Genomic DNA, 69,566 nt, shown 5'->3' on the forward strand with positions numbered 1-69,566 from the left:
GCCCCACCGGCCGAAACCTCCAAATGGCGCAGTGCCTTAGACTGCTGCCCCACTCGGGAGACCCCTATATTCTTTTGTTTCAATGGGCCACTGGGCTATAAATGGTCAGTGCAATGGTCAGGTCACTCTGAGGGAGACATCCCCTTTTTACATCCTGTACAATGAATTAAAGTGAGCTAAAATAAATACATCTCTGCCTTTTTTGTAGCTTTCTCCAACTCCTTTCTGCCTTGAATTAGTCATTTTGTAAGTTTTTCTTGGTAAGCCTTTCTTGTGATATGGGTCTGTTTGTCAGGCAGCACAGTCATGCTAGCTCTGCTCTGTTGACCTGAGCAGGATGGGATTAGATTATTGCTCTGCCCCTAGGACAACACTGGCCTTTATGGGGAAGAGGAAAATAGCCTGTGATGTCACACAGTACAACTGGTACTTTAACATCTTACATGATGGACGGACTACAAACATTATTTCATCTTTGGCCAAATGTAGAGTACTATATGCCGAGATAGAATGATCATTTAGAATACTGTAAAATAACCTATTATCAGGATCTTGCTTAAATCTGGTTGCCGTGACGATGTTGGCTGTCTTTAAGTCACCAAAATCATTATTTCTCTTTGTGATGTTGTTGGCTATCTTAGGAGCTCTATTTGGTTTGACGTTGTACAATTTCTTGAAGTGATCTACATGTATATCATCTACTCTTTTTGGGTTGTGACATAGTTGGCCATCTTGAAGTCACCTGTGTTAACTCTACTCTACGCTGTTTGAACAGGCTCACTGCTCGGTGGAACGAGCAGGTATGATTGCCGGAGTGAGGATGAAGAAGATTCCAACGGAGCAGTCAGACAAGTACGCTGTCCAGGGAGAGACCCTCCGGAGAATGATACAGGAAGACAAGGCTGCAGGACTCATCCCCTTCTACGTAAGAACAGAACACACTCATCCCCTTCTACAGTACAGTGGCTTGCAAAAGTATTCATCCCCTTGGCATATTTCCTATTTTGCTGCCTTAAATTTAAAACTTCTTAAGGATCCTTGAGATGGATGAAATCATACCTTGAAGGCAGAACTCAGTGTGTCAGAGGGAGCAATGAGCTGTCGCCCAATCTTGGCTATGATGTGGGCGTGCCCCAAGGGTCAATACTGGGGCTCCTCCTGTTCAGCCTGTACATTAATGATCTGCCTTCTGTCTGTACGGGGTCTGAAGTTCAAATGAGCAAACAACAAAGAGCAAACAACAAGCTGAACAAGAACTCACTACTGTAATGGTCCAGGTTACAAAGTGGCTCAGTGACTCGTGTTTGCATCTCAATGTGAAAAAACTGTTTGCATGTTCTTCACAAAGAGGGCAACAGATGCTACTGAGCCAGATGTCTATGTGTCAGGGGAGAAGCTCCAGGTGGTATCTAATTTTAAGTACCTTGGCATCATACTTGATTCCAACCTCTCTATTAAAAAGCATGTGAGAAAGGTATTTCAAATAACCAAATTCCAACTAGCTAATCCAATTTATACGAAATTGTTTGACTACAGAGGTAGCAAAATTGTACTTCAAATCTATGATACTCCCCCACTTAACATACTGCTTGACTAGTTGGGCCCAAGCTTGCTGTACAACATTAAAACATATTCAGTCTGTCTACAAACAGGCTCTCAAAGTGCTTGATAGGAAGCCCAATAGCCATCATCACTGTTACATCCTCAGAAAGCATGAGCTCCTGAGTTGGGAAAATCTTGTGCAATACACCGACGCATGTCTTGTATTCAAGATCCTAAATGGCCTGGCTCCCTCTCCACTCAGTATTTTTGTTAAACAGAAAACCCAAACATATGGCAGCAGATCCACAAGGTCTGCCATGAGAGGTGACTGTATTTTCCCTTAAGGAAAAGCACCTTTAGTAAATCCGCTTTCTCTGTGAGAGCTTCCAATGTCTGGAATACACTGCCATCAGACACACATAACTGCACCACATATCACACTTTCACAAAATGCATGAAGACATGGCTAAAGGTCAATCAGATTTGTGAACATAATCCCTAGCTGTGTATTGCCGCTTTCCAGGTTATCTGTTGTCTGTAGCTTGTGAGGTGTGGAAACACTTTGTTGCTTTTATGAATTTTGTCTTGCGGCTTTTTGTTCTATGTTGCTCTGTCTGTATGCTACGTCTTGCTTGTCCTATGTTGCTCTGTGTGCTCACTGCTCAATGATTGTCTATATTGTAATTGTTTTTAATAACCTGCCCAGGGACTGCGGTTGAAAAATAGCCTGCTGGCTAAAACCGGCACTTTTACTGAAACGTTGATTAATGTGCACTGTCCATGTAAAAATACAATTAATTTAAGCTCAAACTCAATCAGCGTTCCCGTCAATGGGACAGTTGTAAATCATGCAGCGCGTTATGTCAAGATCGCAGATTGTAGAGAAACAACAAATGTCTTATATCGGCTGAAAGCTTAAATTATTGTTAATATAACGGCACTGTCCAATTTACAGTAGCTATTACTTTGAAAAAAATGCCATGCTATTGTTAGGAGCACTCCTCAAACAACAAAATATATTTTTCACCGTGATAGGTTTGATAAATTCATCTCTGAAGGTGAAATGTGTACTTACATTCTGAAATCGTGCTCTGATTTATCATCCAAATGGTCCCAGAGATAACATGAAGTGTTGTTTTGTTAGATAAATTCCTTTTTCATATTCTAAAAAGGTCTATATAGCATGCGCAATCGATTTTGTATTTCCACTCGTTCAATTTGCAAAGAAAGGAATTTGTGAAAATCTCACCCTAAACGTTGTTTCAACGAGTCAAATCCTGTTTGTATCTATTCCGCAGAGATCCTAGAAGGTAACAAGACTTCACTATTTCATTAGGGGTGTAGTAGGACACCATATTTGGTCAGAGAGCGATGCCTTCTTGGCACGCCGATGACGTGGGCGGCCATCACTTGAACGACTGTATCTTTGTCAAATAAGCACCAACCAGGGTCAAACAAAGTTAAATAGATAGCCAATGAGCTGGGCTTTACGGGAGTATCCATGTATATGTTGTAAAATGTAGCTACTAACCTTGTACGACAGCATGCCTTTTCATTTTGGACAAAAAATTATAAGGATATTCAGAGTTATGAAGTTATGAAAACTGGTTGTTTTGCAAATGTTGAACTTATAATATGGATACTAATACTTCAAAAGCTAAATCAAAGTCCAAGTATACAGATTTGGTGATATTCTTGCTGAAAAATGGAATATGAATGCGAATGTCTCCTTCGTGATTTTCCCAAATGTACCTGGGGACTTCACACTAAATGTAATGTAGTTCGCTCATTCTTCAAGTTATCCGTCTGAAATTTTGCACATACGCTGCTGCTAACTTGTGTACACCATCGGAATTACAACCAGAGTGATGGCTAGAATTATGACTTTTCTCTTGCATTTCAAAGATGGTGGTAGAAAAAGTTATTTTTTTTCTTTGTTTCTTTTCTTTGTATTTTCTTCTACCATTCTCCTACATTCAATTCACATTTCCACAAACGGTACCAATAATATGCATAATATGGGGCGGCAGGGTAGCCTAGTGGTTAGAGCGTTGGACTAGTAACCGGAAGGTTGCAAGTTCAAATACCTGAGCTGACAAGGTACAAAGCTGTCGTTCTGCCCCTGAACAGGCAGTTAACCTAGGCCGTCATTGAAAATAAGAATTTGTTCTTAACTGACTTGCCTAGTTAAATAAAGCTAATTTTTAAATTATTTTTTAAATATCCTTGCTTCAGGGCCTGAGCTACAGGCAGTTAGATTTGGGTATGTCATTTAGGTGAAAATGGAAAAAAAGGGGTCTTAAATGTATTTTTAGGTGGTTTGTATATCATTTTGATTTACACAACATGCACTTTGAAGATGCAACATTTTTTTTATTGTGAAACAAACAAGAAATAAGACCAAAAAAACTGAACTTGAGCGTGCATAACTATTCACCCCCACAAAGTCAATACTTTGTAGAGCCACCTTTTGCAGCAATTACAGCTGCAAGACTCTTGGGATATGTCTCTATAAGCTTGGCACATCTAGCCACTGGGAGTTTTGCCCATTCTTCAAGGCAAAACTGCTCCAGCTCCTTCAAGTTGGATGGGTTCCGCTGGTGTACAGCAATCTTTAAGTCATACCACAGATTCTCAATTGGATTGAAGTCTGGGCTTCGACTAGGCCATTCCAAGACATTTAAATGTTTCCCATTAAACCACTTGAGTGTTGCTTTAGCAGTATGCTTAGGGTCATTATCCTGCTGGTAGGTGAACCTCCGTCCCAGTCTCAAATCTCTGAAAGACTGAAACAGGTTTCCCTCAAGAATTTCCCTGTATTTAGCGCCATCCATCATTCCTTCAATTCTGACCATTTTCCCAGTCCCTGCCGATGGAAAAACATAATGGTGCTCTGTGGGATGTTAAAAGTTTCAGATATTTTTTTTGTAACCCAACCCTGATCTGTACTTCTCTGCAAGCTTGTCCCTGACCTGTTTGGAGAGCTTCTTGGTCTTCATAGTGCCGTTTGCTTGGTGGCGCCCCTTACTTAGACTCTGGTGCCTTTCAGAACAGGTGTGTATATATACTGAGATCATGTGACAGATCATGTGACACTTAGATTGCACACAGGTGGACTTTATTTAACTAATTATGTGACTTCTGAAGGTAATTGGTTGCACCAGATCTTATTTCGGGGCTTCATAGCAAAGGGGGTGAATACATATGAACACACCACTTTTCCATTTAGTTTTTTTTTTGAATTTTTGGAAACAAGTTTTTATTTTTATTTTCACTTCACCAATTTTGACTATTTTGTGTGAAAACCAAATAAAAAATAAATTTAAATTACAGGTTGTAATGCTACAAAATAGGAAAAACGCCAAGGGGGTGAATTGTTTTGCAAGGCACTGTTTGTAAGAACAGAACACACTCATCCCCTTCTATGTGAGAACAGAACACATGTCCATTTACGTGGACAAGCTTTGAGGCGGCAGATTGCCACTTAGAATGGACACATTCATTTTCCCCTTATTACAAAGAAAATGCCACAATCAACTGTCCAAACAATAGTCAATAGTCAATAGTCAATCAGAAATAACCAATAGTCCAATACAGTCCACAAACACACTCTTATGAATATAATGTAATGTACTGTATATTTCCAGAAAGAACATGCATACTGAAACAACAGCCCTAGAACCCACACATAGACTCACAGTGGCAACAGTTGGGAGAAAGATGTAATTCACCGTTCATCTTCCTCTCCCCGTCTACTACTGTTTGTGTGTACCATGCCCTGAGGCCTAAATAGCATGAACTGTTAATTGTAATCGCCTCCTCTGCCAAACCAAATGAAACTGGATCTTGTTAACCCATGATAAACGCCAGGAGATCAGTATCTGTAAATGATTACTATACTGGCCTAGTCTGTCTCCCAACGGACAAAGATGTCCTAATCACAGTGTTTATCTGAATGGACAAATCTCTTTCTATGGCTATCTTTGGAGGAGGAAGTTACAGGTATGATTATCATATCGTTCATGTATTATGGCATATTTTCAGTTATGCTAGAGCCCTTTGTTAGACCATCATAATACAGTACATCTCACTCATTGTTGTCATGAAGATGTTACTTTATGAGTTGTTGATTTGTGTCCTTTCATTTAGTTCTGTGCTACTCTTGGGACCACTCCCTCATGTGCATTTGATCACATTACTGAACTTGGGCCCATATGTAAGTATGATTCTCAAAGCATTATTAACATACTCCTAAAGGCTGTCTATTAGCACCGACATGTGGTTGTAGACTGATAAAGACATAGGAATCTACTGTACAGCCATGTCTCAGAACCAGCTTTGTATGTTTCTGTACTACTGGTTCTACACATTTGTATTTTTGTCTCAGGTAATGCAGAGAAAATCTGGATGCACATTGATGCTGCATATGCTGGGAGTTCCTTTATTTGTCCTGAATTCAGACCCCTGTTGAACGGCATTGAGGTTAGAAACCAGACACAAATACACACACACACACACACTTCCAGTTAAATTGTCAGTGAACATACTTGTATTTACACCCATTATAATTTGTGTTTGATAATAACTTAATTTGACTGTCAAGAGGGAAGTGTGCTAGAATGAGTAATATGCCCAAAAATTGGTAGGAAATTAGAAGAGCATCCGTTGGCCTTTTGAACAGCATGCGTCTCTCCAGCCGAGCGAAGCCGAGTGGAGAGACACACTGAGAGCACAGATAAGGCTAAAGTAATTTCCTCAGGCATCATCAGACCTTTAGATAAAACCCTGCTGCTCTCCTCGTCCAAGAAATATCACTGTTTATTAGCGACACAAGTTCAAACAATGTTTGGGTTGGGGGTGGGGGGGGGGGCAGGGATGTAGTAGAGGAGGCGGGCACACACACACACGCGCACACACACACACACACACACACACCTGAATGACAGGCAGTCAGGCACACCGGCTCCCTCTGCAGCTGAGGCTGGTTGCTAGGATATGAGTGATAGGCAGGCTCCTGCATCTGTCAGCATGGTAACAACTGGGCACGAGCCCCTCTGATTGATATTGTCTCCTATTGCTGCCTGCTTTTATTGCGTCTGTGAAGGCAGATGGGAAGGATATTAGAAAATCAGCGATAGAGAGCAAATAGATGAGACTGGAGATTTCTCTCTTTGAGGAATCAAGGTGGTGACAATAGAGTTATTGTGCAAGATGCTCTATTTAGCATTTCAAATAAAGGTTGCCTAGGTGTTAGATATGCTGCGTACGCCATATCTTTGGAGCCATCCTAGTGAAATATGTTATCTGTTGTGGTGGTAAGCCAGCTGCAGTCAGTGCAAACCTAGCGATGGCAACAAGGGGCTTTGACAAGTCAAATATGTTATAAGACTACTGTTTTCCTACAGTTAAATGGAAAAAAAATGGCTTGTGTATTATGAGGGTGACCTGTACATTTGCATCGAAATCAGCTGATTTGAATGGCTGACTCTTATCTCATTCAGTTTGCAGACTCATTCAATTTCAACCCACACAAATGGTTGTTAGTCAACTTTGACTGCTCTACAATGTGGTAAGTTATCAAGTGATTGACAGTCAGCCTTTCTAGAAACGTTGTTTTATTAATGAACAGGTTGTTTTATCTGACAGGGGGGACAGTCTGTAAAATTCCCTGTTGGTCATTTAAATAAAAACATACAACTTCCTTAAGTAAAATCTTTATTTGTATAATATAGATATATATTTTTTTCCCAACATTTTTTCCATCTTTTCTGTTCTATGGGGAGAGGGGAGCAGCTTCAACATGGTTTTTAATATTGATTCAAATCTAAACTTCCTTGTGAGCTCAGCACGACACTGTGCAACTGTATATGTGTCTATAACCTAAAATCTAAGGCTGTACTATTCTCCCCGTCCTTAGTTACACTGTTGCTATTGTGGCTATTGACTACACTACTCTACAATGGGCCGTCATAACAAAGTCACCTCCAGAAGTACTATCTAGACACCTAAAGCATTCTTTAAACAGAGTGGGTGGGAATAGGCATCCCATCTGCCCTCTCTCTCATCACCCCACAAACAACCCCAACATTTCTTGTTGATAGAACGCTCAATGCCCTCCTCCATCCCCAGTGAGTTGTCAGTTAACAAAGTCAGTTCACAAAGGAAATGACTTATGTAAGGAGAGACTTGTATAGTCTGCTCAGAAATAGCTGTCTGCTTCTTTTTTTATGACGCTATAGTGTATTTTTCACTGCCTGCTGCAGTGTCATCCACTGTAGGGTGTTCCATTAGACCATTGTCACTTTACAATACAACTTTATTGTTCAATATAAGTTAACAAAAAGAGAATATACGTCACTAAAATAGAGATGATAAATTACTTCAGTAATGTGTGTCTTTTGTAAGACTTAATGTAGCACTGAACAGCTTCTGTATGTGGGGGAGTAGTTTTCTGTGCTTTTCTTAAAAAGCCTTGCCCTTTAGCCTTCCCTTCTGTTTTCTGTGGGAGCTCTAAGAGGCTAACAGAGTTTAAGTGTTTCAGTGTCTGTCCATAGGGTGAGGAAAAGATCTGATCTCATTGGGGCCTTCAAGATGGATCCTCTATACCTGAAACATGATCATCAAGAGTCAGGTAGATATTTTTACACTGACAATAGTCTGTATTGACATCACTTTTTTGTGTTATTCCCAATCTATTAGGTTTAAATGTGGTAAATCTAGCAATAGTCTCATCAGCCTATTTACAGTATAGTGGTTTAATTTGATCAAGTGCAGATGATGTCTGGAGTCCCTGTAATGTAATGGGATGTGAATGGTGTTAGTGTGAGAGCCCAGTACATCGCATCATGGATCTGAGGGTCTGTCGGCTTACTCACCTCACAATCCTGCTGGCTTTAGGCTTGCTAATAAACCCAAGGTGGATGAACTAATACTCACCACCATAGCCCCATGTTTTATATGGCTAGGAAGTGTGTGTGTGTGTGTACGCGTGGAAACGTGTGTGCATATGCTCGAGTGTGTGTGTGTGCAAACGTGTGTGTGTGTACAAACATGTGTGTGTGTGTGTGTGCATGTGTTCATGTACTGTAGTTGCACTGTATGTTTGTGTGTGCTTGTGTTAGAGAGCTAATACAATAAAAGCGTCCAAACGCTCTCCTAATAACACACCTTACACAATATGTCACTCTAAAACAATCCAATTCAATTACCGATGTCCCTCACGTCCTCCCAACAAAACATTTGCACTGTAATAGTCCACTAATGGTCCTGTTGCATCGCTGCCTGCCAGTGTTAGCCAGTGACAGAGTGTCACCCATCTTAGATGCAGATGTAGTCTGTGTCCCAATTGGAACCCTATTCCTTAGATATTGCACTACTTTGACCAGGGCCCATAGGACTCTATGGGCCCTGGTCAAAGTAGTGCACTATGTAGGGAATACGATGCCATTTGGGACGCAGTTGCACAGCACAAGAGTCTGCCTCTGGCAGGCTGCAGCTGTGCCTGAAGCCTCCTCCTTAATTGGACTGACAGAAAGACAAAAGACTGGCCAACCTCTCCTCACAGAGGGAGGCTGCTCACAGTAAGGCCACTGCTCCCCCAGCTCCAGCTCAATGAAATTACAGGTTATTGCCACTGCAACAGGGCTTTTCTACTGTATGTGGAGGCAATGAGAGAGAGAGAGAGAGCGAGAGATAGAGACTTGATCTGGCAATGTTAAAATCTGTTTTCCATGCCAATAAAGCCCTTGAATTTAATTAGAGAGAGAGAGAGAGAGAGAGAGAGAGAGAGAGAGAGAGAGAGAGAGAGAGAGAGAGAGAGAGAGAGAGAGAGAGAGAGAGAGAGAGAGAGAGAGAGAGAGAGAGAGAGAGAGAGAGAGAGAGAGAGAGAGAGAGAGAGAGAGAGAGAGAGAGAGAGAGAGAGAGAGAGAGAGAGAGAGAGAGAGAGAGAGAGAGAGAGAAATTATTTTGTATAAAGCTCAGCGCGATGGTACCAACATTCCATAATATGCTAATAACTATGGTATAGACACACACTATAAGTGATGGACTACAGTGAATTAAAATGTTGGCTGTGAATTGCTAATAGTATAATTACTCATATGTTTATTTACAGGGCTGGTCACAGATTACAGGGTAAGCTGAATGGTTATATATTATCATTATATTCTGTCTATGTGTAAGAGTGACGCTGGATGTCATATCAGAGGAGTTAGTTCTGTTTGCTCCACTAACCCTAACCCACTTATCCCCCTCTGCCTCACCCTATCTCCCCCTCTACCTCAAACTACCTCACAGCACTGGCAGATTCCACTGGGCCGAAGGTTCCGCTCTCTCAAGATGTGGTTTGTGTTCCGGATGTATGGGCTCAAAGGCCTTCAGGACTACATCCGTAAGGTAACAGCAAAGCAGAGAAACAGCTTTGGTTCCCTTCCCTTCCTCTGTCAATCAAATCAGCCTGGTCTGTGTCTATCTAGTTCTATCAGTAAATGAAGCAACAGCAGCAGCAGCAACACATAAGGCCTCCAGCCATACACTGAGGCATACTGCATTCATCTACTGTCTATATTAGATAGAACAACTCCAGTAAAGCATGTTTGTAATCAATCATATGTAGGCTACAGTTGTCTTTTTTACAAAACAGTGCTATTCAACAAGTTGACCATTGACTACTGTAGGTCAGATTACATAGAAATGTCTCTGTATGGGGCTTTTGCTGTCCTCTTGGTACAGCAGCATGCAGTTTCTGAATAGACATACAAACAGTAAATGAATTATAGTGGACACACACGGACCATTAAACCTCATAGTGGTGGTGACCTACTGGCTGGGAATGAGGAAGTGGAGTGGTCAGCTAATAATCACAGTTAGGACCAGGGTTTTGGCCTCATTAATGACTGAGTTGGCATTGGAGTTATTACTAATAGCCCTGTCCTGGCTGTTCTCACTCAGACTTTGGTTACAAATACTGTACATCATGATGTACTACTGTGTAATTGTGATTACATGCAATGATGCACGTTTTGGTTCTCATTAAGCATGCAATGCCACACACAGATTAGTGAATGAATGACATGTTTGATCCTGTGGTGAATAAGAGTTTGAACAGGGTGAGCTGAAATAGGACATGGTATTTAGCTTGGAGGTTTCCCTCCAAGGAAGGTTGGGCAGTTTGACGACTATTTCATGGTTATTTTCTTCAGTTTTCCGGGCGTCTTTGTACAAACATAAAAGTACATACTGACCTAGCCCAAAGGCCGGCAGATGGCGATATTGAGTTGTTTAATTTTATCGTCCAAAGGGAATCTATGCAACCGGCTATACATTCGTATCCCCTGTGGACTGGTTCGTACATAAAACATTCTCCATTCAGGCTGCAAAGGCATCGATTTGCTTCTTAACTTGATATAATGTTGAGAAGGCATAAAAAAACGGGGGATATAAGCATACTTACTTTATGAAACACCATTTTCCACCACCATGCTAGTGGCTATTTGCAATTCCCGGATGTTGTGAATCGCGTTCAGCCAATCAGGTTGCAGCCTACTGTTGTTTACCATTGGTCTGAACGCTGTACGCAATGTTAGGAAGTAGCATTAGCCACCATTTTGTCGCCACTAAATCAAGTTAAAAAGGAAATCGATGCCTTTGCAACCTGAATGGAGATTGTTTTATGTACTAACCGGTCCACGGGGATACAAATATATAGCCGGCTGCATACTGTAGATCATCTTTGGACAGTCACCATCTGCCAGCCTTTGGGCTAATACTGACCTTTCTATGACTAGATTCATTGTCAGAGAGCTTGTGCTTTTCATTTCCGTACTAAGACTGAGATATATCTGGTTCCATGGGCATACTAAACAACAATGCATTTTCTGTTCGATTCAGGGAGTTGTATGGATAGGGCTATGTGCTTTAATGTTCTTCTAGTATTTTCACATGTCTAACAGGCGTCATCACATTAACCCTTTGATTGAGAATGGAGCCTTTCTCGAGGGTAAATGAACATGAAAGACAATGTAGCTACAATTTATGGTTTCAGCATTTGCTGAAGGTATATTACAACAGCCAGCTAGCTAGCTGCTGTAAGGACACCACCCTATAGGAAAAATAATGAATTCAAATTAAGTTACTAGGGTGCCACCTAGTGTCCATATCAAGAAGTTCACCTTAACGCATTTCCATAAGCAGCACCTCAGACTTCAGTGGAAGGCTGTCTGAGTATGAATGAATGACTGTCTCTCTGCCTTCACAGCATGTGGAGTTGGCCAAAGAGTTTGAGAGCCTGGTTCGAGCTGACCAGCGCTTTGAGATCAGTGCAGACGTCGTCTTGGGGCTGGTCTGCTTTAGACTAAAGGTAAGACAATTCAGCCAACTGTGAATGTTAGTTCAGGACATGATCATCAAACGTTCATAAACGTTCGGAAACTATCTTTGGACTGGAATAGACTAAAATAATTTATCGTTAGGTCTATGGTATAGTTTTAGTTCACATTGCCGGCATACATTTCTTTAAGTTTTTAAAAAGTATTTGACTATTGTTACATCCTAAATGGCACACTGTTCCCTATATACTGCACTACTTTTTTTTACCAGAGCCCAATGGGATATATAGGTAATAGGGTGCACTATATAGGGAATAGGGTGCTATTTGGGAGGCAAACTATCTTACCTTTCCTCCTATAAGGGCTCCAACGAGGTGAACGAGACCTTGCTGAAGAGGATCAACAATGGCAGGAAGATCCATCTGGTGCCGTGCCAGCTGTCTGGTCAGTTTGTGCTGCGCTTCGCTGTCTGCGCCCGCACCACCGAGTCACGTCACATCCGCGAGGCCTGGCGACTCATCACACAGCTGGCCGAAGAGGTCATGCAGGAGCTGCCCCACTGACCATCCACATTGACTAGACAGGCTGGGTTGGACCAGGAGCTGTAAGTATCAAGTATTTCAGAGTAAGAGTGCAGGTCTAGGATCAGGTCCCCTGTCCATTCATTAAAATATAAAATACTAAATTGATCCTAGAAGTGGATCTTAGATCAGCACTCCTACTCTGAGATGCATGATGAATAAGGGCCCTAACCCCACCTGACCATGGCTGGTATTCAAAAAGTGTCTCAGAGTAGGAGTTTCCATGTTGTCTTATTTCTTGTGAAGTAAAAGGCTAAAGTGATCCTAGTTCAGCACTCCTACTCTGAGATGCTATATGAATACAGGCCTGGATCTCACTCAATGGAGGCTGCTGAGGGGAGGACGGCTCATAATAATGGCTGAAACGGAGCGACTGGAATGACATCAAACCATGTGTTTGATACCATTCCACCGATTCCGCTCCAGTCATTACCACGAACCCATCCTCCCTAATTGAGGTGGCACCAACCTCCCGTGATCTCACTGTGTTTACATCATCAGCATACTGTAACTGCAGCCCTTTCTCTTTGCTGTCTCATCCCATGTGTGTATTTATATGTGTGGTTGTATGTGAATCAGTGAATTTGTGTTGGTGAGTGTGAATAAATTAAAGGTGCGTATGTGAGTGAAGCAAATCATATCCAGATGTTAAGGTTTTGCCTGATATGTTACTGTAGTGTAGGGTTTACTGACAATACTCAAGCATGTGTTCTATGTAAAACCAGACTGACTGAGTTCTGCTTTGACTCCACACCAGTATGCTAAATGAGAGAGGCCAGGCTAGAGACGGGCACCACCCCCCTCAGGGCTCTGTGTATGCCCCACCTGCTCCTACAACCCCTCTCCACCCTCACCCTCACCTACCCTGCCCTGTCCCTTCTCAACCAACTGTTCATCCAAATCACTTTAGAGAAAGGCCAGCATGCTAAAAATACAGGCAAGGACTTAGTATGTGGGGCTTTATCCTGCCTGAGGTTTATCCAGGCTCTGGTCACTCAGCTGTGTTTACCTGCTCTAGTGGAGTGATTAGTAGAGGTATTCAATTCAGTACAATATTATTTATCTCCTTAGGGGCATATTGATTAAAACATTGGGATAGTGTAGGTCCCTAAAACAAGATTGCACATTATACATGTTCACAATTCAAAACATTTAAGAGTCAGAAAACATTGTATGGTTTGGCACCATTATACAGTAAGTAGAGATAGAAACAGTTAGTATCCCACAAGGTGTGAGCTGTTCACTGTTTTCATGAAGCCAAAAAAATTAACAGCATGTTGAGATTTTGCCAAAGAGAGAAACAGGTATCTTATACCAGAGACACAGGTATCTTATACAAGAGACACAGGTATCTTATACAAGAGACACAGGTATCTTATACAAGAGACACAGGTATCTTATACAAGAGACACAGGTATCTTATACCAGAGACACATGTATCTTATACCAGAATAACAGATATCTTATACCAGAAAATCAGGTATCTAATACAAGAGACACAGGTATCTTATACCAGAGACACAGGTATCTTATACCAGAGACACAGGTATCTTATACCAGAGACACAGGTATCGTATACCAGATAAACAGGTAGCTTATATCAGAGTTGTGGCCATTCCCGTTTCAATTCAGTCAATTCTGAAAGTAAACTAAAATTCTAATTCCAAAATGTTCTCATAGAGAAACATTGAGCAAAAATGTTTAACTCCCTAATCGACTGAATAGAAAAGGAATTGACCCCAACCCTGTTTCATAAGCAGTTTTGTCCTGAACAGCATAATAACCCATGAGACAAATAAGAGCTCTTATGGGAGCATCAGTTAAAACACTTACTGTAAGCTTTTGCCCTGCATGAATAAAATATACAGACAACAGTTAATGTCTCAGTTGATTTGAAGAGACACAAAAACAATATGTACCTAGCTTCACTTAATGCCCTCAGCAGTAGCAGTGAGCCAAGGAGGAATTGACTTGAGAGGGTCTCTCCTTAAGAAGGTAATATGAATGTGTTTCAAATGTGTACTCTACTGTATGCACATCATATGATGTTTCTGTTGGGCTGTTGGATAAACAAACCAGTTGAATTAGATTAGACCTTTAAGCTGTGATTCCCAGCATGTCATGGAGTCACTCAAAATAAATTAACTAAGTAATCAAGAGATAAAATATCCCTGTCCCTGGTTTGATTCACAAGTCAAGTGTGCCTTTTGAATGAGGGATGGAGGGGTGTGTGTGTGTAGAATATGTGTAGTGGTGTCTTTTTGTCTCTTTTGTGTCTGTGTTTACTTGATATAACCAGCAGTGGGCTGACTGCTTCAGTCTCACACTGGGGGGAAATTGTATTGTTAACTTGATCATCTCTTACCTGGCGATAAGGTGGTAGTGCAATCCTATGTTTTTTGAAGGAGGAAAACCTTAAGCATAGCTGTATTCTTTTATATGCTTTGTGGCTTCCTGCTACTTATCTGCCTTGTGGCATCATTGTACTGTCCTCTTTACACAACAAAATAAATGTGTTTGCGATGTGTATTTGAGTATGTCATACTTTCACATTGGATTGGAAAGGTCCATTGGTACCCACCAATGATTATGTATGATTAGCCTATTTTAAACTAAATCAGCACTATCAAAATCACACCATTTCAAATACAATATTTAGGAGTTTTGGTGCGATGCCCTGGCAAACCACTAGATGGCAGCATTGTCCTAGTCCAGCGACGGTTGGAGCAGTAAAACCACAGATGGAACAATGAGACCGGCAATTCACCGGATGTATAAATGTGAAGCATCTGCTTGGCGTTTCCACTCACTACGGAATATAATAGTGAGAGGAAGCCCACTGGCCGGCCGTGGGAGAAGATGGAACAAGATTAATTTTGGGCAACATTCTGCACATTTTCTCATTGAATAATAATTTGATTTCAATACAGTTTTCTGTTCTCAAAACTAGAATGTGTTATGGACAGAGTGGACTAAATTGTTTAGAAGGAATGCAAAGGTTGAATTTAGTTATTGCACAAGCGCACTTCACAGAGGAGACATCCGGAAATATGCAGATGCATGCGGAGAACGAGCCAATAGGATCTCACTAGCTCGTGCTCGGCTCTGCCTACCTCCTTACTTGTTCGGCCCACTATGACTAATTTGTTCCCTTTGAAAACGACAGGTGGTGGTCTATCTTGGTTTAGTTATAAAAATCTTTGGTAAAACGTTCAGCTAAAAAGCCTAACATACCAATTCTGCATCCGTATTGGCACCATATTCCCTATATAGTATTGCACTAAATAGGGAATGGGTGTAATTTGGGATGTACACCCAGGTTCCAAACAGGCCCACCAGGGGAGCCCAACAACCAGATCTGGTCTGTATTGAAAAGCAGCTCTGGGATCTGTCACAAACAAGTGCCAGTACCTTATTCAATGTGCAGGGGTACTGGAGTTGTTGAGGTGGGTTTATACATAAAAAGTGACTGGTAGTAGGAGTATAGAAATACTTATGATAGTATACTAATGATAATATAGAGTATTCAGACCCCTTGAAGTTATAGCCTTATTCTTAAATTTATTAAATAAACACATTTTCTCAGCAATCTACACACAATACCCCAAAATGACAAAGAGAAAAACTGTTTTTTGAAAATGTTGCAAATGTATAAAAAATAAATAAAACAGAAATACCTTATTTACACAAGTATTCAGACCCTTTGCTATGTTGCATCCAGTTGCATCCTGTTTCCATTGATCATCCTTGAGATGTTTCTACAACTTGATTAGAGTCCACCTGTGGTACATTTAATTGATTGGACATGACTTGGAAAGACACACACCTTTCTATATAAGGTCACAGTTGTCACTGCATGTCAGAGCAAAGACCAAGCCATGAGGTCGACGGAATTGTCCGTATAGCTCAATATTGTGTTGAGGCACAGATCTGGGGAAGGGTACCAAAACATTTCTGCAGCATTGAATGTCCCCACCTTCATTCTTAAATGGAAGAAATTTGGAACCACCAAGGCTCTTCCTAGAGCTGGCCGCCTGGCCAAACTGAGCATTCAGGGGAGAAGGACCTTGGTTGGGGAGGTGACCAAGAACCCAATGGTTGCTCTGACAGAGCTCCAGAGTTCCTCTTTGGAGATGGGAGACCCTTCCAGAAGGGCAACCATCTCTGCAGCTCTCCACCAATCAGACCTTATGGTAGATTGGCCAGACGGAAGCCACTCCTCAGTAAAAGGCACATGACAGCCCGCTTGGAGTTTGACAAAAGGCACCTAAAGACTCTCAGACCATGAGAAACAAGATTCTCTGGTCTGACGAAACCAAGATTGAACTCTTTGGCTTGAATGCCAAGCATTACGTCTGGAGGAAACCTGGCACCATACCTATGGAGAAGAATGGTGGTGGCAGCATCATGCTGTGAAGGTGTTTTTCTTTTTTTTCTTTTTTTCAGTGGCAGTGACTGGGAGATTAGTCAGGATCGAGGCAAAGATGAACGGAGCAAAGTACAGAGAGATCCTTGATGAAAACCAGTTTCAGAGTGCTCAGGACCTCAGACTGAGGCGAAATTTCACCTTCAACTGGACAACGACTCTAAGCACACAGCCAAGACAACGCAGGAGTTGCTTCGGGACAAGTCTCTGAATGTCCTTGAGTGTCCTAGCCAGAGCCCGGACTTGAACCCGATCTAACATCTCTGGAGAGACCTGAAGATAGCTGTGTAACAATGCTCCCCATCCAACCTGACAGAGCTTGAGAGGATCTGCAGAGAAGAATGGGATAAACTCCTCAAATGCAGGTGTGCCAAGCTTATAGCATCATAACCAAGAAGACTCAATGCTGTAAACGTTGCCAAAGGTGCTTCAACAAAGTACTGAGTAAAGGTTCTGAATACTCATGTAAATGTGATATTTCAGTTTTTTTTAATATATATAAATTTGAAAAAAAATTCAAGCTGATTTTGCTTTGTCATTATGGGGTATTGTGTGTAGATTGAGGGGGGAAATTATTTAATCGATTTTAGAATAAGGCTGTAACCTAACAAAATGTGGAAAAAGTCAAGGGGTCTGAATACTTTCTGAAGGCACTGTACTTGTGAACAGGAGTAATGCTGACTAGTAGCAGGATAAATAGATACATGGTAATGGCAATCAATAATCAAAGAACGGCAGTGTAATGCTGGTAAAAAATCTAATCAATAATAATTTCAGAAACCACGTAGGTGTAAGGAGGTGAAAAGAGTGTGTCAGTTATCTGTGAGGGTATATGTGTGTGTGTGCGCATGTGAGTAGGAGTGACAGTGAAGGTGTGTGTTTGAGTGGGTAGAGACCTGTGGATGGGCAGAGAGTCAGTGTGGATAGTCTGTGTGAGAGGGAGAGCAGTAATTGTTAGCCATTTAACAGTCTTATAACCTGGGGATAGAAGCTGTTTAGGAGCCTTGATGCACTGTTACCGCCTGCCAGACGGGAGCATGGAGAATAGTCCATGTCTCGGTTGACTGGAGTCTTTTGCAATTTATCGGGCCTTTCTCAGACACCGCCTGGCATGTACTGTAAGTCCTGGATGGCTGGGAGCTCGCCCACACTGATGCTTTGGGCCGTCCGCACCACCCTCTGCCTTTCGGTTGAGGGTGGTGCAGTTGCCATACCAGACGGTGATACAACCAGTCAGGATGCTCTTTAATGTAGTCTATGATCAGCTCCTTGGTCTTAATGACGTTAAGAGAGAGTTTATTGTCCTGGCACCACACTGCCAGGTTTATGACCTCCGCCCTTAGTGAAACAGAAAGCCCATGTTGTGCGCAGGAAGCTAAACTGCAAGTGATAGATGCAGATGTAAGTTACACACAGCCTTCCAGCATCCACAAAGTTGTATTAAAAACTGTTCCCAATCCCAATTGTCCCTGTAATCCATCGTGGCCATTTCCCTATTAGACATTGTTAATTGGTAGTAGACTAGATAGATAATGTGTTTCGACATTGTCACAGACCCGAATGGGAAATCACTGCAAGTCATAAGAAGCAAATCTAATTTACAGTCATAGCTATATCGGAGAACCAGCGTATCCTGTTTCAGAGCTTGCGTGTAATGCTTGTGTTGAACTGTGCTTTGATTGCTGTACTACCACATTGAAATGAGATTAGCACAGTGCCCCAGTCATTTAATCCTAATGAAGGTTAGTATTTCACAACTTTACATGCAAAGCCTATTGCCTATTGTATTATGTAACATCCTTTAAGACGAAGCTGCTTCAGTAATATATTAGAAGTAAGGCTGAAAGGTATACTGCATTATGATGCTGTAATAACAAGAATAATGAACTTGTATAAATAATTATCATAACATGTAATAAAATATTAAACCTGTTAGCATCAAACAGGCTTCTCCCCCAGGTTTTTAAATCATCTACACATGGGGGACATTAGCAACATACTTTCAGATGACTTGATTGTATTTAACAGGAGAAAACGGTTCAAATGGGGGTAGATGTCTAGTGGATATCAGACCTAGGTTCAAATAGTATTTGAAATCTTTAAAATACTTATACTGTGTTCGACTGATCATGCCTGGCGCAATGGAATCATTCAAATCAATGGAATAGTCCTGATTTCGCAAACATCTCCTATCTGGCACTCCAGGCAGCCTCAAGCAAACTGTCAAGGTATATGAAATATAACAAATATTATTTGAACCCATATCTGGTGGATATCATGGATGGAATGTGGGCCTACTCCAAACAGACTGTATTTTCTGAGTCATTCCACATTTCTGAGTAGTTGGGTATTTTATGGAATATACAGTGCCCTTTTCTTGTGATACATTGAACTGCTGGCTATCCAATGCTCCTCTAATAATACTGTCTTTGTATTGGGAGACACAAATAATGTACACACGGCAGAGATGTATCTAACAGTCGCATTTGCCTTACATCATTACATACTTTTCAAGTGTTAGTAGGCTACAATGTTGGTAAGGTAACATAACTTAGATAGATTTGAATTCAGCAATTCTGTCCCATAGCCTGGTATTGTATAGTGTTCCACTGTTTCAATATCTCATAACGTCATTATGAGAAAATAGCATTTTTCAGAAAGACTAATTTGACACCTTAAATGTTGTTCTAGACTGAATTAACTCAGTTTGTTAGAGGCCATTTTAATGGCAGTAGTCTCATAATTCATTGATAGTTGATTCCTAGTGCTGCCGGCCGCAGAGAGACCATATATGATCTGTCTCTTCTCTAATGATCCTCTTTGATTAGCTTATCCTTCTGTTTTCTTTTGTGGCTCCTGACAGTCAACCAACCGAGGATCCAAAGAGCTTTCTGTTCTAATTGATCAGGCCACAAGCAAGGCCACATACTATTCACGCTAGTGTCTTCTCCGAATGAGGAGTTTAGTGCACTCTGAGCACATTGAGTTCAATGTCATTCATTTTTGGGTCTATTCCTCTGTGGATTTCAGATGTTGTAACGCAGTGTTAAATGTAGCGAGGTTGATGCCGATGAACTGAGATAGAAGAATTTGAATAAAAAGGTCAACGGAAAGCCCTGTTACGAAAACAATGCATGGAGCATTTTGTAGTTGCAATGCGATCAAAACAGATGTGTTCCAAAAGGTAAATCACAGATGTTCTCAATAGATATTGTTGCAATGTACGTTGCATTTCAGTGCGCAAAGTCGCATTGTTTACTGCAGGCCTTTTCTGTTGGTAGAGCTTGTATTAAAATTGTAAGACAACCGCGTAACTCCTCTTGAGGCAAGACGACGCTTCAGTTTGGGTTAACATTTTGAATAATTATGATAAAACAACTGCAAAAAATGTCTTTACTGTCACAGTGAAAGATGAGCACACACACACACTCCATCAATTTGCGTTGCTAACTGAATTAAAGTTCACAATCTAAAAGACTGATGTTCGCAGGTGCTATTGTTTGTGTGCAGAGCTATGAAGACAGAAATATTCAGTCAGTATGGGAGATAGTGGAGCCTTGCTAGCTTTCCTGCATCTTCCTCCTAAATCTAATTGTAAGGGGCTGCCTTTCCGCTTTCCTCAGACAAATGGGTGTCAGATCACACTCCCAGTAGCTAAAAATACCCCAGTAAATCTCTCTGCATGATGAATCACAAATCAAATTCAGTTTGATTATCGCCCCTTGCTTTGTATTGTACTCAGCCTTGGACCGCACACGAGTCTAGTGGATTTCAATGCAGGCAGCAGTAGTCTAGTTAGCTGTCTTTGTGTGATACTTTCGACACTGCATATTGTTACTGTAGGCTATCAAAGGAAGCCTGTCCAGCCTGCCCTTCTGAGTGCTGTTTGAGGTTTATTTGTCCATTTATCTGTACAGCAGACAACAGCAGCATATGCAGCCTCCCTAATGACAGGTCCTTTCTCATGTGGTCTGTGCATTTCCCAGAAGATAAGCCCCACATCATAACGCAGCAAAGCTTCTCGGTTTGCTTACAAGTACACTGTTAGGTGCATGTTCAACTGTTTCCATGCGTGTGTGTGTGGAGGTGTGTGCATGTATGTGTGCATGTTTTCAAATGTTTCTGTGTGTGTGTGTGGGGGGGGGGGGGGGGGGGGGGGCGTAAGTGTGTGTGAAGCATGCCAAACATATTTGAGTGACAGATTAGTTAACTGTCGCCTCTGACAGCCCCATGGTGAGGCATGTTCATGCTGCTCATAAATGTATCTTTCACTTTGGTTAGAATGGTTAGAATGGTTACTGTAAAGAGACCATCCGGCTGGAGTGGTGTTAAGGTGCCAAAATACTGGACAAAAGGACTGTAGACAGTTGCAACTGTTTTTTTTACATTTTCAAATGAGAATAGAGTAGAAAAAAATAAGAAACTTGAAATACCCTGTCCATCAACCAAACAAGGAAGAAACTCAAGCCTTGCACAGGCATGTTAGCAATAGCATGACTGGGAGGCAGCCCAGCTGCTCTCATTACAAATCCGGTGGTTTTTGTGTGGTAATTTGTTGGTGCCGCATTATGTGGTAATGTTTGTGGTAATGGTAAACTGTGTGGTAGCTGTATACCACTGGTATTTTTTGACTAGGACGATATGGTCCTATGGTACATTTTGGCTAACTACTTGTCCAGTGGTAACTGAAACAATAAAAATGAGTTTAAACCAATAAAACCTATTGACATAATGTCATTAAAATCAGATGGAAAAAAAAACATTTCTATGTTTTGTAGCAAAAAAGCTAGAGAAAGATAAGTGTTTCCACTGACATCATCAACCAATTAGTAGACAATTAGTAGGCAATTAGTAGGCAATGCCTACTCACAATTGGTCAAAATCACACAATGCACACCGATTATGTTTTTGGAAGACGTCTTCCTCTATCATTTTAACTACAAAACATAGAAATGCACCATTTTGACATATGTTTATGTTCTGGTGGTGGTGGATATGATGAATATGAAAATGAACAATTAAGTTTCCCTTTAACAATGCGAGGCTGCTCTCTGAATTCATGCATCATATCCTGCCATTGTTCCCTTGAGCAAGGCACTTAACCCCATCACAAAGTAATATAACTGCACTGTTAGTTAGGCTACTGTATAAAACACGTGGTCAACCCTCCATCAGGAGCGCTACTCCTGCTTTGATCCAACCCTGAAACACACCCAAGTCTGTTAATCAAGGCCCTCTTGAGAAGATTTCAGGTGAACAAAAGAAAGTATATACCAGCGTTGGCCAACCTTGCTCCACTGATCCCTGATCTCCTGGGTGAGCAGACTTCTATTCCAGCTCAGCAATAGAACACTTGATTATCAACCCATTAGGTTCCATAAGTTGAATCAGGTGTGTTAGTGCTGGGCTGGAACAGAAGCCTGCACACCCAGCAGACATCCTGAAGTAGGGTTGGCCTGCTCCAGTTGTAATAGGGTTATACATTGTGTCACTTTTAACTGTATATAGCATTTGGTAACATACAATCTTAGAATAAAAGTTGCTATCTAGAACCTAAAAGGGTTCCTCCTCTGTCCCCATAGGAGAACCCTTTGAAGAACCCTTTTTGGTTCCAGGTAGAACCCTTTTGGGTTCAATGTAGAACCATTTCCACAGAGGGTTATACATGGAACCCAAAAGGGTTCTACTATGGGGACAGCCGAAGAACCCTTTAGGAACCCCTTTTTTCTAAGAGTGTAGGTATACATATAACCCGGTAAACAAGGATATGGCCTTAGTCTCTTGGGACATTCATTGGGACCTCTTCATCTGAAGACAGGCTTTCATACTGTAGCTCTCCGTATCTGAGGACAGAAAACATCACAAAGAAACAGGCTTCATTATACAAAAATTAGACGGGCACTGAATATTATATTGCTATTATCTCTCTGTCCTAATAGTTTCCCTTACTAAGGACTGGAACTGGAGAATCCTTTCACAGTGTCCTCTCAGAAAATGACCTGCCTATCCAGTAGCCTACTCTCTCCGTTTTCTGACAGCTGGAGCTGCAGTCCTTTCACCCTCTTCTACATTGCATTTGTGGCTTGTGGTTTTACCTTACAATTCTAAGAACATCAAGTTAGCTAGCTAATAGGAAGTTAGCTAGCTGATGATATTTAATTCACTTATCTCCACAGTAAAGTTAGCTAGCTAGCAGCTCATACACAGTGGCCTATCTGTTTGCTTTACTTTCTCTATCAGGATATTACAGCATTGATTCTACTCTACACTCTTAACAGTAAAGGTGCCTGGAAGAAATGTTTGTAGTTAAAAAATTGCCACACCAGTGGAACCTTTCCAGGTCAAAAAGGTTCCATGAGGAACCACTCTGAGAAGGGTCTTCTCTGTGTAAAAGTACAAACCGCAAGCTTTTTGTGTTGGGAGAGATTAAATGTTGAACCTTTTTAATAATATATTGTAGAGGCAGTAGCCTATCAGAAGATTGGAGGCATAGCTTTCAGGTAGTTACTTTTGGCCACCCGTTAGAGTAAATGCCATTCCTGTTCATCATGTTAAGCTTGTACACGGCAAATGTCTATGTCCTTGAATATTTATACATGATACATATTCCAATATAATATTAATAAGGTTGCTGATTACATATTGTCTTAAAATGGTAATTATTCCAATTTAAGGATTTGCATAAGCTCTTGACGAATTCATACATCCTAGTAGGCCTCAATGAATCTACAAAACTGTCAGTGTTCAACCTCAACATGCAATGACAATACAACAGAACAGATGAACAGGAATGTAATTTACCAAAAAATGTCTATCTGTAAGCCACGATCCTACTAAGCCACGCCTCCAGTCCAGGGTTCCTCCAGGAACCATTTGTTACAGGAACCCATCAACCAACCAGAGGTGCAAATATGAACAAGTGACTAGCAATGGTTCCTTGAGGATATCCAGGGGTTCATAGAGGATCTCCAGGGTTCCTCGAGTCACCACAAATTTTTAGAGTGTACTGTACTGTATGTTAAATAGGCTGGGTTGATTCACCTCACCTGTGTCGGATGGTAAAACTAAACTTTCTACAGTGCACCCGGTATTGGGTCGAATCCTAACTAATGCTCCATGCATTGTTTTCTTCACTGGGCTTTCCGTAGACCTTTGCATTAAGTCCTCTGCCGATCAACTGTAAATATTTAACTCTGGTCGTTATTGCAAAAGAGAATGTGTTCTCAGTGACTTACCTAGTTGAATAAAGGCTGTTGTGTGATAGATTATCTCTATTGTCTATTTCTCCTAATATAAGTTCAACAAACATCCCACCGCTTTCTTGATATTGGTCTTCTCAGATGGGAGGGGCCTCTGTTGGGTGTTGCTGGCCTGCGCTTGAGGCCCCTCCCTCTTGTTAGGCTGATCAATGAGGAATGAGGAGCTGTATTCTTCAGATCACTTACTTATGCTCTGCTGCTTCCAGCTGACGAAGGAAGATCCACACTCACTCTGAGGTAAGCTAACAGATCTCCTCATTCATTCAGAAAAAGACCAGGGGGGATGTATTGTTATCAGCAGGGTAAGATACAGTGTGAGATTACTCATTCTGACCTTTCATATTTAAGCCTATAACCTTCTATCTGTTTTTTGTTGTTGTGTGTTTTGCAATTCATTTGAGTAATTCAGTGAAGGTAATGTAATAACGATCAATTAATAATAACAATACGCTTTATTACAATTTTCTATTTTCCTTTGAAGGAATACAGCTTCAAAACATACTATGTTAAGCTAAGCAAATGTTGAACTTTAAGAGATTAACAAAATGAACATGCATGTTTAACTAGGTAAAGAGGTGCAGAAGGACAGGTTTTGCCTTATTCCAAGCACCACAGCAAGAAACACTGTCTTGGTGTGCATGTTCTCATGGAACTCTTTAACCGTAGCAAGTCGTGAATGAAAACATAGCTGAGATTGTGCCTTGCCTTGGGGCGGAAACTGCTCAGTAGAGACGGAGAAGAGTAAGATGCTTGGGGCACAGTGCCGATAGGTTGGGGTAGGTCAACATCTCACCCTCAGACACTGAAGGCAACATGATACATAGAAAGCAGCGGTATAATGCATTCTCACTGTTCCCATTGAAAGAGTATTGGTTAGTTAACCTACTGAATTGATATGCATTCTACTTCAGTATACACATTTCTCAGGACAGTTGATACACTGTGGTTTGTATTATCTCCATGGAAGAAGTTGACAACGTGTTCTGTATCTGAATTCATTCAAATCCGTGATTATGTAAGCTCTTTCAAAGCAGGTATTTGCTTTGTGTCCTTGATTTTGTATTGACAGGGTATTACCTTTAATTTACCCAGACATCAAAAACTATCATAACTAACAGAAGGGGACAGACTGGGTGTTCTACTCAGTCTGGTTCCCTGAAGCGTTACAGATTGCGCAATAGAAATGTAATGGTCATTTCAGAGACAGAAGACATATGCAGTGTTTACCGTGAATGCAGTCTCTGCTAATGTGGGAACATTGCCTTTAAATTTCAATCGCGCTGTAACACTGAAATATTACGATACTGATTGAATAGAGCCCTGGGTATCTACAGCCTGTTAAGAGCCAGGCCTATCTACAGTGAATGAGGGCAGTTAGCATAGATGGCATTATAAAGTCCAGGGTGGTGTGTATTCTTATCTCTATGTAAGAAGGTAAAGTGACTGAAACAAGAATATGTGTTCTGTATCTTAATTCATTCAAATCAGTGATTATATTATGTAAGCTCTTCCAAAACAGGTAGGCCTAATGCTTTGTGACCTCGATTTTGTGTATACTCAATATATTTGTTGTTGACTACTTTGTAGTCATCCTTGGCATAAGGATGCAGTTACACCAGTGGTTACCAAGATGGTCTGAATTAAAAGGTTAAGAATGTAACCTTGCATGAAACTTAATGTCTTTCAGCAGGAAAAAACTTAGAGTTGAGTGTTTTTTGGGGGGGTGGCCAATATTACCACTACATTACTTATCAGATCCCCATGCAATTAGAAAAGGTCTACAGCAGGGGTACTCAACTCTGACCCTACGAGTTCCGGAGCCTGCCGGTTTTCTGTTCTACCTGATCATGAATTGCAAGCAACTGGCGTCCCAGGTCTAAATCAGTCCCTGATCAGAAGGGAACAATGACAAAATACAGTGGAACTTGTTTGAGGTCCAGCGTTGAGTTTGAGGGGCCTACAGTATTCTTTTAAGAAAGAACAACAGACTTGTTGTTAATTGAACATTATCAAACATCCCTGAAAAGGTGTAAAACACATTGGATTACCTCTGAGTTTGTGAAAGGCTTCAGCTCTGGAAATAGCTCCCACAGAGTCTTTCATCTCACAAATGACAACTGTGACCAGTGTGCTTGTTCAGAGAGATAAACAGAAGCAGTCACTTTATGGCTAAACTAGACCACTGACAGTCCTGTAGCTGATGACACAATGCCTAAGTCCCAAATGGCATCCTACTCCCTGTATAGTGCACTCATTTTGATCAGGGCCTATAGGGCTCTTGTCAAAAGTAATGCACTGTGTAGGGAATAGGGTGCCATTTGGGACGTACACAACAGGTGATGACACTGACACACAGAAGAAAGAGATACTAGTGATATAATTGCTGTATTTATCGGCAGTTGCAAGCATGTAATTACTGTGTCATAACCGTTTATAACCACACGTTCTCAAAAAAAACTAAACAAAACAAAAAGTGCATTTAGCTTATCAACCAGCTTATTATTAGAATCAGGTGTGCTAGATTATAGGGTTGGTGCAGAAACCTATAGGATGGTTGCGCTCCAGGAACAGGGTTCAGCAGCCCTGCTTATTGCATTGGGGCTTGTTCAGTCTGTGTAAGACCTGGACAACATGATACATGTCAAATGTCAACAGCTAAAACAATGCTGTCCTCTGCCCTACAGGAAATGGCATGCAAGTTTGGGACATATCTAGCTTTCTTCTTTCTCCTGGCAAGTCTGGCTGTCATCATTACAATATCCGTGATCCAGGGTCATAAGCGTGTCTTTGAGTCACGTCTGAAGGTAAAAACAACAACCACATTCCTGATCCTTCTCTGCTCAAATAGCTGTATCGACAGTGTGAAGCATCTGCTAAATGACTCAAATGTAAATGTATTACCTCGAATTGACCCAGACATCAAGACAATCATGACAAGCAGAAGGTGACAGATCAGACTGGGTCTCTACAGCCTGTTTAGGAGTCAGGCCAAACTACAGTGAATGGGGGCAGTTAGCATAGATGGCATTATAAAGACCAGGGTGGTGTGTATTCAAGGCAGGTTATAAAGACCAGGGTGGTGTGTATTCAAGGCAGGTTATAAAGACCAGGGTGGTGTGTATTCAAGGCAGGTCCGCGTTGGGGAAACATTTGCTGTGAGTGGGACACATTCAAAAGGAAGGACGACACTTGACTAGTTGACTGGATACAGCTTTGGGTAACAGGGTTAATACATGATTTCTTATTAATCAAAAGATGACTAACGTTTAATAACTCTGTGAAATGGAAACCAATCACCTTTAGTCAGCACACCAGGTCTATATATGAGAAGGGAAAACTAACTTCAACACCGCAGGAACTGAGACTCTGAGGTTGGTTCAAATAGTGTTTGTTTTCTTTCCAAAAAATGTAGCAGTGCTTTATTTAATCTTGCTTGACACAATGGAATGGTACTAATGGAAGTAATCCACAAAAGTGCAAAACCTGCCCATCTACCACTCCAGGACAGGCTCAACCAAACACTCAAAGATAGCAAATACTTGGCCTGTTTTCAACCAAACACTCAAAGATAGCAAATACTTGGCCTGTTTTCAACCAAACACTCAAAGATAGCAAATACTTGGCCTGTTTTCAACCAAACACTCCAAGATAGCAAATACTTGGCCTGTTTGAATTCAGGTCTGAGTCTGGAATATGCATTATTGCTGCCTTTTTTTTATTTTATTAGGATCCCCATTAGCCAACACCAATGGCGACAGCTAGTCTTACTGGGGTCTGACACATGACATTTACAATTTACATACATTTAAAACAATACCCATTAGCCAACACCAATGGCGACAGCTAGTCTTACTGGGGTCTGACACATGACATTTACAATTTACATACATTTAAAACAATACCCATTAGCCAACACCAATGGCAACAGCTAGTCTTACTGGGGTCTGACACATGACATTTACAATTTACATACATTTAAAACAATACCCATTAGCCAACACCAATGGCAACAGCTAGTCTTACTGGGGTCTGACACATGACATTTACAATTTACATACATTTAAAACAATACCCATTAGCCAACACCAATGGCAACAGCTAGTCTTACTGGGGTCTGACACATGACATTTACAATTTACATACATTTAAAACAATACCCATTAGCCAACACCAATGGCAACAGCTAGTCTTACTGGGGTCTGACACATGACATTTACAATTTACATACATTTAAAAACAATAACATGCAGTGTGCGTATGTGTTTGCATTTATCAGTATATGTCAGTACAAACACACAAAAAATACACACAATCAGTCCTTTTGGACTGATGTGAGGACAAGCTTGACCCAGAATCTAGTTCTAGAGGTCAGAGCAAAACATTTCTATGGATTTGTCTTCATTGCCTGAGTGAGTGTTTCCTGTGTTTACAGAGTAGCTGCATTTTTCATGTATTTACGTTCTGTCCCTGTTCTCAGCTTTATGGAAGTAATAATCACACCATAATGGAGTGCAATCATTGTGCTTCTAACCAATCAGGAACGGAGTGCAATAATTGTGAGGTATTTGATGGACTGTACTTTAGGGGATAGTGGTTGTTTACCATAACATACGTTATTGCCTTTCATTATACAACGATTATGTGTGTGTGCCACTGCATCATTTCTTCATCTAATAGAATCCTCCTCCTCTTGGACAGCAGTAAAAAGTATGTTTTCACTCCTTAGGTTCAGATCCACTATAGCTGTATCAATTGACTTTGACCTGTTTCGTTGTATGAGTGAAGTAATCCTGCAGCAGGAGGATTTGATTATTCCAAAAAATAAAAAAGGATCATTTCTAACGGGAAATGAGTTTTGATAGGCTAGAGTAGGCTATAATTTAGGTGTAGCCTATGGTTGCATTTCGGACACACTTGTATATCGTAGTGGAGATCAATGTCTATCTTGTGTTATTAAGCTATATGGAATAAAAGTTGTGTACGGCTGCATTTCAGATACATTTCTGTACATTTGAATGTTGCAGGCAGTAGGACCTACAGTAGTAGGACATTTATTCTGTCTGGTGCTTTAGCGTTCGAGTGAGCGTGAGAGAAAGAAAACTGTGGGTTTTTGGTGAATTAATCATAAGGCTTATCTGCGACAACAAAGTGATCAAATTAAGACAAAACATCTGTACATGAACTAGCATCTTGAATATGTAGTGTGATTTTCCTGCTCTCCTCTGTGTGCAGTATGGCATAGTAATTGACTCAGGCTCCTCCCGCTCTACTGTGCATCTGTATCAATGGCCAGCCGAGAAGCAAAATAACACTGGAGTGGTGAGCCAGACACTCAGATGCATGGTCGCTGGTGAGTCTGCATGTTTTTAAAATCTTTTTTATTGACCCAACCCTCTTCAGAGGACTAAAGTAACTTTATATTCACAGCTATTTTGTGAAATAGACATTTTACATACATGCTCAGTATTACAAAAACATACATATTTTTGGGGGATAAACACATTAAATGTGGATACATAGTACAGAGACATATCCGGTGTACATGATAGGGTTTTCCATTATAACTAGGGTTAATTTTAGATGAATGTTGTGAACAGGGTTAATTTTAGATGAATGTTGTGATTTTTCAACCACTCCTGAACCTGTGACCACAACAAGCTACGTGGGGGCAAAACCAGAATAAACGATCTAATGATTCTGTCTCTTCGCAGCTAAAACCTGCAGAGCTGAGATGGTTGTATGCCTCATATACTGTATGCTGTATAACATTCTGTTGATGACAAGAATGTTGTATAATAATTGACATTTAAAAACGGAGTCTGTATGTTCATAATGAGAGGCAGTGTCACTGGTGAGTCTGCATCGTAATGTGATGAACCCGACATTCTCACTCAGGTCACAATCTTGTCCTTTTTTTTTATTGTACTTTATGCCCTTTTTCTCCCCAATTTCGATCTTGTCTCATCGCTGCAACTCCCCAGTGGGCTCGGGAGGCAAAGGCCTTAGACCACTGCACCACTCGGGATGGCCTTGTCCTCATCGTTTTTATGAAGATGCCATAATACATTACTTTTTGGAAAAGGACTTGCATGTGAAATGCACTTATCCTCATACAGCCTTTCAGTACCGTGTGCCACACTCCTTGTTATATAATATGTTTAAGGGCAATTCCGCCACTTTTAAACCTCATATTCATCATCTCCAGCACCAGCCAGTGTCTACATATGTGAAAAAGCGTGTTTCTATGATATGTGGTTAAAAAGATCATAAAGTCCTAAAATAATGCTTCTCTGTGACATCACAGGGTATTATTAAAAGTTTTAAAAACTGTGATTCTCAGAAGCAGCAACCTAAGTTTCTTGCTCCCCCTGTCACCGTAAATCTCACAGTGTTTGAAAATCACAGTTTTTCACTTTTAATGAAGCCATCGGGTAGACATTTTTTACTTTCTATTTTTTTCTACAAAACTTGTACCGTTTTCACAAATGTTGAAACTGGTATTGTGCTGGAGATAATGAAAATGAGGTTGAAAAGTGGTGGAGTTGCCCTTAAAGCACCTGGTTGAAAGCACTATAAACGTAATCCAGTTTTGTCTAGTGATGCAGTCTTGCTAGCTTTCTAGTGCACAATTTGCTTGTGATTTAGATAATACGTATTGTATGACTCTGAGCTCAGTCTGATTTGATTCCCTAGGCCCTGGTATCTCGGATATGTTAGTTGACAATGCACAGGACCAACAGTCCTGGGCGTCGATCCGAGAATGTATGAACAACATCACAAAAATCGTCCCCGCAGACCAACACAATTCAACCGTCCTCTACCTTGGGGCAACTGCTGGGATGAGACTGCTACAGTGAGTTGTGGGTTTCTCTTCCTCCATTGTGAGCGTACCTCACCAATCTTCTAGGTATGGAGTCCTTTACAGTCTATCTGGCTGACCTATCTCTGTTGTTGCACTTCTGGGAATGGATCCATGGTAGATACAGAAGTAGACGTGTGCATGCACACACACGCACACACATACTGATCCCACACACAGAATACTAATAGGTTTTACACCATATTTAATCAACCTACTGTAGACCTATTATTGATCTCTAAATTCTCCACTGGACTGGAGATAATTTACAACCTCAAAATGTATCTCTCTCTTGATTACAAGTTCACAGAATGAAACCAAATCCAATGAGATCTTAAAGAACCTGCAGAACTACCTCCAATCCCTGCCGTTTAACTTCCAAAACGCCTCCATCATGTCAGGGAAAGAGGAAGGGCTGTACGGATGGATCACCGTCAACTACCTGCTGGGAAACTTCCTGGAGGTACATTACAATTTTACATGAACTTCAAAACCTTTACAATAACTTTAGAATGACCTAAATAACTCTTAGGCATACTGTATGTATATGTACTGATGTGTGGGTCACTGTCAGTATTGTGGGTAAATGTATGTAGGAACAATTTTTTTGTTCTATTGTTCTTATGTTGATTGTGTGTAGTTCTGTCCTTGAGCTGTTCTTGTCTATTGTTCTGTATTATGTCATGTTTTATGTGTTATGTGGATCCCAGGAAGAGGAACTGCTGCTTCAGCAACAGCTAATGGGGATCAAAAATAAAGACATAAAGAAATAATGGACATTTTAACACAAAATCAATATTGCAGATAGATTGTTGGTTATATCAGTGTAATAATTATATGGCAGGTAGACATCAAAACTGGATGGTTTTGAAGGGAAATATATTTAAACAAATATATGGGGGATTGGAAATGATGCAGACAATTATTTCCAATCTGCCACATATTTGTTTCTTATTTTTAAAATATATTTTATTTCTTTATTATTTGACCGTAACCCTACCACCCCTCCCCTAATTGGAGATAACTAATGGACGACAATACTTAGGCTTCTACTTCCAGCTTATACACATTATATACATTTTATGGACACAGTACAGTTTACATCAGTGATCTTTTATTTTCTACATTTTTTTACCCTTCAGCTACCTTCAACCCCTCCCATTTATTTCTGAAAATCATCCAGTTTTGATTTCTATTTGCCATATATTCTTTAACAGTGCTGTGATGTTTCACAAACGTTCTGAACCTTTCTATTCTCATAGTTTCTAGTTGTAAATTAAAGATGGGCATTTTTAATAAGAGATCTATTATATTATTGATCGAATGGCTATGGCTTTTCATGTCACCCAGCAGTGCTTTCTGCAGAGTTAGCTTTAGGTAAATGTGGTGATTTTTCAGCTATTCCTGAACCTGCGACCAAAAAAAAGCTACATATGTGCAGTACCAAAACAAGTGACCTAATGATTCTGTCCCTTCACAGCAAAATCTGCAGAGTTGGGATGGTTGTATCCCCAATACAATCTATTGGTTGCAAGAATTTTGTATTATCATTTAAATTGAAAAGCTCTTTGAATCCAGTTTTGAATCCGGCGTTGTTTTGTAAATCAGTGAATAAACCATGTGCTATGGAATCAGCACATCAAACATCTCTTCCCATCTACTTTGCAACCTGTATGGTGCAGCTGTCATTTTTTGTCCTTAAATGGAACGGGTATATATTTTTTATTGATAAAAAAGAATTTGACCAACTTTAGTCTTCAATGCAGGGCCGACAGACAAGTTCATTAGCTTCTACAATGCTTAAAATAAGATTGTTTTGCGGCTCTATATTGAACCTTTTTGAGGACCATGTACGAAGCGAGCCATTGAACCCTTCAATATGGCAACATTTATTCTAGCAGTGTAGGGTTTTAATCAGAATGCATTTATCATAATACAGTACAGTTCTCATCATTGTTTTTCATAAAGATCATCATTGATTTGCAAACATCAATCTATCCTCTGGTTTGAAGAGAAACATATGGAACATGTGGGTGCGTCCTGCCGGAGGGAAGATGGTGGGCTCCATGGATCTAGGAGGGGCGTCCACCCAGATAGCGTTCACCCTCCCAGATCCCAACGCCCAGGGAACAGACATTGTACGGGTCTCCCTCTATGGCTACGAATACAACATCTACACTCACAGCTTCCTGTGTTATGGGAAGAACGAGGCTGAGAAGAGAGTCCTCGCTGCTTTAGTGAAGGTACTGTGTATAGGAAATCTGGGTTTACTTCAAATAGTATTTGTTTTCTTCCAAATACCTGATTGGTTATGCCTGGAGTGCTAAATGGGCTGAGTTTGGAGTTTTGGGACTATTCCAGCAGTAAAGAAAAATAAATACTATTTGAACCCAGAATCTGTTATCATGTCATCCCTCACATTCGTTCCTGGCAGCATTGTCAACATGATGATGATGATGATGATGATGATGCTTTTATACTTAGCTAAGTGCCTTTTTTTGTAATTAATGCAATCCTTCTGTCTAAGTCCATAACACCCATTAATATCTAATTGCCAAATCTTAAGAAATCTGAGGACACCTCATTACCTTGACACTTTACTGTCTCTCGGAGATGAGGCAAAGTGCATTATGGTATTAACCGTATTGATCTGTCCATTTCTATATTGTTTGCTTTGCAACCTTGGTCCAAAAGTGTCTGTTTTGCTAGGATTGTAGATAATGCATGCACAACTGAAGACAGCCATTTTGAGGAGACAATGTAAATAGTGGTCCCACTTTACTTATGGTTGTTCTTGTACCTGTGTAGCCTAGTAACGCTGTAATTACTACAGTAGAAAAGAGGTTCAAGCTCAGCTATTGATCATTTGGATTCCTTCTTCATGAATGTTCAAGTGACATACTGTAAATACTTTTACTGTCCTCTCTTTGTCTCACTGATCAGAACTCTGAGAACGCTACACATGTGACCAACCCCTGCTTCAATCTTGGTTACAACATGACTGTGTCGGCTGAGTCCATCTTTGGGACTGAGTGCATAGAGACGCCTGCCGACTACGATCCCAACCAGATGATCACCCTGAAGGGGTCATCAGACAACGGAGCCTGTAGGGACGTGGTGAAATCCATATTTGACCTGACCTGCACAAAGAACTGTTCCTTTGACGCAGTCTACCAACCATCCGTGGGACCCGGGGACTTTCTGGTACAGACAGACAGACAGACAGACAGTCCTGTCTGTCCTGTCTGTCTGTCTGTCTGTCTGTCTGTCTGTCTGTCTGTCTGTCTGTGGCATATTTTGCAGTTATCTAATAAATATTGTGTCTGTCTGAGCTCCTAACCCATGTTCCCTCCCTTAGGCCTATGCTGGGTTCTTCTACACTGCTCAGGCTGTCGAGCTGAAAGGCATTTCACAACTGGACCAGTGGAACTCCTCTACCTGGGAATTCTGCTCCTGGGACTGGCCCACCGTGAGTCCATGTTGTAGTTGTTGGTGGTGGTGGTAGTGGTCACTGCTCCATGGACTGGCCCACTGTGAGCCATTTTACACTGACAGCTACTGATGTAGAATCTTAATTTGAGCCAGTGTGCATCAGGAAATGTGAATTATTAAGTCTGAAATGTCAAAGTGGAAATGACAAACTTTAGAATACACTACAAAATACACTGCAAGTTTCTCAGCAATGAAAGAGTGATCAAATTAAGATCCTACATCTGTATAGCAATTTTCACATTTATAGCTGTGACAGAGAAAGGGAAGAGCATGACATTAGCTAAAATAGGGGTAAGCATATAAGTAAAATATGAGTAAATAGATGTTCTATTTAAGGATGTGGTGTAAGCTTACTCCACCTGAGAAAAAGGTGACCATGCATTCCATGACTATTGGGATCTGTTGGTATATAAAAAAGTGGACAACAGGTCAACTGTACTGTGCCATCTGAGGTTAATTTATGAGGACCTTTCCTGGGTGGTGTTTTAAATGGAACTACTGTACACACAGACAACAGATGCATTGTTTGTAAGACAGGGGTGCTGCCCAACCATTATCTAGGCTATTGCAATGTATTATTAGAAATGTATCAGAAGAAATTATTAGAGAATTGCCTCAACACATGGAAAATGTAATGGATAGACAAATGGAATGTTTGTTTGTTTTTCTTCTTTTTTTTAGCTCAAGCTAAAAAAGGCCTGGATAGCTGAAAAATACAGAAAGTCCTACTGCTATTCAGCACATTACGTCCAGACATTACTTGTAAATGGCTACAAGTTCAATAAAGATACTTGGAAACACATTGACTTCCAAAAACAGGTAAGTGTGGCAGAATACAGCCTTGGAGGTACAGGTACCTTGGAGGATCCAAACACGTGCTTCCAAATGAATGTGCAAAAATTGTCATAGTTTGTAGTTACGAATGTTTTCATGGTCATATACTGTACTGCAAAAAGAGAAACAAACAAGTAGAGAGTGACTCATTCCATTGGAAACCAATATAAATGTTGGGTATACTATAATTAACAGAGGCCAAGATCTTGACAAGGAAGCGGTTAGAATCGTTTCCTATGCCCCCAGGAAATGGAACTTGTGATGGAAGTCCAGACTGGAACTTCCAGCTGAAGTCTTTCAGTCTGTTAGACTCAATGAAGTGTAATATGAAGTATTTCTTTCAAAATCAAATCACAATACAGACTGGTTACAGTAGCTTGTTTGACATTATGAAAAATGGAGGATTTGTCCCCCAAGATGATGATTCTCTGTTTTTCATTCTTACAAACAAGCAAGCTACTGTCTCTCTGTCCTTTGTGTTTTGAGTGTCAGGAGAAATTGATGCCCTTCGTCCCATCATCAGAGGGGGTTGAAAGACATGACTTCTTCAGTGGAAGGGAAGACAGATTTTTGAGTCATTTTCCCCCTGGGGGGCATAGTTTTCCTCAATTATTTATAAACGGCAAACATTCTTCTAACTTGTAATGTTCGTTATGCATTGTTGTCTTTCAGCCTTTTCCAATAGACTATTGATGTTAAAAAAGTCAATATTCAACGTCCATCCATGTCTGAGGACGTCGGGAGATGATGTGGAAACTGGCCACTAGGGGCAACAGTGAGGCTGTTACTTTCAATTAGGTTGAGGTTTTGCTAGGGTGTTGTGAACGGGATGGCAGATGGGCGTAAGCATCTATAACTTCGAAATTTGACGTTTGAGAAACATGGATGATTCTAATTCTGATGTGAGACTGTGAGGGCTTGTAGCAAAAAATATATGATAGAGGATGCCAGAATTGGGAAAAGGGTCAGGATTTCTGAACTCCAAATCGACCACTCGCGCCTACTCTCCTGCCACTCATGTAGATCAGAGAGGATTGGATAGGTGGAAGCAGTAAGGAGATATTTCCACCTAGCCAATCAGAAGGTAATATGAAGATATTGACATAATTTTTATACTGTATCCATCCAATCCTATCAGATTGAATGTAGTGCCTAGGATGTAGAGGCTAGGTGACCATTTAGAATTGAGCAATGACCTGTTTTAAGTCTGTTCGTCCCATAAATCTTTTAGGAGATAGTGTTTTATAGGTGTGGCAGTGAAGCGTTTGAGATTTTGCAAAGATGGGTTTAAGCTTCTTCAACTAAATAAACAGAGGCAATGCATTCCATGACTACTGGGACTACTGTAGGTATTTAACTAAGGAGAACAGATCAGTTGTGCTGAACCATCTGGGGTTAATTTGTAAGGACCTCTGTCTTTATAGGGATGGCAGGTAGCCTAGTGGTTAGAGTGTTGGGATTGAATCCCTGAGCTGACAAGGTAGAAATCTGTTGTTGTACCCCTGAACAAAGCAGTTAACCTATTGTTCCCCATGCGCCAAAGACCTGGATGTTGATTAAGGCAGCCCCCACACCTCTCTGATTCAGAGGGGTTGGGTTAAATGCGAAAGACACATTTCAGTTGAATATATTCAGTTGGACAAGGTAGGTATCCCCTCTTCACTCTGTTTTGTCTGTCCCCTAGGTTATAGAGGACAGTGGTATTCAAAGGTGGTGTTGACAAATTTAAAATTAAGAGTACATTCTATTTTATGGGACAATATACAAACGTTTTTTAAGAAAGATCACTTGAAACCTATAATTTTATTGAATAAATGTATTTTATAAGAGAGCTGAACATTTTATGAATTGAAGGTTATTTGGTGATGTGAAAATCAAAACGTACAGATTTTAAGGTTGTATCGTTAGATTTGGGGTAGAGTGGGATCGCCATAATTTCTAATGAAAAAAAAAATGGGGCACCCAGAAATTCAGGTGGAAGAAAAGGAGTCCGATTGAAAAAGTTGGAATATCATTGGTGTAGGGGTTAGGGGTCAGTAGTCTGTCTGTTTTAAGTGAGTCTGTCTTTCTTCATGCAGTCTTGTCCATCTCCTATGGTGTAATCTCTTGTAGGCAGACAACATAAACATAAATGCTATGTTTAAACATGGGCACCGATGGCTAACGAACAGCAATAGGTGCTTAGGTTTTTTGTCACTGGTTATTTGGACAAATCACGATATCGCAGGTGTTAGCATCTTTGGAATTTCAAAAGGTGAGAGGACATTCAGAGGGGACATTCAGCCAATAGACTTGCCCGTAATATGCAAAAAGAGAGAGTGGAGCTCCTCTTTCTGGTTCTGGTCCTTGTTTTATCATCTTTTCATCTCTTTGTATGGGACCCAGAACTTAATCGAGAAGCTGACCAAAGAATTTAGTTTTGGGCTAACCCGAGATTACCTAGGGTGTAGGGCAGGGAAGACTAAACTGGGGCCTGTGGGCCAACGTTTGGTTTGACCCGCCAAAATATATATATTTTTTTGGGGGGGGCTTAGTCAGAGTTAGAAAAGTAAAATACTCAAGGTGCTATTTCAAAATTTGGTAGTGCATTAGCAGTCTACAGTTCTACTATTAATCATTGCCAAATTACAGTCCGGGCACGCAGGGCATGTGCCCACGAGCCCTGACCTCTAGGGGGCCCCATTGATTTTGTTAGTCACTCAGAAAACATATGAACATGGCATAAGTCATGGCAAAATGTGTAGAATGGCAGGAAATTCACTTTAAAACTGCAACAACAACAAACAAACAAAATCATGGCAAAATGTGTAGAATTTCAGGATATTACCTTTGAAACTGCAACATTTTCTCACCGTCCTATGGAAACATGAGTAGAATTGCACAGAATTGACTTTAACATTGCAAGAAACAAAAACAAAATACTACCAAGAGAGGGGGGCACTAAAATGTTTTGCCCACGAGGTGGGTGGGCCCCCAAAATGGTGCTTCATATAAACTCTGTAGCAGTTTCTGTGCCACAACGGTTACTTTGTTTCGTTCATCTTTAATACTGGTCATAAGAATGTGTTGATAGGTGTCAAGTTATATGGCTACAATTTGATTAATGTTTGAAGTGTGATTTTATGAGCGCTTACTAAAAAGTTATTGTTTAAATACCCTAAAAAACTATTGTTTACCTTTTATTTTTCAAAATAGATCATGTCTATTTGTTCGGCCTGCGGCCCACCACTCAGATTATATTTTGGCCCACCAAGCCCAAACGTTTGTTCACCTCTGGTGTAGCGGCTATGGTGCAGAGCAGGGATTCCCAAACATTTTTGGCCTGTGATCCCATTTTGATATCAATAAAATGTTTGCCACCCCACCATGCAAAAAAAGTGATGTAATCAACGGCCAATGTTAACTTTTTAAATTGGTGCTATGACAGTTTATTACAAATGAGTCTGTCTGTCTTCAAACAATTCTGTCTGTCTGTCTTTGTCAATTCTCTACTGTGTGGTGTGCCCCCGAGGGGTCGGCAGGGGGGCACGAGGGTAAAATGACCTGAGTGAAAAAGTCTGGGAAACCCTGTTCGACAGGTGTACGGGCTCGTGGTCAGTAGTCTATTTTAAGGCTACCTTACCTCTCCTCACGCTGTCTCTCTGTCCCCTCCAGGTACATAACACAAATATAGGCTGGAGTCTGGGCTACATGCTACATACATCCAACATGATCCCTGCTGAGGCCGAGCTGGTGCGTCTGCCCATGGCCAACTCTGTGTTCGGTGGCCTCCTCTTCCTCTTCACCGCCCTCACCATCGTCAGTGTCATGTTCCTGATCATCAAGGCTGTGCGCGCCTGCTACTGACCCCCACTAGAGGGCAGAGTGTTCAAATTACAGTTAAACCTAGAGTTACAGTAACTTTCCCAAAATGTGTTTTTTCCAGAAATCTGTTTTGGAAGATTCCTGGAATCAGGAGGAAATGGAATCCTCCAACCAGGATTTCTAAAAAACCTTGTAATTTTGGGAAAGTTACAGAATATGTACAGCAGCCCTAGTTAAACCCGATGGAGGAAAGTGCTTCTGGTCCCTCCCAGACACAGTTACAGCAGGCAACAATAGAACACTGACAGGTGCAAGGTATTATCACCAGATATTATCATCATCAGTTAAAGAGATTTAACAGGATCTTAAAGCCCACATAGAGTCTTATTCATTTGATTTTTAAGTCATCACTATATGTTTAATAAATCACTGTGTGTGTTTATTTCATGAAAATAACTCCAAATATATTTGTTATTATTTATTTAGAGCTTCCTTTACAATTGAAATGCACAGTCTGATCATGTGGGTGTGTTGATATAAATGTAAATATATTTACATACACAGCCCTGATTGGCAAATAGGATCATCTAGACTCTAGACTAGAGCCTACCTTATACCTTCAAAGTAGGAGGATACATATGCTAATAAAAGTTGACTGGTCATTGATCAAAATAATCAGATGAGATTGTGATGTCATACTGTGGGCCAAACACTCCCTTCCAACCGAACAGTGTTGTTTTGACCTCATACTGAAAACGGGAAATCACGTTTTGACTGCACTGCCTCTTTAAGCACTTACAAATGCATAACATATTGTACAAATTGGAATTTGTAATATATCATATTCATTGCAGGGGTACTTTCAAAACCACTGGCTGAAATTATACAAAACATAATAATGTATCTTAAGCTGTTTAAAGGATCTCTATTCCATGTGTTTGTTTGAGTGTTTTCAGCGAGAAGATACACTTGAGGGTCAGTAATGCATTATAAGATCTTGTTCGCTGCTTTAGGCTCATCCCAAACAGACGAATGAGACAATTCTAAGATATTCAGTGACTTCAAATGCTCAATTGGTCTTTAAAGTAAAATAAAAGAGAAGTATTAATTGCATAATGAACTGCTGAGCAAAAATGATCGCCGTGTGCACTAAGTCATCGGCTATACAGTACTGTAGATCAGGAGGTTGAATGAAGGTTGAAGGTAGCATGGAAAACACCTGAAATGACTACAATCTCTTTATTACATATTTTGCTGGATGGCATGGCATTATCGGTTATGTGATCATCTACCTCCGAGATTTTGCATGTTTCTCGTCTGATGTACTATATCAGCAAATCTTTGTCATACAGTCATTTTTTTGTTGGTTGAATGTTCCATATTAACAATAAACTGAACTATGATGTTATCATCTCCAGACTCCAGCTAGTTATATCGGTTTCCTCCCTCTTTACCTTACCTAGCCTACTTCCCGCTGTAGCCTTTGGGTATGTGTTCTGATTCTCCACAATTGCATGCACTTGTACTTTCCCCTTCAGAACGGTGGAGAATTGGGATGCATTTTCCTTTTTTTCTGCAATCTTTATGGCCAAGGACTTCCCCCTTCCTTTTTTCTTCCTTTTTGACTGCAATTCAATATGCTCTCGGTCAGTAGCTACCAGAAGGGGGCAGTCCTTGACCATGAAGATTTACTAGCGAGCCAAGAATTGACATCCTTTGTCTGTTGTGTTTTAATCCGTTCATGGTTGAAAAAGCACCTCATCTTCAGAGAAATGTAACAGTTTGTTCTTCATCTCTGAAGAGGATAGAACCATATGGGCCAGTTTCCCAGACACAGATCAAGCCTAGTGCTAGACTACAAATCACTTTCAATGGAGATTAGGTCTATCCATTGAGCATGTTTTTTAGTCCAAGACTAGGCCTAATATTTGTCCCAAAAAATATCTCTATGTGTTATTAGTTAAGATTATAGACCTAATTGGTAAGGGGTATGTATCTGTTAGATCTGTCCCCTGTGACTCCAATGCCAGTGGATGGATAGTGAGCCTAGTACTTTACAATTCAAGCACACTTCAAAGTGGATACAAAGCAACATTAATTCGTTTTTATGGGTCTGGTTCTTATCATTTATTGCTCTCATCCATCAAGGCTATGTGCGTGTCTGTTATTTAAATTAGGCTTCGTGACTCATTTAAAAACGTGCTCTGCAATTGCAAGGCGCCTGTTTCCAAAATATGGACAGCTAGATCACGCAAGCGCTGCGCGGGCAGGCCGAGAGCTTTCAAGCGCATTTCTAGAGTCTACCAAATACCCATCTAGTCTCAGAAAGAGGACTTTTACTGTGAAATAAACTTTCCAAAACGCACGGGTCCCTCGGGAGTGAGGGCTGCTTTTGATATGCCTTTGCTCCACTTTGCGCTAAAGCAAAACTGTAGGTTGGGATTTCTTCTGGAGAAGTAGGCTACCACAAAAGTTTGAAGCCACTGAAACGTACTGGAGACTGCTTAAGTATTGTGATTTGCGAGATGTATTGTTACCTTTATTAATGCCAAGGTACCCTACAATAATGACAACCGCAATGTAGCCTGTAGATGGAGATGAAACATAGCTCAAAAGTGATAGTATATGGAAAAAGCATTGTGGAGGGGCTTGGAGACTTTATGTACGCTGCATCTTCAGAACCAATGCTGTCCAGTCTTCAATACAGTTTGTGTAACCATATCTACATGGTGTCACTGGACGTGTTTGCACTATAGTAAAGGCTGTAAACGTTCCTTGTGGAATGCACCCGGGTGGGGAAAACGATGGTAAGTGTGGTTCATGTTTCCTTAAATCAGAATTCTCCTTTTGCTGCCCGATAGCACAATTTCAAACTTTTGTTTTGGCTATGCATTCACGTGAAGGTGCTGAATTTGCATACTCTTGCTGCAATTATGTTTATTCTGTTCTCGATAAAGTTGCAGAATAGCGAACTTCCAAACTGTTTGGCTAAAACAGCTAAATCAATTCTATCTGTAGGCTACACTATCGCCGAAATGATGATGTGCCTTTATTTCATGTGATACGGAATTGTAATCCAATTTAGCCTGAAGGAAAATAAGCAAGAAAGTGGTCAGCTCAGAGCATTTGTTATTGTTCATATTTTGACACATTAGCATTAAGAGCTGACTTCCACTATCCATTCTGTCTGTTGTGCACTGACTCCTGATCGTTTGTGAAGTGTCATTACTTATGGTAAAAGTATCAGTAGAATGAGTGGAGGAACTAGAAGTAATACACGTTAATATTCTGATTATCTTGCATGTTGAGAAAGCATGAGAATGTATGATATTCATCTGATAGAAAATGTATATGTTCATGCCTTACAAATATTCAAGTTGATAGTAAACCCATTTACAGAAAAAGTTTTAGTCAAAACACTCTTTCAACTGGGTGATCAGGAATCAAGTCTCACAGTTCCACCAGCCAGTCCCTGCAGTCTCATATTTTCTTAATTGATTCCATACATGTAGAAAGGAGACCCTGGTTTGAACAGCACCGTGGAATCCAAGAATAACTCCAACTTCTCATTTATTGGACCTTAAATGAAGCATATTGTGTCATGGATTTTGCAACCTGTTAGTTATTGTGTTCTTTTTATATTTTGAGGAGCACTACTTCACTCCTGGCAACAACAAAAAAAGTGTTTGGTACCTTAGACTGTATTTGAATAGTGATCAGCTCCATCTGCATGCAATGTTTCTGTGCTCAGCCAGCTCAAGTGAGGTAGAGAGAGGCATCTTTTCTCTTCAAACACAAGCATGCACTGACTACACCCTCAACCTCAAGTCTGCCTCAAGTCATTCAAGGGGCCCCATTGGAATTCACTGCTGTGCTCAGGCACACAAAAAAACTCAAACCCCACAGCATATTGGTTAGACACAGGGCAGTGTGAGTGCCGTCCATCCATGGTTGTATTCTCAGCTGGGATTTCAGTTCCTGGGTTTGCTTTGAAAGTGAAAGCAGCACCGTAACTTTGTGCACTTAAAGGGAAGGCCAACCGTTGTCAAATAGCATATTCCAGGCAGTAGGTCTCGACGCAGAGCTGTCCAAATAATCCCATGGTTCCTGTCTCAGACAGGATGGAGTGCTTGTCTCAATGCATTATGAATGACCCATGTAATATTGGCTTCCAAGTAAATCTGTTAGGAGGACAGGACTCCACACTACTGCAGTTCAGGGGGGCAAAACAACGCCCTCTTAACACTTAACATTAGGTTTCCCTTATGCCATAGACTAAAGATAAGGTTAAGTACTTAAAATGATTGAATTGTTATGAAAAGACTGGAGTCAAATACAGTTTCATATTAGTCCTAAACAGGTTCTACAGTAGGCCTACCTATGGATCTCTTTATATGTTCTAGTAGGACTGCGTGAAGTAGGCAAAATTACCATCCAAACACTGGCGTCTGAACTTTTGTAACTCACACACTTTTCATCTGTTTTTTGTGTGTGTGTGTGTGTGTGTGTGTGTGTGTGTGTGTGTGTGTGTGTGTGTGTGTGTGTGTGTGTGTGTGTGATCAGTGCAACCTATACACATATACACTTTCATAGGTTTGTGCAGGAATTGTGCAGGAATTCTACCTCGTGAGCTGGCATATTCACTAGGAAGTAAGGAACATGTCATAACAGCTCTGAGATCTGACTACAAGCTCCTGTTTTATGAGGCCTGATGGGTTTGGAGCGTCTTTACATCTCCCAGTCCCAGAGAGCATTAGGGGAAAAATGGCTCCTGGTAAAAGGTTGGTGGTTAGATTAGTCCGGTGATGTGGCTGCAGGACTGTGTGTGATACTAAGGTTTCCAGAGTGTATTTATTGATGAAAAAAACAGGTTGGTCCAACTGGGGACCAGGAAAAACGCTGACGGGTTGTAGATTGCTTATAATCTCAGTAATCCACATAGAAAATACATTTGCTGGAGGGGAGAGGAGATGATGGGATGGGAGGAGAAGTCTGGCAGGAGGTTTCTATCACCAAATAGCGGTGAATTTGCTTGGTAAATCAAGCTTTTGTCTTGTGTTTTTGCATTCTGATGATGAAAGAATGTAATGTTGCTTATTCTGGGCCAATGTTCCACCAAAAATGTAATCCTTCTTTCTAACATCCTTCTTCTGAAGTTCCTCTCTTGCCATGGTGTGTCAGATTAAAAGCAGACCTTCTTAAATGTGCTCACACACTGCAGCCATATGGTTAGAACATTCTTTCTCAGGGGATTCATGTTTTTCATAGCTGTAACTAAGGCCTGGCGTTTATGACATATATCACTAGGCATCATTCCTTAATTTACTAACATGCGTGATTGGTGGAAGCATGACAATTAAATCAAATTGTTTAGACTAGGCTTTTTTTGTGAAAGGTTTAGATTATGATTTCAACTTGCAACAATTGAAAGGGCAAACATGCTTTCAAGTCGGTCCCATTATTTATCGCCGTGCAGGCAGGGTCTGGCCCGGGGCCTATAAAGGGCGCTGCAAAGAGCAGCGCCTCACTGACTACTATTAAGGCTCCTGATTAACGTCTCTGTGTCTGTGTGAGTGTGTGCGTGTGTAATAAATCACAAATATATTCAGCCGGCTAAATGCATCAACGGTGTGCCCCATGGGAAGTCAGTTGTCAGTATTCATTTACATGCATAGAATACAATGTTATCAGCAGCTAGCCACACTGCCACAGGACAGTCAATTGACCTTAAGCAGTTTATACTGCAGGTGGGTGATATCAATTTGTAATTCAAAATCACACTAGGACATGCTGCTCTCATACATCATTTGAATAACTGAAATATTTTACATTTAGTGCAAATAAATGCACAAAAGTGTCCTGCTCAAATTGCCATTGTTCTTTGGGTATATCTTGACAAGTAACTGACTGATGACCTCACTGTAGGCTACACTGATCCTCTTGTCTTGTAGGCTTTACCTTGTAGATTCTCCTCTTGACACAGTGGCAGTATAGCCTTTGGGAATGTTTGGATCATGACTCTCCTGTATCTCACACATCCATCCATACAGTACTGCACATACAGTTTGCCTGTCACACTTAAGGATGTTTTCCTCTGTCATTCAGAAAACCTTCGGTGACTTGACTACTGTGATAACAGGATCTTAACAGTGATTCAGAGCTCTCCCCACCTATCTCTCCAGGCAGGCCCTGCTCTGCTCACTGCTCGGGAGGGTGTGTGTGTGTGTGTGTGTGTGTGTGTGTGTGTGTGTGTGTGTGTGTGTGTGTGTGTAGAATTTGTGTAGTGGTCTCTATTTGTCTATTTTGTGTCTGTGTTTACTTGATATAACCAGCACTGGGCTGACTTCTTCTGTCTCACACTGAGTGAATCCTTTACTGCAGCAGATTGGCTGTTGTCACACTCCTTTACTGAGTACTGACACCTCTGCCATAACAAAGAGGTGTTGCTGATCATGTACACGCATACACACAGGCACACACACACACACACACACACATGCACACAGACACGTATACACACAGGCACCCATACACACAGGCACACACACACTCATACACACACAAACACGCGCTCACAGGACAGGCTAAGCAGCAGATGGTTGCCCCACTTCTCCTCTTCCCCTCTCTATCTCCCCATCTCTCTTTCACTCTCTCACTCGTATCTGTCCTCTCTTTCTCTCACACACCTGCAGAGTTCCCTTTGTAGATTAACATCATCAAGTCATTACACTGAAGGTCTCTCTGTGTGCAGCGAAGAAGGACACCTGTATCAGCCTGGCTGTCACTCAGAGAGAGGCTCGGTTAAAGAGGACAATAAAAGCACTGTTGTTCGGTTTGGGCCCCTATCTCACCACTCTTTCTCCCAGGTCCCGGGGTATAAAGCAGAATATAGACCTATGACTAGCCCATTATGAGAATGGCTCTCTGTGGTATAGTAAGAGACCAGTGGAAAGGAGGATATTGCTGATGCTGACTGGGGAGGAGAATGATGAGCATCAGTTTACATTTTAGTCTATGGGACGAGCAGGTTTCTTTTCCCATGGGATGGGGTCGTTGCAGTGAAATATGCATCATCAGGTATTGTCAAGGTCACTTGGAACTCACCATTGCTATAAATCTAGAGAGCGAGAGAGAGTGTTTGTGTGTGTGTGTGTGTGTGTGTGTGTTGCCAGTAAGACTACTTTAATCCAGCCTAGGGCGTAATGTGTATTTCTACTTCCACTCTAGTACACTTTCAAAACACCACTTCCTCTCTCTCTCACTCTCCCTCATGAATCTGTGTTCAACCAACCACACAGTTTATTCCTTTCCTTTCAGTATAGCCATCTTGCATAATGTTTTGCTGTGTTTTCCTCCGTGACACTTCCGGTCAGTGTGATCTCTCAGGCAGCAGAGATGTGGTGACTGATTCAATTAAGGTCTTCCCCAGTCTGATATCAGTGGAGAGATCTCATGCTGCCTTTTCTATGCCATCATGTCATATTACTGTCCGATGATGGACTTTGTTCTCCCTCACCACTCACCAGTCAACACTACAGCAGAATTGTTTGTTGTGATGTTCTGTGTGGTTTTACAAAGCAGTCTGTGGATTTATTGCATTCTTTGTTAACCTTTTCGTTGTATGCGGTTTATTGAAAGGGAGGTTCTCGCTTATTTTTCTCTTTCAAAGTTACCTCAGCGCTGGGCTAAATGGTCATGTGAGACAGAAATTTTCCCTCTGACTAGAACATCTATTTAATGCACACAATAATACTCTACATGAACATAGACGCAATTAATTTCATGTTAGAAAATGTCAATACCCCCTAAACCTCCTGGGCCCATACAGACAGACAGACACACATGTGCACTCATGCAAATAGATATAGTTTTACACAATTTCACACATACAATTCATACATGCCCATTAACTGAGTAATATTCTGTGTGTAGTCACAGTGTATCCGTTCTGCCATGGTAGAATGGCGAGAGAATTTACTCCTTTGTTCTGCCATGCAGGAGTTTCATTCTTAATGGGTGATTAACTGCAACGTATCAGCAGGAAAGAGAGAGAGCCTCCCTCCACATGCTAGTGCACGTGGTTATGCTAATAGAGCTGCAGCCCAGTGCTTTTCCAGAGTATGACTGTGACAGTCCCTAAAGCCTGACCACCAAGCCAGTCTGTTCTCCTCCCACTGAACAAGACTACTTCAGGAGCTCTTTTCAGATGCTATTCTCTGTGTAATATTAGTGCTATTCGTCGACAGTATTCACCCTCGCCCTTTCTCCCTCTTTTTCTCTCTCCCCTCCCACTCTCTATCCCTACCTCCACCTTTCTCTCTTCCACCCTTCCTCTCCTCTTTCTCCTCCTCCCCCTCTCTATCCCTACCTCCACCTTTCTCTCTTCCACCCTTCCTCTCCTCTTTCACCTCCTCCCCCTCTCTATCCCTACCTCCACCTTTCTTTCTTCCACCCTTCCTCTCCTCTTTCACCTCCTCCCCCTCTCTATCCCTACCTCCACCTTTCTTTCTTCGACCCTTCCTCTCCTCTTTCTCCTCCTCCCCCTCTCCGCTAAACACAGAAAATAATGAGGCAGGTTTTCTCCTAATCTTCTTTGAATCCTGTAAAGCATTTGTTGCATGTCTCAGCATTCCTGCAAACCTGTCCTCGAGCGTTCCGTCTACTAAAGGAGAAGAGATGTAAAAAGAATGGACCAGAAGGTAACGGCATCAGACACCTGGCCTGCTGAAACGAGTGGGAGGCTACAGCCTAATAGGAGTCCAGCCTCGCAGTTATCATAGCTGGCATTAGACTGACATGGAACACAGACAAATGCTGAACAAATATTGGTAAAGATCACTGCAAGAAAGGTAATTGACGAGGATGACTCCACTCAATAAAGTTAAGCTACTGTATACTTTCTGTATTCTTCTAGTGTTCTTTGTGTTACATAGGTGCTAAGATGTGTTGTGTGGCCATGAAACAGATCATATAGCATGTGAGTTGAAAACCATTCAACTGAAGCCATGCAATACAACAATAACTTTGTGTCAAATTCAAACTATTTTGTTTTTGTGATGATTAAAATTCCTATCAAACGTGACACCAAGGCATTTGTCTTGTTTTTCTGTGCTGTGGTTTGGTGTTGACCTGTGTATCATACCCCCTTGAAGTGCATGTCTGCTATAGAGAAGTGCTAAAGCCACAAAAAATCAACAAGATGTCTTCATGTTGACACAGTCGCACAGGCACACAGACACAACAGTCGCACAGACACACAGGCACACAGACACAACAGTCGCACAGGCACACAGACACAACAGTCGCACAGGCACACAGGCACACAGACACAACAGTCGCACAGACACACAGGCACACAGACACAACAGTCGCACAGACACACAGACACAACAGTCGCACAGACACACAGTCACACAGACACACAAGGTGCTACATGCCTGACCACTAATTAGAGCCGGTTGGTCCAACCACTGGGAAAACAAACTGATCTGATACTTGGCTTACATCCCAAATGGCAACCTATTCCTTAGATAGTGCGATACTTTTGACCAGGGCTGTAGTGCACTAAATAGGGAATAAGGTGCCTTTTGAGCTTCACCTGCCCGTGGCACAAAACCCACAAGAAAATAGACCCTGTGTGCATCTCAAATGACACCCTATTCCCTATGTAGTGCACTACTTTTGTGCAGGGTTTGGAAAGGCTCAAGACAGGGTGCAGCTGTGTCACTTCCACAAAATTCCAGGATGTTGGAACATGTATAATGTGTTCTTGGAGAGCAGGTTTCATCAGCGAGTGTGAGTGAGTCTTCTGGCTTTGCCAGGTGGAGGCTGGTGCAGTGCGTCACTGAAGTGAGGGTGTTGGACCGTGGCATAGTGAAGCTTCATCCACCCACCGCCAAAGAATATCTCTGCTGCTCAGGAGTTTATTACAATTTACAGTACAGTATAGGTGCAGGACATATCTTATGCAATTGAATCCATAGAGATACAACCTATGGACACTTCTTTAGATGTGAGAGGATTGAACAGGTGCAAGCAATTTGGCGGGAATTTCACCTGGTCTATCAGAGGGCAAGATGGAGCTACCACCATATTCTGGTGGTATACTATATTCTACCTATCCAGCTATCTCAGATCTACACATATGCCTGGGGGTTAGGTGTTGATTTTTTTGCGTCCTATGAGTCAGCTGGGTAAGTAGTAGATCTTATTCAGACAGGGATCTCCACAGACATCTAAAAGCCCACCAGGACCCCTGACTCAGTCAGAACTACTGGCATGACATTCTTTCAGAAGAGCATAAGGAAATCCATTCACAGGTGGGGTATGTGAAAGCTGTAAAACTGTCGTCAGCCACCGACTGGGAAAATATCTCATGGGTTTGAAACATTCCTTCCGTCGAATCCCCTCAGAGAGAAAGAGAGGAGAGAGGAGAGAGGGAGGAGGAGAGAACAGGAGAGAGCCAGGCAGAGGGACAGCTGATGTAGGTTGTCTTTCTGAGAGATGACTGCTTTCCCCTACTATTGGTTATATAAACAGTAGAGTTGCATTGTGGGCCAGTAAAGCTGATCCTTGATGGCAGTTTCTGGCTGTCACTCAGAGAGTGGCTTGGTTAAAGAGGAGAATATTAAAATTTTCATCTAAATGTAACTCAGACAAAATAGAAAAGATTAGAAACAAAACATGGAAGAAGCTAAGTTATATTCATAATAATACTGTATGTACAGTTGAAAGTTTACGTACACCTTAGCCAAATACATTTATACTCAGTTTTTAATAATTCCTGACATTTAATCCTAGTAAAAATTCCCTGTCTTAGGTCAGTTAGGATCACCACTTTATTTTAAGAATGTGAAATGTCATAATAGTAGAGATAATAATTTATTCAGCTTTTATTTCTTTCATCACATTCCCAGTGGGTCAGAAGTTTACATACACTCAATTAGTATTTGGTAGCAAATGTTCCATGGGATTGAGGTCAGGGCTTTGTGATGGCCACTCCTATACCTTGACTTTGTTGTCCTTCCACAAATTTGGAAGTATGCTTGGGGTCATTGTACATTTGGAAGACCCATTTGCGACCAAGCTTTAACTTCCTGACTGATGTCTTGAGATGTTGCTTCAATATATCCACATAATTATACTCCTCATGATGCCATCTATTTTGTGAAGTGCACCAGTCCCTCCTGCAGCAAAGCACATGCAGCGACCCTCGTGCTTCACTGTTGGGACAGTGTTCTTTGGCTTGCAAGCCTCCCCCTTTTTCTTCCAAACATAACGATGGTCATTATGGCCAAACAGTTCTATTTTTGTTTCATCAGACCAGAGGACATTTCTCCAAAAAGTACAATTTTTGTCCCCATGTGCAGTTGCAAACCGTAGTCTGGATTTTTTAATGGCGGTTTTGGAGCAGTGGCTTCTTCCTTGCTGAGCGGCCTTTCAGGTTGTGTCGATATAGGACTCGTTTTACTGTGGATATAGATACTTTTGTACCTGTTTCCTCCAGCATCTTCACAAGGTCCTTTGCTGTTGTTCTGGGATTGATTTGCACTTTTCGCACCAAAGTATGTTCATCTCTAGGAGAACGTGTCTCCTTCCTGAGCGGTATGGTGGCTGCGTGGTCCCATGGTGTTTATACTTGCGTACTATTGTTTGTACAGATGAACGTGGTACCTTCAGGTGTTTGGAAATTGCTCTCAAGGATGAACCAGACTTATGGAGGTCTACAATTTTTTCTTTTCATTTTCCCATGATGTCAAGCAAAGAGGCACTGAGTTTGAAGGTAGGCCCTGAAATACATCCACAGGTATACCTCCAATTTACCCAAATTGACTTTGTGGAGTTGTTGAAAAACAAGTTTTAATGACTACAACCTAAGTGTATGTAAACCTCTGACTTCAACTGTATGTGAAGATTGAATGGAACCATAATATTTAGTCTTTATTATTTTATTAGGATCCCCATTAGCTGTTGCCAAGGCAGCAGATACTCTTCCTGGGGTCCGAACAGAAATTAAACATTACATCATTCAAAACATCATATACATTTACTTTGCTCCATTATTACATTACAAATTTACAATACTATATTATATTATATATTATGTGTTGTTGCTTGTGTGTGTGTGTGTGTGTGTGTGTGTGTGTGTGTTCAAAGTCAGCGTAGTGCCATGAGGTGTTGTTTTTTGGGTGATTTTATTTCTGATTTTATTGCTTGGTTTAACTGAGGTGGAAGAGAGTTCCATGTAGTCATGGCTCTATAGCTCTACACCGTAGCCTCTATAGCTCTACACCATAGCCTCTATAGCTATACCATAGCCTCTAAAGCGCTATACCATAGGCTCTATAGCTATACCATAGTCTCTATAGCTCTATACCATAGCCTCTATAGCTCTGTACCATAGCCTCTATAGCTCTGTACCATAGCCTCTATAGCTATACCATAGCCTCTATAGCGCTATACCATAGCCTCTATAGCTTTGTACCATAGCCTCTATAGCTCTGTACCATAGCCTCTATAGCTCTATACCATAGCCTCTATAGCTCTATACCATAGCCTCTATAGCTCTATACCATAGCCTCTATAGCTCTATACCATAGCCTCTATAGCTCTATACCATAGCCTCTATAGCTCTATACAATAGCCTAATCCTTTCATTGATAGGTGATTCAGATAAATAACTGCCTCTGGATTTACCATAGGTTTGAATAACATTGAGAACATATTCCACAGAGATCCATCTGAATGGATTCATCTCTATGGCATATGCGATGGAGACTTTATGAAATGGGACAGGTTTGTATTTAGGCCTATGCCACAGAAAAGTAATTCATCATCACAGAGGCTGTAGTAGAAGTAAGCCATCCAGAATCTGTCTGTGTCCCAAATGGCACCCTATTCCCTATGGGCCTTGGTCAAAAGGAGTCCACTATATACCATTTGGCACGCAGTATCTGTCAGCACATTCTGGATGGTCTGGCGTGCAGAAGGGAATGCTACAATATCTATGTGTGTGCCATAATATTTGTCTCAGCTCAGTAACTGTAACTTTCCTACAGTATAAGCAGAGGAAAAAGGCTTTATTTACACTTGTCTGAGTGTAAACGAGATACATGTGGATCAACTCTCAATCTCTTTCTCTCTCACCTTAGTGTTTTAACAGAATAACTTACCAAATCTATATATTTTTTTGAAACACAGGTTGTTTAATTTTTTTGTTTACCCTCGTCCTTCAGTCTGTGTACTGATATTTGCATTTCTCAACCTCTGAGAGATTTAAGTTTCCTCTTCTGTAAACACATACTGTAATCTGAGCTGTTCAGTTCAAGTGGCCGACCAGCGACCATACAATTTAGAGAGTAAATCTATTTTATGTATAGCTCTGCTCCATTATAATCATGGCTTTTTGGTGGTTTGCTCCCAACTACAGACCTAGCTTTCTCTTTGTTTCCTGTTTCCCATGCATGCAGGCCTTAAGAATGTGGTCCAAGATCTGCTGCAAGAGGTGGGCAGTGTGGGCCTTCCTCCTCCTCTTTACCCTGTCTGTGGTGGTAATCAACACCCTCCCATTCCCCCACTCTGAGACACGCAGGCTGCCCTCACGAGGCCTGAGCTCTGCTGGAGCTGGGGGGTATAGAGCGAGGGCAAGACCCAGGGAAAGGGCCACACTGGCCCCTCACCACCACCATCATCTTCCTCTACCCCTCAACGGTCACAGTGGAGGTTGGAAGCAGAGTGACAAAGTCAAAGAGTCCTCCAAGCATCACCTGGTGAAGGACCAGCCCAAACTGGATAGGAGAGCAGCTAGCATGACAGGTGAGAGAACTCACAGCAACTACAAGAAGAATGGTAAAACTAAGGGCATCGCCTCCAAAAGGAAAGAGAAGAAAGAGATTCCGCCAAGTTCTATTAGAGACAAACAACATGATACCCCGCCATTGACAGTCAATGCTGTGCTAATAAGGCATGATGGAAGCCATCTAACCAACTGCAGTGGTTCAGAGCTCTCCACCCAACCACCATCTCTTCCCAGACAAGAGAACGTCCACCCAGCCGTGCCTCAAACTGTAGCTCGTAGCCATAGCCTCCCTTCTACTGCAGACCTCGGCCTGTCTGACTCTGAGCACAAATGTACTCCAGATGAACAGAGACAGGACCAGGGGCACACCGGGCAGGCAGGGAAGGCAGGGAGGAAGAACTTAACCAAGCAGCAGGCTGTGAAAAAGGTCCCCAGACAACTCAGGAAACGTGACAGACAGCCTTCGTGGCGTAAAGAGACCCGGCCCACAGCGGAAACAGCAGCAGAGGCAGAGAAAGGGAGTGAGGGGGGGGCCCATTGGTGTAAGATGTCAGCTGGAGAGAGGGAGTTTCCAGACACTGACACGCGGAGAATAAGGACTGAGGACACTGACTCTGTGCCATGGCTCAGCAAGGATGATATTCACAAGATGGAGTTCCTCTCGGGCAGTGAGGTTGTCAGTAAGGCCAGGGTCCCAGCCCACGGACAGGTCCTCCATGTAGGGCTGGGTGCCCCTCATCATCCCCCTTCTCTTGGGGCTCCATTGGCTGACCACAGTGGGCACTGCCAACAGGGTCTGTGTGCCCTGATCAAACGTCCAGACGACTGGTTCGAAGTCTTCGCTTTCCATTTAGACCGTGTTCTCGGCTTGAACAGGAGTCTGCCCACAGTGCTCAGGGACTTCCACAGTGACATCCTGCCTTATAAATACACCAGAGGGGCAGCCAGACCCGTGGTGTGGTGGGACCCAGGCATCCAGCACCTGGCTGATGATGACAATGACCAGAACTCGTTCCCTCTCACCTGGCCCCAGTACCAGAGCCTGCTGAGGGCCAGGTGTGGCAGTGGCAGCGGTGTGGCCCTCAACGAGACCCCCTGTGTGGGGGTTCACCATGCGGAGTGGGGGCGCCTGGCACTCTTTGACTTCCTCCTACAGGTACACTGTATAGAACAACTGATAACGCTGTATCCTCCAATCACACTTGTTAAACCCTTTTATTTAACTTATTAATAGCATTGATTTGAACTTTTAAGAGATACATTGGCTAGAGTAAAGAGATCAGAAAAACTGATAGGTAGTGAATATGTGACTGTTAGATTTTATATGGCTCCTAATGTCAGGCATTCTAACCCGATCTTAATTCCTAACCGTATCCCTAACCTTATCCATAGCCTTAACTCATTTTTATCCTGATGTGCCACTCAAACGTACACATCCAAACTGATAGCGTTCTATATCCTTTCAATCACACCATGTGAAGACAACCTATGGAAATAATGCATAGACTGGAGTTCTGATTGAAATCTCACCTCACCTTGAGAGATGTAAGTTCTGTAAAGTTGTTATTCCAGTACGCTGTATAAACTGACAGTTAGCTAGTGATTCACTTAACGTCACTATGGAGGGCCCAGTTGATAAGGACTCATGAGGTCAGGCAGACTGGAAAAACTCATGGTGCTATGGGCCCTGGTCAAAAGTAGTGCACTACAAAGGAAATAGTTTGCCATTTGGGATTCAGCTCTTGTTTTGCATTTATATTAAAGAACATTCTCACTGGATGAAATCCACCACCCTCGTCTAATAGTAGGCTGGCAGTCCTTGATAATGAGCCTATTTGAGCACTGGATTATCATCTGAAGAACTCTACTCACTAAACTGCCTTAGATTAAAAGATGCCTGCCAATGAAAAGAGTGTGACTTTCTCTGTCTGGAGCGATAAATGTACATGATTATCAGATAATTATGTTTTTTCATGGTGAGTGCATCCCGTCAGCTTACTAGCCATGCAAAATAATAAGTCATTATCATTCTTCCTACTAGATGAATGAACATTATCATTCTCCCTACTACAGTAGATTAATGTATCAGCGCAGTTCCATAAAAAATCAACACAATGTTTGTCTCTAATTTAGCTTCAAACTCGTTTATGATCTGCCAGTGATTTATAATGAAGTTGGAGATCTTTATTGTGTAAGAAATGATGGCTCATGGTCCTTGTAAGAGCCAGATGGAGGATCATTTTGTGTGTGTGTGTGTGTGTGTAAAGCTGAGACATCCTGAGAGGATGTAATTAATATGGGATTGATAAAGCCAGCTCTGCCACAGTCCCACTCTAAATGGAGTAGTATGTCAGTCTAACTCTGCATGGGAAATATCTAAGCTCCCGTTAGGGAATGAGAGCCAACAACCCAATGATGTTTTTGCAAGTAAGAGAGAGTTGGTACGTATGGTATAGACAGAGTACAATGTACAATATTTGATACACACAAACACACACACCAGTCTCGGTCTTCATCAGGCCTCTAAAGACCCAATGTCTGGCCCCTGGCAGTGTGAAGTCAAAGTCAGGGTTGCCATGGTGATGCTCGGCAATCACGGATGCCTAAGTCCACATTAGGAAGGACTGAGAGGAAAGTGATAGCAGCTGCTCCTCTCGCTATCTGTCTCTATAGCCAAAAGAAAGTCAATTTCTTTGTTTAGAAAACCCCCCCAGAAGAAATAAACAGTGTGCTGGTGTGCTCTGATGGGTGAAAACTACAAGGCCATGGAGACTTAGTATTAGGTGCTATTTGAAAAGGGTGGTCTATGACTGGCAGAAAAATTATGGGGATGAAGGACACCACATAGTAAACAAAGCATTTAGAAAAAATGGCATGGTGCTTACATTTTCTATCCATTACTTTGTTACTGCAGGGTGAACAGTCATCGTTACATAGCCAATACAGATTGGGGGCAGAATACATATTGTTTCAGAAAATAATATCTCACAATGAGAAGGAAAAGAGGCCGAGCAAACAAAAACTATTGGAAAAGGTCTCTAAAAGAGATGAGTCACAAATTGCGTTCTTTGATTGTGTTCAATCTATATTCTCTCACTTTGGAGGCTATTACAGCGTTTTATCCATGCTACCCATTCTATTAAAAATAGAAAACTATTCAATAGAACAGCCAGCCACTGAACCAACTCAGCTGTAGAGAAATCTGATTAAGATAATTAAAGATGGCCTTTTCTCTGTGAGATGGAATGGAATAGGTAACTGAACTGTGGGGGGAGAGAATAGTGGCTAAATACAAAATGGAACCCTATTTCCTAAATAGTGCACTAGATTTGACCGGCTCTGATCAAAAGTAGTGCACTATATAGGGAATAGAGTGCCATTTGGGATGCGGCGAGCCACTGTATGAATAATACATGAGTAGTCTCTTTGCAGAAGTCAATACTTGTAACATGGCCAACTGTTAATAGCATTGTATTGACTGTATTGATTCAGTGGAATTGCTGACTGGGACCCTGTAACACTTGCTCATTTAACACATCTAATGGCTCTGATGTGGAACCTAACACCAATTAGCAAGGGGAACAGTGTGAAGGACACACAGTCACACACGCACTTCGCCTGGGGAGTACAGAGGAGACAGAGGACCTTGCGCCAAGTGTCCTTGTTGTTGGTCATTGCCTTGGATGCTTTGAATTTCCATTGTAGGCTAACAAGGCTCCTGATATATTGCTATGAATTAGTTGTGAGTAGGCTTGTTGTTTTACTTGTGATGTTATTGTGTGTGATATAGACCTTAATAGCATGTCCTGTTTCCCAGAGACTTGGTGATGGTGTAATACTGTATGTCAACACTGGAACTGTATCCAGGAGACTCTTGTACTCTGTCCCTACGCGAATGAGTGTATTCTAGTGTAAGGGTGAAATGTAGTAGGGATGTGAGAACTCCTGAAGGCGCTAAAGAAGTGAAGCGAAATGGTGTGGTGTGAGTTTTACCACAGAGAGTCCCAGACAGCCCTGGGGGCATATCTCACCTTGGTAACACTCAGAGAGAGGAGTGTGGCAATGCCTTCACTTCTCAGTTTAACAACAATGATGACATTGCTCCCTTCCTCCCCTGATAGTTGGTTTATTCTGCGGTATAATGAGGAAGAGAATGGTACCACAGGTATTGATGTTGCGTCATTATATTTAGGGATTTTTTGGTGTGAATATGCAACAAAAAAAAAACAACTGCTGTGAATACATACATGCATGAACAAATGCAAAATGATGGGTGTTAACTTTGAAAAAAGAGCTTCCTTCTTTAAACAGTGATTATTGAAGTTGGTGAAGTGGAGAGAAGTCAGCCTGAAGTTAGAATAGATATACATGTAAAGTACACTTAAATGTTTGGCTTTACTATAGCATTCTTGTTCATAGAATTGGACTTAATGCAATAAATGAGGTGGCAAAAGAAGCAGTCTTACTGCTTTCGCTAGCTTGCTCTGGTTTGCCCTCACTGCAGGTGATTGACCTATAATGACTGATCCACCTCTTTACTGTAGTCAAAGTTCCCGCAGGGGTCTGTCTCACACAAGTAACTACCTCCTACCCCCCCCACCCCCCCCACCCCCCACACTCCTCCTCTCACCCCCCCCCCCCCACTCCTGCTCTCACCATTCCACTCCTCCTCTCACCTCCATCTCGCTCCTGCTCTCACCTCCCTCTCGCTCCTGCTCTCATGCCAAAGGCTTAAGCTGTAACTGTCACTATCTCTACCAACACTTAGGCCTTACTTGGATGCATTTGGATTTCTGTCAACAAAATGATCAATGACTGCATAGCAAACAAGCGGTAAGAGTTATTTGCTATGGTTGATGATTTCAGAAAGTAAATACATTTTCTACTTGTTTCTTGTAGTCACCCTTGATTTTCCTCTTGGAAAGCTGTTCTGAAGTTCTTTATAAAGAAAGGACCGAAGAGATCCTATAAATCAGGAGCTCCCAACCTTTTTTTACCAGACCCCCTTTTTCACATGTAAAACATGAATTTGTTTCATTTGCGGGACCTAGGAAAATGGTGTTGTTTTGAAGCTAATTTCCTGCAATTCTAGTTTTTTTAATGATAATAATCCTAATAATGGATAAAGAAAATTAAGTCTAAACCGTTATCAAATATGTTTTATTATGATAATTTATATGAACACTCAATTAAATTATTCACATTCTATTTTGCAGAAAGTGAATAGATCAATTGACAGCCACAGAGTCAGATTGTATAAGATTACTTCCCAAGCAAAGTCTAAAACAACACATAGTCCAATTTTTTTCACTCCTCAACTTTAGAAGGTTGTAGCTCAGCTTCTGAATGTCATAGAGACCAATCAAATATAATCCCATGTGCATTAGAGCTGTATCTTCCTTGAGTTTTTATACCGCTTGTTTCTAGCCTAAAGAATCACAGATGTATGTGTTGTTTTAGATCGGTATACAATCAGGAATTGTAAAAACAAAAACAATTTTGAACCCCTGCGATAAATCACAGTTCTGTATGTACAGTAATTCTATGGAAAAGTCATTGTTGATGATCAATCCCAACTAATCCATGTTCTTCCATCCCCCCGTGCAGGTCAATGATCGTCTGGACCGGTACTGCTGCGGTTTCCAGCCTGACCCAGCAGAACCATGTGTGGAGAACCTGCTACATACCAAATGCAGGAACTCAAAGGATCTAGTGCTGGTGCACATCCTGGTAACTATCATATCACACCCAAGAAAACATCATATGGACATAATGTATGGGCCATTCTGGCTCAGACAAGGCTTACTTACTTACTTGGACATAATGTAAAATAATAGCCTGAAGGAGGTTTATGAGGAGGCTTGTCTAAATAATCTAATTGGACAATGTAAACAGACCTCTACATTTATTCATATTATTACTACTATCCAGACCTTTTCTTCTTAACAAAGAGAATTCCGATGTTGGACAAAGATGATCACTATTCTTTTACAACTGCTCTGTGGAAAAATGACTCCCTCTTTCCACTGAACCTGCTGAACTCATTGCTGATACTTGGTACTTGCTCTTGACAAAGACACATATAATTATATTAAGCACATTACGCTTTATTATTTCAGCTGTTGTAGAAAGGATTAGGAGTTGACTTTGTATCTATATACTGGATTCTTGACCGAGCTCACTGTAATATAGTGTATCTTGTGATGTGCATATCATTCTTAGTCCATCTTCTTGATGTGCAGTATAATACCTGCCAAACTGTGTATGTGACCAATAAACTTTGGTCACTGATTTATAGTTTGATATATAGTGAGAGGTGTAAAAAAGTCATATCTAGCTTAAAGTTAGTCTCCCGAGCCTTCATCTCATCTCATAATTACTATATTAATATCTATCAAAGAGATACAGTTAGTGTTGATGATACTTTATGCTAAACTATACTGTGTCTGTCTATGTTTTTTTCTACAGGTGAGGAGGGTAGAGCCTACCAGACTGGTGTTTATAGACAATGCAGGCAGGCCAAATCATCCCCATGACAACCTCAACTTCCGCTTAGTAGAGGGCATCGATGAGTGAGTACAAACATCTATAATCCAATCTCTATTCAAAGACAGACAGAATCATGGAAATAGGCTTAGTCTGCCAGAACTCCGGGCAAAAGTATTGCACTATATAGGGAATTGGGTGCCATTTAGGAAGCACCTTAGTGTACAGAAGCTCAGTTGAACCCTACATCAACCCCACATCACACAGCCTTAATGTGTGTTTCCTAAATCCAGTGAAGCGAGTGGGCGGATCTTCATAACTCTAGCTATGCATTGTTGTTATTTCTTTCTGAATTCTTCAGAGAGGAAGTATAACTGTTGGTAGATGAAACTAAAATAGGCCACATCATCACAATATGCTCAGTCAGTTGGGTTTGATATCCTTTGTCTGGTATTTGTCTGGATTTGACAGTCTTACTGTATTTTCCTGGCAGGTTTCCAGAGAGAGCTGTATCAGTTCTCCAGTCTGGCTGTTTGGAGAGCATGCTCCTGAGCTCCCTGTATATGGACAAGCAATTCTGGGAGAGCCGAGGGGGGGCACGTGGCCTGAAACCTCTCATCCACACTGTTGAGCAGAGAGGGAGGATTCTGCTGCAGCACATCCACGACAAGAGACTGAGACTGAACAGGGATCTGTGAATCCAATGGCCCAGAAAGCACCCAGCAGTACATTCATTTCATCCAGGCAGGGGGTGCCTGTGACAGACGTGGAAGCCTCCTCAAGGTTCCGGGCAGCCTAAAGACACAGGATGTGTCTCAAATGGCACCCTATTCCCTATATAGTGCACTACATATGACCACAGCCCTTCATTGTCTATAACACCCTACGGGCCCTGGTCAAAGGTAATGCACTATATAGGGAATAGGGTGCTCTTTGGGCCACAGATACAGTATGCCTGTTCTATGCTGGTTGTGGTTCCCATCCATGTTGTATCCATACATCTTGTCAACATCCCTCAAGGCAAGCAAATTATGTTATTGTAATTGCACGGTCTTCTTCGCTGCCTGTTTATGAGGTGAGTTTTGTATTTTCGAATAAAAAATAGCAGATTTAACGATTGATGTAATGTCTGTTTTATGAGATAAGCATTCAGCTGTAATTTTAAAATGAAAGATTTTAGATCAATGAATAGCTTCTGAACTGGATCCAGGAGTCTTGTTGATAAGAAAATACCAAACCTTTTATAAGACTGTGCTCATTTTCATTTTTAATTAATTTGTAAAAAATAAAAAATCTAAAGACATAATTCCACTTTGACATTATGGGGTATTGTGTGTAGGCCAGTGACACAATCTCAATTTAATCCATTTTAAATTCAGGCTGTAACACAAACAGAAGGCGGAAGAAGTCAAGGGGTGTGAATACTTTCTGAAGGTACCTCTATTTTCTTCCATCAAGAAACTAGAAATTCGACATATGAGCTTGCCTTACCAAGCGCATAAATTTACATTTCAGAATCTCCTTAAAGAAACACAAGAATTCTTACAAAATTACTACACAATCCTACGTTCTGTAATCAGTTTGAAATAGAGCTAAACAAATGTATAATGATCAATAGAAATTTGGTTAATGACACCCAGATTCTATGGGATACCACCAAAGGTTTTATTAAAAATAATGCAACTGAATTTGCATCTGGGTTGAATGAAGATATCAGAATTGGAAATGTTGCTAACTGTGTTAGAGCGTTCTAAACAAACACTCTTTTCAGACCAGGTAGGTATTACTCTTTCCAAAGTTGACAGAATTGTATTTATTGATAAGACAGAGAGCAGAATAGCCATCCATCGAGTAAGACTCAACCATTACTTCCATGGTAATTGTCCTAGTTGTTTACTGACAAACAAACTACGCAGTAATGATCAATTAGCTGATTTAGCAACTATTGAATCTGAAACAGAGGAATACCTATCAAAACCCAAATTAATCAATCAAAGATTCTCCTGCTTCTATAAATAACTGTTCACTTCTGATTGTAAATCTACACCAAACCAGACTAAGGACTAGATTCAATCAGATCAAGCCTTAACCGGGGATAGCAGACACCTGCATAAATCAATGAGCAGCTGCTCTTGCGATCTTTGTCACGAAGCACACCTGCACCACTTGAGTTAGAAGTTCAAAATTTGTAGACTATATAAAAATAATTATGTTCAAATTGAAAAATCATTCAGCTAAATAAGGAAGATTTCTATCATCCTAATCGAGGTGAGGATTACATTTCAGCTTTTTAAAAAAATTTTTTTTACAAGTGTTTGAACTTGTAAACAAGTCTGCATGGGATTTCTTTGTGCAGAAAATGAGAAGGTTTGCTTTAGGTATAATTCCACGAGCCACTTGTGGATGTGGCAGCTCCAATGCAGTTCCACCTCCGACACCATCAAAAACAACCGCTTTGTGGATGTCGCTTAAAGCGGATCTGATTGAATAGAGCCTTTCTAAAATAATTAAGAACTCTTCTTCTCTTAACAGGGGAAGCCATTTGGGAGCCCAAATCTCTCTCAATGAACTCAAAAGGGCAATGGATAGCATGATAAAGGAAAATCACCTGGAGGGGACAATATACCTCCTGAGGTCTATTTAACATTTTGGAATCAATTAGGTCCACTATTGCTCGAAATTATTAATACAGGTGTTCACAAGAGTTCATTTAGGAGAGATGTGAACACAGCACAAATGTAGCTTTTATTTTTAAAAAAAGGATGCCACCAGTGTTCTCATTATCGCCCCCTATCTTTGATGAGCACAGATATTAAACTGTTTTCCAAAATGTTATTGTCTCGTCTCGAGACTTATTTACCCAAATTGATCCACACAGACTAAAGTGGGTTTGTTAAAAAGTGTTTATCTCTGTCGACTATTTATCTCTGTCGACTAATACATATCTTAGATGCTTAATCAGAAACAACAGCTATTTGGGCTGTATTATCTCTTGATACAGAAAAAGCATTTGATCGAATAGAATTGTAATATCTATGGTCTGTTTTGGAACATATGGGAATTGGCTCCAATTGTTCAAATAATATATGCCAATCCCTCAGCTGTAGTTATAACAGGCGCTATCTGTTCTGCTTCGTTCAGAGTCACTAGAAGCAGCAAACAAGGCGATCCAATTCAAATGAATCTAACCAAATCAGCCCAACTGTCTCTCAAGGCCCTGATGGAGGACTCCCTCTCTACTTATGGAATCACAATCATTTCCTATTTAAAATATTTGGGACTATATATATTTCCTTCTTTAGATTAAACCATTACCAGAAACTTTAACAGAATCTTCAAATCAATTCAATGTGACCTCAGTAGATGTAATAATATCCCAGTTGCTTTAACCAGCAGAAGATCTACTGTTAAAATGAATATATTGGCACGACTGAATTCATATAGTTCAATGCTTCCCATGGCTCCTTCTTCTGCCTATTGGGATAAAATTCATAGTGTGGCTTTAAAAGATATATGACAAGGTAAACTATCCCGGATAAAATGTATACATTTACAAACAGGGAAGACGTAGGAGAACTATCTGTTTCAAAATGTCAAATGTTGTATTTTCAGGCTTGAGCATTTCGCCCCATCCTTAATTGGTTTAGACATGATTCTTCTGCCCCCTGGCTGAGTATAGGGATAAATAAAGAATTTAAAATAAGCTTTGGTTCTGTTATTGTTCACACAATTTCTATTTGACATAAAATTGAAAACCAATGTAACTGGGAATCAAAATGGCATGCTCAGACTTCAAAATCAAATCAAATCAAGTTTATTTATATAGCCCTTCGTACATCAGCTGATATCTCAAAGTGCTGTACATAAACCCAGCCTAAAACCCCAAACAGCAAGCAATGCAGGTGTAGAAGCACGGTGGCTAGGAAAAACTCCCTAGAAAGGCCAAAACCTAGGAAGAAACCTAGAGAGGAACCAGGCTATGTGGGGTGGCCAGTCCTCTTCTGGCTGTGCCGGGTGGAGATTATAACAGAACATGGCCAAGATGTTCAAATGTTCATAAATGACCAGCATGGTCGAATAATAATAAGGCAGAACAGTTGAAACTGGAGCAGCAGCACAGCCAGGTGGACTGGGGACAGCAAGGAGTCATCATGTCAGGTAGTCCTGGGGCATGGTCCTAGGGCTCAGGTCCTCCGAGAGAGAGAAAGAGAGAAGGAGAGAATTAGAGAACGCACACTTAGATTCACACAGGACACCGAATAGGACAGGAGAAGTACTCCAGATATAACAAACTGACCCTAGCCCCCCGACACATAAACTACTGCAGCATAAATACTGGAGGCTGAGACAGGAGGGGTCAGGAGACACTGTGGCCCCATCCGAGGACACCCCCGGACAGGGCCAAACAGGAAGGATATAACCCCACCCACTTTGCCAAAGCACAGCCCCCACAACACTAGAGGGATATCTTCAACCACCAACTTACCATCCTGAGACAAGGCTGAGTATAGCCCACAAAGACCTCCGCCACGGCACAACCCAAGGGGGGGGGGGGGGGGGGAGGGGCGCCAACCCAGACAGGATGACCACATCAGTGACTCAGCCCACTCAGGTGACGCACCCCCTCCAGGGACGGCATGAGAGAGCCCCAGTAAAGCCAGTGACTCAGCCCCTGAATAGGGTTAGAGGCAGAGAATCCCAGTGGAAAGAGGGGAACCGGCCAGGCAGAGACAGCAAGGGCGGTTCGTTGCTCCAGAGCCTTTCCGTTCACCCTCCCACTCCTGGGCCAGACTACACTCAATCATATGACCCACTGAAGAGATGAGTCTTCAGTAGAGACTTAAAGGTTGAGACCTCAGTAATGCCTTGCGATCTGGAGGATGCCCTTTTGCATTACCACAATGGTCCAAATGTGGAAACCGTACCCTTATCGATGTAGTGGTTTGAGAACATTCCAAAATGTGAGAGATACATACACATTACCAAGCAACTTCTTTTTCTATAATATTTATAATTTCAGTCAGCTATGCTGGCCTATGGTGTCTCTTGGGAAACCCAACTACCGAAACAGCCAATGATGGGATTTATAAATAAATCATCTCCCAAAAATACTATTTATAATATATAGACAACTTTTGGAAAGCTCATATTCTGAGCTAGTCATTAAAACAGTCTAGTCCACAGATCTAATTGAATCTTAACAACCCTTTAACTGGAACAGAATATATAACCTTCGCATCCCATAATCCGAACCATCAATTTATACATTTTAAATTTGTTCACAGGCTGTATTTAACACCAAGTAACCATTTTACAATTCAATTTGCCCCATCTCCCAACTATTCACTGTGTCACCTAAATTAGGTAGGAACATTCCTTCATGTGATGTGGGAGTTCCCTGCAGTTAAATGCTTCTGGGGCAAGGTTACAATATTCAATGCTTTCCATCTATTATGTTACTTAACGATGATAGTCCTTTGAGTCTCTCAATCAATCCCAGAAGATTACTGCTGGCAGGCAGCACTGCTGTGAAAAATAGTTGGCTCTAAGATGGCAACCACCTCACTCTTTCACATTTAACTAGTGGATTCAGTTACTTTTTTTCATTTCTCCTTTATTTTACCAGGTAAGTTGACTGAGAACACATTCTCATTTGCAGCAACGACCTGGGGAATAGATACAGGGGAGAGGGATGAATGAGCCAATTGTAAACTGGGGATTATTAGGTGACCGTGAGGGTTTGAGGGCCAGATTGGGAATTAGCCAGGACACCAGTGTTAATACCCCTACTCTTACGATACATGCTATGGGATCTTTAATGACCTCAGAGAGTCAGGATACCAGTTTAACGTCCCATCCAAAAGACGGCACCCTACACAGGGCAGTGTCCCCAATCACTGCCCTGGGGCATTGGGATATTTCTTTAGACCAGAGGAAAGAGTGCCTCCTACTGGCCCTCCAACACCACTTCCAGCAGCATCTGGTCTCCCATCCAGGAACTGACCAGGACCAACCCTGTTTAGCTTCAGAAGCAAGCCAGCAGTGGTATGCAGGGTGGTATGCTGCTGGTATTAGTAGTTATAACATTAGAATTATCACCGGCGAGAATGAATGATGATTGTCAAGCAACAATTGAGGCCTGGACAAATATACTTGATTCTGTAAAGAACAATCTCAGCTAATGCCCCACACATACAAACCAATGTAACTTTATTTGCATTCAGGCCCATGGGGAAGGGGTGGTACAGGGGGGGTCTCTGGTAGTTTTGGGGGTGAGTGCAATAAGCAACCCCGGTTACTGGGTGGGATGGGAAGTGGTTGGAAGCATGCTTTCTTTGGGTGGGGGTTGGGGTGGGAAGCATGGTTTCCAGCCGGGAAGAGAGGATAAGGGCGGGTGGATGGATGGGGACCAGAGCATGTGAGGGGAGTTGAGCATTTGGAAATCCCACTCATGGAGCAGTGCCTTTGAGTTCATTTTTTAGAATTCATTTTTATAAACATGAGTTTGGCCACTCTGGGGCTTCAGGCTCATGCGATGGTGCCTGGAGAGCCGGGCCCACAGCGGAGAATATTCTCTCCACACTTGCAGAGCCACTGGGGATGCTAATCACCCTTTTGACCACTTTTGCCAGACTATGCAGAGATGCAGAGTTTGTATTTATTTTTCTAAAGGTTTTTAGGCAAAATAACCTAATCAAAACAAAACCTCCTTGAACGTGGGAATATGCCAGGCCTATTGGGCCAAAATCAAATATGGCCTATTGTATAGATGAAATGAAAAAAATGAAAAAAATGTTTAAGAGATCTGATCTTTAGTTTATAAATACTTTGCTACAATGACACACTTTCTACAATTTGGGTGACTGGAGTCTTCTGCAATTTTTTGGGCCTTCCTCTGACACCGCCTAGTATATAGGTCCTGGATGGCAGGAAGCTTGGCCCCAGTGATGTACTGGGCCGTACTCACTACCCTCTGCAGCGCCTTACAGTTGGATGCTGAGCAGTTGCCATACCAGGCGGTGATGCAACAGGTCAGAATGCTCTCGATGGTGCACCTGTAGAACATTTTGAGGATCTGGGGACACATGCCAGATCTTTTCAGTCTCCTGAGGGGGAAAAGGTGTTGTCGTGCCCTCTTCATGACTGGCTTGGTGTGTTTGGACCATGATAGTTTGTTGGCAATGTGGACACCAAGGAACATGCAACTCTTGACCGGCTCCACGTCAGCCCCGTTGATGTGAATCAAATCAGATCAAATCAAATGGATTTATATAGCCCTTCTTACATCAGCTGATATCTCAAAGTGCTGTACAGAAACCCAGCCTAAAACCCCAAACAGCAAGCAATGCAGGTGTAGAAGCACGGGGACGTGTTCACATTGAGGGAGAGTTTGTTATCCTGGCACCACTCTGCCCGGTCTCTGACCTCCCTATAGGCTGTCTCGTGGTTGTCGCTAATCCGGCCTACCACTGTTGTGTTGTCAGCCAACTAAATGATGGTGTTGGAGTCGTGCTTGCCCACACAGTTATGGGTGAACAGGGAGTACAGGAGTGGACTAAGCTTGCACTCCTGAGGGGCCCCCATATTGAGGATCAGCATGGCAGATGTGTTGTTGCCTACCGTTATCACATAGGGGCGGCAGGAAGTCCAGGATCCAGTTGCAGAGGGGGGTGTTTAGTCCCAGGGTCCTTAGTGATGAGCTTTGTGGGCACGATGGTGTTGAATGGTGAGCTGTAGTCAATGAACAGCATTCTCACATAGGTGTTCCTTTTATCCAGTTGGGAAAGGGCAGTGTGGAGTGCGATTGAGATTGCACAATGATGATTTAGTGTCCACAACTAAAGAATCATTGTGGAATCTCAATTGCACTCTAGTCTACTCTCTTCTTTAGTTGTGGAAACTAAATCATCGCACTCCCCCTTTTGCTCTTGGTCCTCATCTTGTAAGTCACCTTGATTTAGCACCTGTGTGTTTTATTTGTTTCTTTATGAAAATATTAAGCAAACTCTATGACAGTAGCTAAGGCAAGGGGCTATAGCAGCATACAAGTAGACTACAAATGCATGCTGGGCCGGGTTTGCCCTCAGCTCCTGAAGTGAGCGCTACTGGAATGCTACTGGATCAAACTTGGAGCGGGTGAGAAGGCCAAAGCTCCAGCCTTTGGGAATCTCACTCCATGCTACAGTCAAATTGGGCACGGTCAGCTCCAACTCTGCTTCCCTCGCATATCTGATGGGGACTGAGGTGGGAATCGGTCGGGTCATCTTTGTATGCTTTTATTTTGTTTTTGTACCTGTAACTCTCTTTTGAAAAGCAAAATTACCAAACCAAATTGTGCTCCTTGACAATTGATCCTTTGTACACTTTACTGTATATGATTTGAAGGGAAAAAACGAGTTTGTTTGGGCAGGAATTCACTTGTGTCTGCAAGTATGAATATGTTGATAAATCTCTTCGCAATAAAGCGTTTCCTTGGAGTTATGCCAATGACGGTATATAATGGACTAAGCAATCGATCATATGACGCCATTCATTCCTTTATGAATACTCAATGGCAAACTGAAGCCAAATGAAGTCGGTTAAGATGGATATTAATGGAGACATAACATGCACAGTTTGAGATACTCCAAGAAGGGACGTTGCAGACAAGTTTAGTGCTGCCTCTCTCATTGAGTAATTTAAGTTGAAGGATGACCGGGATACTGCAGGCTGCCATTAGCTACAACATTTTCCTTATAACTTCTTATGTGTGTGATTTTAAAATAATCGGTTTAAGGACATACATATGGTGTAATAGAAGCAATTATTAGTACCATAATTGTCATAGATTTTTATTTTATTTACACAAAGATTGACCATGAAGATTGACATTTGTCCATTCACTATAATGGGAGATCCTGTTTTCTGCCTTGGACTTCCATGGCTTCAATGAGAGGGGGCAGTCGTTCTCCCCTGGGTCAAGCACAGATGGCATGATTTACATGTTTTCATATTTTCATATTGTTGACTGTTATGAATGAACAATTATATTTGCGCCACACAACAATCACACATTTAGTTACTGTACCCAACAGTGATTGAGAAGTGATCATGTTATCAATGTTATATGAATAACGAACCTTTCCTGCATTTCAAGAACATGACGTTTCATTCTGTACTACTGAGTGAATACAATTGACTGTTATTGACGTACGGACGGAGTGTACTGTTCTTCTTATCCCTGTGCATTCCAAATGACCCCCTATTTCCTTTATATTGCACTACTTTAGACCAACAAATAATACATTATATAGGGAATAAGGTGCCATTTGGGACACAGGCCATGTTTCATCTCCAGCTTTAATACCTCAAATCACTCTAATCCACTGTGTTGCTAGTCCATGTGGCACAACATCAAAGCACTTTAACTACTGTTCTATTTTTCACACTTTCTCCACTAATATCCTAGTTGCCATTTTTGATCATTAGGGCTTTCTTTTAAACACAGTGTTTGGTCTACATTTTGTAAATATTGAACTATTGTGTTTCATCTGCATCTTCTTCGCTCCTTCAGTGGCTTTCCATCTTTTCTCACCATGTTAGCTAAAATATGGTTATTATTAGCACTGTAGTTGTATTTGTTAAGATGACTTCTTCTTGTTTTTCATTTATTGACCCATGCTGTTGGGATGGTAGGGATGGTAGAGATGGTAGGGATGGTAGGGATGGTAGAGATGGTAGGGATGGTAGAGATGGTAGAGGTGGTAGGGGTGGTAGGGATGGTAGGGATGGTAGAGATGGTAGGGATCGTAGGGATGGTAGGGATGGTAGAGATGGTAGGGATGGTAGAGATGGTAGGGATGGTAGAGATGGTAGAGATGGTAGGGATGGTAGAGATGGTAGGGATGGTAGAGATGGTAGGGATGGTAGAGATGGTAGGGATGGTAGGGATGGTAGGGATGGTAGAGATGGTAGGGATGGTAGAGATGGTAGGGATGGTAGGGATGGTAGAGATGGTAGGGATGGTAGAGATGGTAGGGATGGTAGAGATGGTAGGGATGGTAGGGATGGTAGAGATGGTAGAGATGGTAGGGATGGTAGAGATGGTAGAGATGGTAGGGATGGTAGAGATGGTAGAGATGGTAGGGCAGGAAAGAAAAGATGAAGAAAAAATATTAGAT

General features: G+C 41.5%; 3 protein-coding genes across 4 annotated transcripts in view; all 3 read left to right on the top strand.

The window, feature by feature from the left end:
• LOC110485968 (aromatic-L-amino-acid decarboxylase) overlaps positions 1 to 14,975 on the top strand; it is a 31,612-nt gene extending 16,637 nt beyond the window's left edge. The window contains exons 6-14 of the mRNA XM_021557241.3: positions 776 to 925; positions 5,692 to 5,758; positions 5,930 to 6,024; positions 7,044 to 7,111; positions 8,097 to 8,173; positions 9,656 to 9,675; positions 9,838 to 9,936; positions 11,798 to 11,899; positions 12,230 to 14,975. Coding sequence (XP_021412916.1) covers positions 776 to 925; positions 5,692 to 5,758; positions 5,930 to 6,024; positions 7,044 to 7,111; positions 8,097 to 8,173; positions 9,656 to 9,675; positions 9,838 to 9,936; positions 11,798 to 11,899; positions 12,230 to 12,430 — 879 coding nt within the window. The 3' untranslated portion in view covers positions 12,431 to 14,975. The remainder of the gene's footprint in view (positions 1 to 775; positions 926 to 5,691; positions 5,759 to 5,929; positions 6,025 to 7,043; positions 7,112 to 8,096; positions 8,174 to 9,655; positions 9,676 to 9,837; positions 9,937 to 11,797; positions 11,900 to 12,229) is intronic.
• A 9,250-nt stretch (positions 14,976 to 24,225) lies between these two features.
• LOC110485980 (ectonucleoside triphosphate diphosphohydrolase 3) lies at positions 24,226 to 40,541 on the top strand. Of its 2 annotated transcripts, none has more exons than XM_021557254.3 (10): positions 24,226 to 24,370; positions 26,818 to 26,937; positions 29,366 to 29,483; positions 30,827 to 30,986; positions 31,296 to 31,455; positions 33,005 to 33,235; positions 33,936 to 34,196; positions 34,351 to 34,461; positions 35,166 to 35,303; positions 38,973 to 40,541. In XM_021557254.3, exons 2-10 carry the CDS (start codon positions 26,821 to 26,823, stop codon positions 39,162 to 39,164), a joined length of 1,488 nt encoding a protein of 495 aa, XP_021412929.1. In that variant the 5' UTR covers positions 24,226 to 24,370; positions 26,818 to 26,820; the 3' UTR covers positions 39,165 to 40,541. The 2 variants fall into 2 exon arrangements, with proteins under 2 accessions (XP_021412929.1, XP_036800374.1); XM_036944479.2 differs by having other exon boundaries at positions 24,357 to 24,435.
• An 800-nt stretch (positions 40,542 to 41,341) lies between these two features.
• Positions 41,342 to 60,520, top strand: LOC110485990 (Golgi-associated kinase 1B). Its single transcript, XM_021557264.3, has 5 exons — positions 41,342 to 41,929; positions 52,592 to 54,076; positions 58,528 to 58,650; positions 59,389 to 59,492; positions 59,900 to 60,520. The coding sequence occupies exons 1-5, from the start codon at positions 41,927 to 41,929 to the stop codon at positions 60,102 to 60,104; spliced, it is 1,920 nt and encodes a 639-aa protein (XP_021412939.3). The 5' UTR covers positions 41,342 to 41,926; the 3' UTR covers positions 60,105 to 60,520.
• The last annotated feature ends 9,046 nt before the right edge of the window (positions 60,521 to 69,566 follow it).

The sequence above is a fragment of the Oncorhynchus mykiss genome, chromosome 2 (genome assembly GCF_057628025.1).
Source record: "Oncorhynchus mykiss isolate SJ-2025 chromosome 2, ASM5762802v1, whole genome shotgun sequence".
Classification (NCBI taxonomy): Eukaryota; Metazoa; Chordata; class Actinopteri; order Salmoniformes; family Salmonidae; genus Oncorhynchus; species Oncorhynchus mykiss.

Bases quoted from the DNA above. Each gene is read 5' to 3' on its own strand.
- LOC110485980 (XM_021557254.3), top strand. From the start codon at position 26,821: ATGGCATGCAAGTTTGGGACATATCTAGCTTTCTTCTTTCTCCTGGCA. The intron at 26,938-29,365 runs GTAAAAACAACA...CTCTGTGTGCAG, and splicing joins TCTTTGAGTCACGTCTGAAG to TATGGCATAGTAATTGACTC. The intron at 31,456-33,004 runs GTACATTACAAT...TCTGGTTTGAAG, and splicing joins TGCTGGGAAACTTCCTGGAG to AGAAACATATGGAACATGTG.
- LOC110485990 (XM_021557264.3), top strand. The intron at 54,077-58,527 runs GTACACTGTATA...CCCCCCGTGCAG, and splicing joins TCTTTGACTTCCTCCTACAG to GTCAATGATCGTCTGGACCG. The intron at 59,493-59,899 runs GTGAGTACAAAC...TTTTCCTGGCAG, and splicing joins TTAGTAGAGGGCATCGATGA to GTTTCCAGAGAGAGCTGTAT.